The 72,089-nt window shown below is 38.7% G+C and overlaps 1 protein-coding gene across 2 annotated transcripts; it reads right to left on the bottom strand.

Moving 5' to 3' along the window:
* Positions 1-31,626: 31,626 nt before the first annotated feature.
* gal3st2 (galactose-3-O-sulfotransferase 2) lies at positions 31,627-64,456 on the bottom strand. 2 transcript variants are annotated; one of them, XM_084127446.1, is made up of 5 exons: positions 64,314-64,456; positions 63,964-64,204; positions 58,413-58,523; positions 37,111-37,762; positions 31,627-35,611 (listed from the first exon to the last, which is right to left on the bottom strand). In XM_084127446.1, the coding sequence occupies exons 2-5, from the start codon at positions 64,035-64,037 to the stop codon at positions 34,478-34,480; spliced, it is 1,971 nt and encodes a 656-aa protein (XP_083983572.1). In that variant the 5' UTR covers positions 64,038-64,204; positions 64,314-64,456; the 3' UTR covers positions 31,627-34,477. The 2 variants fall into 2 exon arrangements, with proteins under 2 accessions (XP_083983572.1, XP_083983573.1); XM_084127447.1 differs by lacking the exons at positions 58,413-58,523; positions 64,314-64,456 and having other exon boundaries at positions 63,964-64,139.
* Positions 64,457-72,089: the final 7,633 nt, after the last annotated feature.

Here is a 72,089-nt window from a genome sequence, read left to right as displayed (position 1 = left end):
GTTTTGCAGTGACAGACAAACACTAGCATGGAAGCTTGATTGATTAGGAGAGTTTGTCTGAATGATCACATTATTTCACTGCCAGAGTGTGGCAGGAGAGATATTGTCACAATTCGACTGTCAAGCGGAGAAAAAGTCAGAACAGCATCTCTATAAAGCAGCTGTTATTGTCTGTCACACCATGGATAATTATCGTTTGCTATTGTGAGAACGCAAATACATTCATTTTTTCCCTGTCTCTATCCCTCGCACACACATACACACACAGTGGATTTGAGACACTGTCGCAATGCTCTTTTGAGTGACTCTGAGATATGGTGTTGGGTCAATCCAGCGACACAACTGCCAATCAAACACGAAATCCGTATCAGCAATCCACAGACACACTGTTCAAACACATCCTCTCTTTCTCTGTCTTCTAGTAGGCTATGTCATGCAAGCCAAGAGGAAGAATATCTGTCCTCTCTCCTCTGCTCCCGAAGAAATCAGTTCTTTTTTTTTTTTTGAGATTACTCTCCAAACAGATCTGTGCTTTCTGTAAAGCATATTGCTACTCCTATTCTTAAGTACTTTGGTCTAATTTTCCAGTTTAAAAAAAAAACTAAAAATCATTGACTACAAGATACATAAGATACCTAAAAAGCAACACTGCATAAGATATTAAGACTTGTTTTCAGAGAGTATCTCTTTAATCAAGTGTATTTAACAAAATGTACAAAAGTTAAAAACAAGTGACAATAAATCTGCCAGTGAAGTAAGACCAAATACACTTTTTCATGATATAATCTATGAAAACAATTAATATATTATGTAGGGTTGCATATTTATCTTGTTTTAAGTAGTCAGTACACAGTTTTATTTCATGAAGCAATTAGACAAAATCAGTACCAATATTTCCCATAAATTAGGAAACTGATCTAGAGACCAATATCATAGACCATTCAGAATGCATTAGAAACCACATAGCAACACATTATGACCACTGCAAATACTTAGAAACTGAATAGCAAGAAACCACTCAAAACACCTTAGCAATGACTCAGCAACACATCAAAACCACTCATAATTAGTAACTGTATTGCATCTTTAAAACCATTTAGAAATCCTTATCCAGTAGATTACTTACAAATTGTAGTCCGTTACTGATTCCAAATGTCTGTGTGTGTGATTCCACAAACCTGGAAGACCTTGTGAACGTATATAAGCAGTAGACTTTTAGGGGAATTTAAAACATAATAAAAAGAAAAAGTAACTAGTGATTACGGGTATTTTACAGCACTGTCCTTTGCAGTCCCATAGCAACATGTTAAAACCACCAAGAACACCTTAACAACCACATAGCAACACCCTGACAACCACTCAGCATAGTGGTGCGAGTTCTGCATAGACAAACACAATCGTAATTTTAAGAATCTAGCTTATGAGTTCATCTAATCACATTCACACACAAGTAGGTCTTACCAAGCCCATCTTTTCACACATCCAGACCACTTTTAATTCACTCCCTCTCCTCTCTCATTCTCTGTAGTTAGTGTTAATGGATATCTGTCAGGACGAAAGCCGAGAGAGACTAATGGAAGCGCTTACGGTTATGAAGATGAATGTATATCTGGTTGTATCACTGATGACCGTCTACCTCATCTCCGCCATTAGTACAGCGGCTCTCTCCATTTAAGGACCCTTACCAAAGTTCTCGGTGCACTAATGACATCTGCTCCTCACTGCAGGACGCCTTTTGAGGAACGTGCACAGAGATTTTTGAGAAACTTGTACCCGAACTGTCTTTCTGTTGGTTAGTATATCTGTCCATATTCTGTTTTGTCCTCTTTGTAGATTTGCTCTTTCATAATTTAAGAAACTTATTTTCTAAGTTATGTGAAAATCAGGAGACAGATGTTATGTGTCATTCAAGTATCAACTTGTTCTCAGAGATGTGTCCTAATGTGGATATCATTGCTTAGATCATTTTATACTCATTTTATACTCATTACATTTGAATTACATTCATGACAATCAAATTACATTTGATGACAGGGCTGCAAGACACACACACACACACACACACACACACACACACACACACAGTATATATATCATTTTACAGCTGTAAATTAAAATGTTTTTTTATTAAATTCTCAGTTCCTTACATTTCCCAGTACAAATGTATTATTGCAATATATTTATTATTTTAGTATTTATATATAATAATTATCACAACAAAAAAATATTAAAAAAACCTTTAAAGTCATATTGAATGGAACAAACACAGTGGTTATGTGGTCTATGAAAATTCAATTGAAAAGATTTTTTTTGCTGTTTGTTTGTTTAACTGTAACATTTTATGATAACAGAAAGAGGTTTGAGTTGGGTTTTGCAAAGCATATTCCGAAGTGTGAATACCCAAATGTTTAAAGTCGGCATGAAACAGAAGTTGCAATCATCTTTACTTCCCTATTTTGACATATCAGAGTGAAACGGCTTCTCAGACAAGAACAAATGCAGGGCGGGACTTGATTTTGTCCATGATAATTGATTGAATGATTGTGGTTTGCTATTGGTGAATCTCATGTGAGTGACAGGTTGCCCCGCCCTCACGCCAGTAAACACATCATCAGAGAAGAGAAGGGATGAGCTGCAAGAGCGAGGGGAATTTATTCTGATTAACTAATTATGAAAGTACATGAACTTAAAAAAATAATGATGTGCACAGATAAATCATTTATCATAAAGTTAATGTTATTTTCTATGCAGACGCACTCCCCAACAAAACATCTCATTTTGTTCTTCATATATATCTTCATTGCTGTCTAGAAGGAAAAATTGACATCTCATTTGTGATTTTACATCCCTATGGGGTTTCTTATAAAACTGATCCACTAAAAAGCACTAACAATGCTAATTGAGCTCAATTCTGGCTCACTTACTGTAAAAGGCCCCAGTATGAAATCACACAGCACAGATCCATCAATTAAAACACTGAAGGGTAAAAACAGCAAGGCTAAAATTCTTTGACAGCTCTGTCTTGAAACATATGTCACTCAGCAACCCAAACACTTTACCTCTCAGCATGATATACCTAGCTAACAGCACTGGCTAGCGTTTAAAAGCTACAGACACCAGGCTACACGAGGGCTAATGCTCTTTCGAGCAGCTGCTAGCAGTGTGAGCGACAATAAAGCTACTAGCATGACAACCTTTGGCTATAGATGTGGGCGCAGTTGTGTTGTGTTTGCTGTAATAATGAATGGTTGGACTGTGGGTAGTTCAGATCAGAGTGTTTTAGCCTCAGCGTAGCCATCAAAGGGCTGGCTGAATATTAAAGGCAGCAAGTATTAAGAAACCCAGCAGTGAGACCGCGTGGCCGCTGGCCAGACCGAGCATGTGTGCCTGTGAACGTGCTAGCGTGGACGCTAAACTGGCCAGTTTCCAACACAAGGCTGGAAATCCATGTTCAAACACCTGGGTGTGAAATGCAACAGTGCTAAAGGCAGACAGATTGAAAGAGAGTGGGAAACAGGGATCAGCTTGTTCTCCACTTCATGCCTAATGGAAACATTTTATTTCTCTCTCACGGCCTTCTTCTATCTATGCCATCAGCCGCCCCTCTCTTAGGTGGATTGTGACATGATATTTAGGATGATTTCATTTTCATCATCATTTTCATCATCATCAGAGAAGACAAAAATGAGGTTTGTTGTGCAAACTGTTTACGTTATTGCGCGCACACCCCGATTCAGCTCAAATCACTTTTGCATGCACTGACACACTTTCATTTTTCATGTTCATGCCACTGCCAATGAATTAACAAAGCTAAATTCTTTATTAAACCTGCTGGACCGTTATCAATGCAAATGTGACAATGCGATCAGGCACTGCCTCTCCCGCTCTCTCAGTCTGTCTCTCTGCCAGAGGGAATATAAGGTCATTACTGCTCTAATTTAAATCTAAAATAGTGGCAGATTGCAGAATGTGCGTGTGAGGAGAATCATAAGAACAATATAAGATTTGCAGAGTCGGTCAACAACGAGAAACAACCTCTGGCCTCCATACTGCAGATCATTAGCCTTTGCCTTGCTTTTTGTAACTAAAACTTCAGTATAAAAAATAAAATAAAATAAAAGGTTTTCTTTAATCAAAATAAAAGCTGAAATGAAATAAAATATTTAATTAAAAACTTGGCAACTTCCCTTGCTAACTAACTAAAAATAAAATAGAAATATTTGTAAATATATATATATATATATATATATATATATATATATATATATATATATATATATATATATATATATATATATATATATATATATATATATATAATGACAAAAGTGTATAAAAATTTACTAAAACTAAAATGAAAACCGAAAATATATACTAATATATATTTATAGTATTCAGACAAAATAGTTTGAATTTTAATATGTACTAATAATTTATGTACTAATTGTTTCCCAAAAAACAGACAATATCACAATAATAGACGCTGTAGAATTCAGTGCTACCTTCTGGAACAACCCTTGTGTGGAGAGCGAACCAGTGATGCCTTAAAATGCTGCCTCCGTAGACAGTTCACTGCGATTGGAACAGAGCAACACAGAGTTCCAGTTCGACTCTGTTTAGCAGTCTAGAAGTTTCTCTCTCTCACACACACACACACACACTGCAAGTGAAGGATGCTGTAGCCCGACATGCTTTGATGGAAGTTCAACTCAGAGCTGCAGAGGAACAGTAGCAGTGTTTGGAAAAGAGAAACAGACCGCTGAGATCTCCACTCTCCCGACAGACTGAGACTAAAAAAAATAGACAGAAACACTGTTTCTGTATTACTGGATCTCTTTCTCTGCCGCAGTCAACAGGAACCTTTCAAAAGCTAACAGGGTATAAACTAGGGTTGTCACGATACCAAACAGTCAGTAGTCTGTTGTATATATAGTCAAAACCACAGTAAAAATATTATGCTCATTGAACACACGGCTTTATTTAAAAAGTGATATTAGTGATATAAACTAATATTAATAACATTAAGTTACATTAACAGTAACACTTTACAACTTTTAATGTAAATTCATTTTAAATGCTGTATTGTTCACTGATCATGATCATTAAAAAAAAATGTTTGTTACCATATTGTTTGTTACCATTTCATATTAGCTATTGCATTTACTGATGCTAGTGTATATAACCTTATTGTAATATGTTGCCAAAATTAACTCCAATGGCAATTCAATTAAACCAAGAGCTTGTAGCATTCAAGTATTTCTCAGTGAAGTAAATATTGTGCATTTCTACAAATTATTCTTGTAAACAGTCTACAATAAAGAACAAAGAAATAAATTAAGAGCAGTAAGTGGCTTTGTCTTTTAATTCCAAATATTGTTGATTAATATGGCTAACATAATAGACATTGGCAGGTCTATTAGACTTAATTTGCATTGCAAATCCAATAGCACAGATCCCATATTTTGACACAAATCCAATTATTCTTTTTGTCTTGCCTGTTTACACTCACTTAAGAACAAGTGGCTGTGTACATTAACACCTCGCCAAGATGGGCATTTTGGCCAAGAAGCACATTCATATGCTCAGCCACATTAGCCTGGTTTATACTCAGAGGAAAAGTGCCATCACTGTTAGCCTCGCATGCAGTGTGCATCGCCTCTACAAGGTCCCGCATTGTGCAGCAGTGCACCACAAAATTTACTTCAATACCACTGAATGGATTTCAATCAAGGATAGAAAAGCAGATGCGTTGTTTTTTTCAAAGCAGATGATAAATATGCCAAACAATATTAAAAGCACCATGTTTTAACCTCCAAATGAATTGCATGAAGTTGTAGCTTTTTAGTCAATAAATGCATTTGTATTTGTACAATCAATAAAAATGCCCAAACAATACACTAATGATTGTACTGAATATAAATTCAGGTTCTTGTACAGCTATTTTGCAGTGTATAAGATTACACATTTCTCTAACAAGTATGGCAATTATTTTAAATGTGAAACTTAACATGTTGACTATTATAAAAACAATAAATGATTAACTACAAACTTAAGTACTTGTGTGCAGAACCTGCATAAATTCTGTTTGTTACGCTCACAGGGCTGGTTCACACAGAGCGCGCATTTTTGCAGTTAAAGGATTCATTTTTTAAAAGTTGAACTTGAGTGCCATATTTTTAGAACGCCGCACAATGCAAGTGTTCGAACGAGCGCAACAGTCAAACACGTCTGTCTAGCTTGTGTTTACATTGAAAAACAATGTAAAAGTAGCACAGTGGAATGGAAAAACTCAATGGGTTCAATGGGGTTCTATATAGAACCCTAGGGTTTTTGATTCAATTTTAAAGTACGCTTTATGACGAAAAGATTCTATATAAAGAGAAATCAAGCATTAGTTATGGCAAGTCACGACAGTCAAGCTCACATTAGCTGACTCTCAGCTGATCCACATAGGAATACAACGCCTATCACAGCATCCATATATATAAGGTTTATTCAGTATTATAAGCAGCTTTATCGCATTACTCAGGTGCTAATTACCCTCCAGCTCCTCCCCTCGTTCACCCTGACCTTGGCCTTCTGATATCCATAAAAAAACAATAAAATAATCCTATGATGGTAACCCCTAAAAGGTTCTACACTCTTAAAAATAAAGGTTCATTAATGGCATATCTGGTTCCATGAAGAACCTTTAACATCCATTGCATAAAAGGTTCTTTATAGTGAAGAAATTTTCTTCCCACTAAATAAACAAACAAAAAACTTATGTATGAAGTGGCCGACAGAATACTTTAAGGTTCTATATAGAACTTTTTCTTCTATGAGTAGGATTTTTTGTCATTTTGTCCATCTTATAAGAAACATTGCATAATACATTAAGCCTTTTTTCATAGTTTTGTCTTGAATTTTTCCACTTAAACATGTTTATACCTAAAATAAATAAAACTAAATCTGCCAGTGTAACACGCTCATATTCAACATGCAATTTATAAAAACAAGTCTTGATTTCTTTTGCAATGTTGCATCTTGAGTAAATGTATTAGTTTTTCAGTAAAAACATCTGAAGATCCTTTAAAATAAGTCAAAACCGACTAATTAGTTTGGCAAACTACTACTTCCCACTGCTTTCTTGGTTGTTCACCCGATATTTTCTCTGCTTTACCTCCTGTAGTTTTGGAGCATATTGAGTTTTCAAATCCCTCCAAAATCAAACCAAATCGCTTTCACACAAGCACAAACACACACAGTTGAATTTTAAGCAGCAGAGGTTACGCATGCAGCCAGCATGCGGTTTGACAGATTAGAAAAACGTAAGAAGAGAATAGAAACGAGGGTGGAAGAACAGACTGAAAGACAAAGACAGAGGTGTTGACTGAGGTAATCTGCTGTGTGAGTTGAGAGGGGAGATGCTGAGCAATCCAGCAGTCCATCAGCAGCACAAGAGAACGATTTATCTGCAGGGCAAGTGTGAGTGTGTGTGTGTGTGTGTGCAATGTGTGCCGAAATTAGTCAGATGTTCAGTCACGTCCGTTCCAACACAGCACACTGCCTCGGCACCCTGTCCATTACTAAATGCAGGTACACGTGCACTTCATACGTGTGCAAGAGTGCAATTTGTACGTATTTTGCAAGGTGACTAATTCGTTCGAATTCATACGATTTTTGCTAAATCGTAAAAAAAATTATGAGTTGTCTAATTTGTATGAATTTGTACGAATGGCCTACCGCTGACCACGCCCTAAACCTACCTGTCACTGGGGTTTGGACAAATTGTACGAATTCGTACGAATTGGTCGTTAGATAGTGTTGGAAACACAATTGAGCTCACCTTCGATTGTCATTTGTAGTGTCAGACAGTGTTCAGTACCAACTCGATCTCACAGCAATCCATAAACATTTTACGAGGTGGCTAATTCGTACGAATTCGTATGATTTTTGCTAAATCGTACATATTTTACAAGTTGCCCAATTCGTATGATGACCTACCCCTGACCCCGCCCCATCACTGGGGAGACAAATAATTTGAATTTGAATAAGAATTTGTACGAATTAGCCACCTTTTACTCACTCGTACGAATTCGGATGAATTGGTTGTGAGATAGCGTTGTCAGTACTGACTCTGTTTTATCCACTTTAAGCTGAACAGATGTTGTTGCATTAGTAGTGCGTTTTTGGCCATTTCCAAGATATGCTGTTTTTTCCACCCTGAATCTAAACCTACTTTTTTGGCCTTCCTAGGGCAGACAAACTTTAGAAACAGTGGTTAACGTCCAGTTCAAGTCATGCATGCAAAGGTGGTTTTAGTTGATCTGCTTGTTCTTCAATATTTTGATACTCAGGCTTGAACTGATAAGACCTCACTGTTAGTGTTTACACAAGAGTTTACACATTGGGGCATGACATTCTAAAACACGCTCAAAGCAACTGATCAATCACAACACACTAGTCCAGCTGACCAATCAGAGCACATTGTGCTTTTCAGAAGGAGGGGTTTCATAGAGACTAAACAGAGAAGAGAGGTGCTGGAGAGGTGCTGCAACAATGCAAAATATGTGAATAAATAATGTGTTTTTTGAAACACTTTGGGTGTAATGTGGCCTCTTTAAGTCTTGTTTTCTGAAAAACCTTTTAAAATTAAGTGAGCTTATGTTTAAAACAAGATAAAAAAGATTTTTGATTTAAGAATGTTAAAAAAAAAACAAGACAAGAATACTGAGTACAGAGGGGGGTTTTTTTGTGTGTGTTTTTTGCTGCAGTATCCAGAAAGCGTGTCTGGAAATCCTTGATGGCTGTAGGATGGAGCTGTATTTAAGAACTTTCAGAAACAAAAGAAATCTATTTAAGTAACACACGGTCCCATAACCGAGAGAAATGTGAGTGCAAATAATGAGCGATTAGTGAGACAGAGCTTTTAATTCAAATTGCAAATAAATTGATATTCTCTTTAAGCACAGATGAGATCCCGTAGAGCACTAAATTACTGCAGAAGACTTTCAGAGCAGTTGGCTAATACGAAATGAATCGTCTATTGTCTGGTGCAAATATTTTAAAAGCAAAACAAACTGTTCTTAATATCTTGTTTTGGGCAACTGTCTCATTTTAGCACAAACTTTTAACATAGAATCCAGATAAGGGCTGGATATTTTGCAAGCCAAGGTCAAACATTTACAGTGCACACACACACAACTGTCATTTTCATTCTTAATGAATGCAGCACATCTAGTGAGGGAGAGTGCATTCTGTCCAACACACTTTAGTCTCAGCTTCAGACGGCAGTGCATTCACAGACTGCCTGATGCATACAGTATTGCACACAAAATGGCCACTTTCTCAGCCTAGCAAACTCTAATCTGGTTGGCTGGCAAAACACAGGATTTGACCAGACATGTTTACAAGCTACAGGGCTGCTACTTTAAGTCCTTTTGAGTAAGAACTAAATCACCAAATTTGCCAAAGTTAGCAAGTTTAAAGGCATTTTTATAGCCATTTTTTGAGTGATAATCAATCAAATTAAGTAAATATACTTAATCCCACAACATATTAATGAACAGAGTGAGTAAATCTACAGTAACATAGAATATTTCAGTTTATAAGATAGTTTTACTTCCAAATCTGAATAACTGAAATATCCTACAGAAGTAACATTTCAATGAACAATATACACATTTTCAACTGTCATACAAGGTAGAAATAGTTTTAAGCTTTTCAAACAGTCCAAAATAAGGAGAGCTGAATGCATTTTGTTTTTATTTGAAACAACATAATATTAATATTATAATAATTCATTTTATTTATACTGCGCTTTTCACAAACACAAAGCTCTACAACAGAGTAATAATAATAAAAACTGTAATGCAATTAAAAACAAGATTGCAAAGAATACAAACAAGCATAAGAATAAAAAAATCCACTGAAAGCCCCAGATGCAAACACAGACCACAACACTATTTTTTTGCGCACAAACGATTAATTCTGAGTAATTCCAGTCATTGCAAAGCGAGTTATCAAACTTGATAACAAAAATCAACAAATGCAACAGTGCAAATAATACTAGCAAACTGTAAAAAAATGCAATTAACCTTATTAATTGTTTATACCCCAATGCATGGAAACGCCTGCATTGCAACTTTAAGAAGATTTTAGGCCTACTTAATTTTACACTGTTGAAAAACACTCAAGTTTGTGGATAAGTTGTACAAGGTTTCTAGTTTAGAAACAATAACTGAGAATTCAGTATAAATTTAACAATCCTAAGTAATATATACTTAATAGTTTCAGACTTTCATTTCTACATGCTTGAACTGAGTACAACTGTACAATAATATGAATAATATTTCCACGTTTATGCTTTAACTAACTTACTAAAAGTATATAAAAAATCTTTTTATGCTGGATTTAGAATTGTCAAATTTTACTGAGGTCAACAACTGAAAATTTGGTGCAATGACAAGTTCATTTATCCATGAGTTATCCATTAGGGCAATTGTATATTCCATTTGCCAGTGAAATAATCCATACATAATACTTTCAGATAAACAGAAAGACTGCACACATTTTCCAATAACATCGTCACAGAGTTTTCTGTAGGTCACGGAGACGGCTGTGCCATTACTTCAGTGAGTTTCCAGGTCGGTCTACTATTATGCTCAGGGATTAGAAGCGACTGAAGAAATGAAAACCAAAAATTAATGATTTGTTGTGCAGAATGTATTAGAAAAGTGGGGAAAAATCCAATTCAGCTCTTATAGAGTGAAAATGTTATTTCCAAATGCTGGTAATCAGTTAATTGTGTTACTAATTTGTTCCAAAAAATGTCAAACAATTCTTCACAGTAAAGTTTCAAAAGCCAATAACTTCGCAGCAGACTTTACAATCTTTTATATCACTCTAGAGTGTGTGTGTGTGTGTGTGTGTGTGTGTGTGTGTGTGTGTGAGAGAGAGAGAGAGAGAGAGAGAGAGAGAGAGAGAGAGAGAGAGAGAGAGAGAGTATAAGTAGCCTATATCAAACAAGTAGCCCTCTAGACTGAGAAAGTATTAATTTGTTTAGAACTGACCCCATACTTTTGAATGGTATAGTTTGTTTCATTACACTACATTTATTCATTTAACATACACTTTATTGACTTAGAAATTAAGAAAATGACAGGCAATTTATGTTATATGAATTTATGTTTCAATATGTGGCATCGTCAGGTTTTTATACCTCAAATTAAAACCCAGTGATGTCCGCAGATCTAATGGTAACAAAATAAAAACGAAACTAAGATTATGCCCTGTATCATGAAGAAAAAATATGTTTATTTTGTGTTACATGATACCTATTGGTGTTGCCTATACCGTACCTCTATGAACAGTGCTAATTCAGGTTAAGAATACACTGTGACAGAGGCAAAAAATGAATTAAATAAATAAATAATAATAATAACAATAATGATTATGATGATGCATGCAAAACAGAGAGAAAAGACTAAATTCTATTAGAATAATTACACAATACCACTGTTACCAGTCAAATTAAATAATTAAATGAAAATCCATCTTTGCAGTGCATAGGTGACACAGAAGTGGCATCAGACCTGGCATTAATATATTTTCACTGCTTTTACAATTGCATAAATAAAGCTATGAGATCGTTAAAATTAGAAATCAGGAAAAAAATATATATATACTTTTAATATATGTCCAAATAGAAACTGTTATTTACAATTGTAATAATATATCACAATACTGTTGTTTATAGCCTAGGCTAGGCTACTATATTTTAATCAAATAAATGCAGGCTGGGTGAGCACAAGAGACTTATTTCAAAAACATTTAAAAATCCAGCTGACACACACACACACAAGTTTCAAGTTTTGAAAAATACAACAACAAACAGAAATATTGTAAAATATTATAACAATTGAATTTATAATTATATAGGATTATGTAACGGTTCACAAAATTTACGGTTCGGTTCAATCGCTGTCTGTTGCATTGAGACTCTGGTATGGCTTTATTTTGAAATTCTCGTCAGCAAAATTGAGGGAAAACAAACAATACTGACAATATTGTTTATAAAATGTAACTCACAATGTTAATGTATTGTTAATTTAACTGTTCCGTTCGGTTCGCCTTACATACTTAATAATCAGGACGTAAACATTACGTCCGCCAATAGCAGCGCTTAGTAATCGTGACGTACGCCAATAGCAGCTGCAAAGCAGAAGCACTGTGGGAAATACCGACTGTTTTAACGAATAAACGTAGAATTTTTGTTTTTATCGTGTTTAACACATCTATATATTTGATCGCGCGAGTATATCCGGCGTAAAAAAATCGCAGCTTGAATTTCCAGTTACCGTCGAAGAGAAAGACAGGTCGAGTCTACCATATAAATAGCCGTCGCGCGCTCTCAATAATTGTCGTTGAGAGCGAACAGGCTGGCGCCACCCCATTGATTGCTAAAAGAATTGGCTGATCTGGGCAGGTATGCTCCCATCGTAGCTTGATTACTTTTTTATTTTTTTAAAATTTATTTATTTATTTATTTATTTTATTTAAATAGTCCAAGAAATGTATACTGTACACCAGTGGTCTCCAACATGGTGGGTGCCCGCGGGCACCTGGTAGCCCACATGGAGTCTCTGAGTTGCCCGCCAAGTTCTAGAAACAGCCTGAATTGTAATCTTTCATTTTCTTTTTTTTTCTTTTTTTTCATGATAATAACATAAAATGAGAAAATAACTATGGGTAACATTTCATATAACATTAAAACACAATAAAACCGTTCAATAATTTAAAATATTTACAATCTGCACGTCGAGATGAGCTTCAGTTCACAAGCTTCGGTTCTTCAGTTCACAAGCAATGCAATCGCGCCGGCGCCTCCATGATCTGCTATATTTGCCTTTTAATTTATTAAATCCAGGCAACTGGTTGATGAAACATTGATTAAAATTAAGATAGCCTACAATTTATACAAAACGAAATTCACTTTAAAGAAAGGCTTTCTACAAAAAATAAAAAGATCTTTCTATTCATCAAAGAATCCTAAAAAATGTACGTCCACAAATCAGAAACATTCACGATGGATTTAATGTAGTAGGCTAAACACTAACTGTCACCATGGAAGTTTGGCAGGAATAAAATGCTTTCAAGTACATCACATATATTTTCTAGCACTTCAAAACTCAAATATGATCATATATTTAAATGTTATTTTCAATGTGATGACCAAAACATTATTTTGTTCATCCTTCAAAGATTATAGCCCCATTTATAAAACTAAAAGTTTCTAGATGTAGGGGGGAAAAAACACTTATTTAAAAATAAAAAAGACATTAATTTCCACTCTCAAATATTTATTTTTTAATCGTTTTGCTTTTAAATTATTTCGACATGAATAAAATTGCTGCCCTCAAATGTTAACCTGGAGTCTTGCAAACTTAAAATAAAACCAAAATAAAATAAAATAAACCTTTGTTTATAACTAGGCTATAGCCTAGGCCTACTACAATAATAGCCTATACATTTCATTTTTTATAAGGAGCGGTTTTTGTTTTATATGCTGCTAAGAAGACACCCCAGAAGATGGGTCAAGTATAGCTCCATCATTGTTCAAAGTAAAAAAAAAGATCATACTTTATGATGTTAGTTTTAATTAAAAAATTTGTTTTTAAAAATTAAAAAAAATAAAAAAATAAAAATCAAGGAAATTTCTCTGGCATTTCTTTCTTTTTGCTGTATCGAAAACATACCGAACCGTGTCTGTCACCACTGTATCATATTGAACCGAACCGTGAATTTTGTGAACCGTTACATGCCTAATATATAATTCTAAATTAAATTGTTATAATATTTTACAATATTATTGTTTGTTGTTGTATTTTTCAAAACTTGAAACTTGCGTGTGTGTGTGTGTGTGTGTGTGTTATGTGGCCTGGTAAACCCTACATTATGGGGACAAAATGTCCCCACAAGGATGGCAATATCTGAAATCCTTGTTCGTGTGGGGACATTTTTTGGTCCCCATGAGGAAAACGGCTTATAAATCAAAAAAGTGATGTTTTTTTGAAAATGTGAAATTGCAGAAAGTTTTCTGTGATGGGTAGGTTTAGGGATAGGGTTAGTGTAAGGGAATAGAATATACAGTTTGTACAGTATAAAAATCATTATGTCTATGGAAAGTCCCCATAAAACATGAAAACACTACATGTGTGTGTGTGTGTGTGTGTGTGTTTTGGTTTATATTACATTGTGGGAACCAAATGCCCCCAACAAGGATGGTAAAACCTGAGATCACCTCCATTGTGGGGACCAGCCAGCGGTCCCCATGAGGGAAATGGGTTAATAAACATACTAAATTATATTTTTTTGAAAATGTAAAAATGCAGAAAGTTTTCTGTGATGGGTAGGTTTAGGGGTAGGGTTAGTGTAAGGAGATAGAATATACAGTTTGTACAGTATAAAGACCATTAAGTCTATGGAGAGTCCCCACAAAGATGTGTGCGCCTGTTTGTGTGTGTGTGTGTGTGTGTGTGTGTGTGTGTGTGTGTGTGTGTGTGTGTGACTCTTCTCTCTCATCTGTACTCAGGTATCTGACCTCATCAGTCAGCGCTGAGATGACAAAACCTGCCCCATAAACCTGTCTGCTGTATGTGTGATAGAAAGACAGGGAAAGGTTGATTGTGTCTTTCTGTACATGTCCTTCAACTCAAACTGATATCCACACACACACACATCCCAGTAAGTGTAGGCCTACTACCTCTCATGTTTCAGAATCTGTTGCCATCCAAAGTTGTGATTTAACTTATGTGCAAAATACCGCATAAAGCATTTGCGAATAAAACACAGTTTCCATCCCATGTGTTCAAGAGAACAAAATCATCACAATTGGTGTAATTTTTTGTACATCAAATAAACAAAATACAATAAACACCATCATATTATGAGATGCCTGATGTTTGGGAACACAATTGTGTGAGACAGGTTTGGTAGGTCGTTATACCCAACAATTTAAATGACAGACTTTGGCTCAAGCATTTCAGAACTGCAAAACCAACTTTTAAGATATCCCCAAATTCGCATTGAAATAGGTGAATGGAAACATATCTACAAATAAGCATTGTGTGCGTTTATGCATTTGTCTATAAACTATGGTGGCCCTGGTGATGGAAGAAACACACACATACAGCTTTCAGTCGAGTCAAGAGTTATTGATGGTGTCAATTTTCCAGTTTAACAACTCAAATAAATTCCCATGTTGCAGTGCACTAGTAAAGCAGGTGTACATGGATGAGTAGAGCTCATGAAAACACTCACAAATACACGACTACATAAGACATTATTTACTTATTAAATATTTACCCAAACAGAGGTTTTGTCAGATTTCACTTACTTCCCAGGACAATGTTGTATCTCAGGGCGTTTACATTTGTAGTTTGATTCTCGATTCTTGATTCATTTCTATGAAATGAAAATGATTTAGTCGGGGTTCGCTTAGTGTTCACACATGTCATTTTTACACATGTAAATTTTGCAACGGAACATCAAGAACAATGCTGTGTGCTGGGCTAAATGTGCTTGCTGTGCGTATACACACACACACATATATATATACACTCACCTAAAGGATTATTAGGAACACCTGTTCAATTTCTCATTAATGCAATTATCTAATCAACCAATCACATGGCAGTTGCTTCAATGCATTTAGGGGTGTGGTCCTGGTCAAGACAATCTCCTGAACTCCAAACTGAATGTCAGAATGGGAAAGAAAGGTGATTTAAGCAATTTTGAGCGTGGCATGGTTGTTGGAGCCAGACGGGCCGGTCTGAGTATTTCACAATCTGCTCAGTTACTGGGATTTTCACACACAACCATTTCTAGGGTTTACAAAGAATGGTGTGAAAAGGGAAAAACATCCAGTATGCGGCAGTCCTGTGGGCGAAAATGCCTTGTTGATGCTAGAGGTCAGAGGAGAATGGGCCGACTGATTCAAGCTGATAGAAGAGCAACTTTGACTGAAATAACCACTCGTTACAACTCGTTATGCAGCAAAGCATTTGTGAAGCCACAACACGCACAACCTTGAGGCGGATGGGCTACAACAGCAGAAGACCCCACCGGGTACCACTCATCTCCACTACAAATAGGAAAAAGAGGCTACAATTTGCACAAGCTCACCAAAATTGGACAGTTGAAGACTGGAAAAATGTTGCCTGGTCTGATGAGTCTCAAATTCTGTTGAGACATTCAGATGGTAGAGTCAGAATTTGGCATAAACAGAATGAGAACATGGATCCATCATGCCTTGTTACCACTGTGCAGGCTGGTGGTGGTGGTGTAATGGTGTGGGGGATGTTTTCTTGGCACACTTTAGGCCCCTTAGTGCCAATTGGGCATCGTTAAAATGCCACGGCCTACCTGAGCATTGTTTCTGACCATTTCCATCCCTTTATGACCACGATGTACCCATCCTCTGATGGCTACTTCCCGCAGGATAATGCACCATGTCACAAAGCTCGAATCATTTCAAACTGGTTTCTTGAACATGACAATGAGTTCACTGTACTAAAATGGCCCCCACAGTCACCAGATCTCAACCCAATAGAGCATCTTTGGGATGTGGTGGAACGGGAGCTTCGTGCCCTGGATGTGCATCCCACAAATCTCCATCAACTGCAAGATGCTATCCTATCAATATGGGCCAACATTTCTAAAGAATGCTTTCAGCACCTTGTTGAATCAATGCCACGTAGAATTAAGGCAGTTCTGAAGGCGAAAGGGGGTCAAACACAGTATTAGTATGGTGTTCCTAATAATCCTTTAGGTGAGTGTATATAGTAAATATGACTGCGGCGTGTAGCGCAGTCACTCCTACTAGACACTTCGGCAGGTTAAATTTTATATAATATACATTTTTCAATTGTAGGTTTTTGAAAAGGCATCTGAAATAATAAATTAAGTGCAAATTTAGTGTTGTCAAAAATATAGATTCTTCAATACATATCAATACTGAAATATCTGAAACTCTTCCACATGATACACAGCTAAACCCTAAAGTATAACCAAACACACACTGCTGCATCATTAGTACTGTCCCAGCAGATGCTTTATCAAGAATCACACCTGTAATCAATAACCTCTCATTTCCAGCTTTCTCTCTTTGCTCCATTCACTCACTGTCTGCATTGTGTATGCCTGTGCCTGCTGGCCGACCGCCACATTTGGGAACGTATTGGAAGACTGAACTGATGTTCTGTTTGTCCTCGGAATGATCCGGGCAGCGATCCAACTTGTGCGCGTTCACATACATTAAAGGAAATGTGACACACTTTCACATAGGCAAGGCCCATATAGCGCCAACACTTTTTATATCAGTAACTGAGCTGTGCTGCTTTACTAAAGGATTTGTGTGCACATGCATGTTTGTTTTTGTATGCATGCATGAACACGTAGTAGACTATGTGCCGTGTGTCAGAGATGCAGTCTGTAGCCTATGTGTGCGTTTCTGGTGGCCAAATCCTCCAGATGGGTCCAGATGGCAGTTTGAATCTGTGAAGGTGTGGAACAGACTCTCTGTGAGCATTTTGTAATGCCTGAATGCAACACCACCCCCGTGTGTGTGTGTGTGTGTGTGTGTGCGTGTGCATGAGGGAAAACTCTGACAGTGTTGCACATTGTTTGTGTGCAAAACATCTCAAGGTATGTGCTGTTCTACAACCATGTTTGAGTGTTTGTAAAGCAGTTGCATTTGTTGGGCTGAACATACCAATAAATAAAAAATGAACCGTTTCCAGTCCACCAGACTCCACCTGCCTCACATTGCACACATCCTGGTGCAGTACACTTCATAGGCAGTATATATAGTGTACAAAGACTTTTATATTTTTTAAATGTACACATACTAACATTCAAAACAGCAGTAGGTCTATGCATATTGCCCTTTCTCATATCAAAAAAGCATCATATTTTGCATATCATACAGTTAATTATACATAAAGATTTCTTTTGAAATAAATTAATACTTTAATTCAATATGTTTTCAACATTGATAATAATCAGAAATGTTTCTTGAGCATTAAATCAGCATATTACAATGATTTCTGAAGGAAATGAAGACCGGAGTAATGATGCTGAAAATTCAGCTTTGATCACAGGAATAAATTACATTTTAACATATATTCACATAGAAAACATTTCTTTTAAATTGTAAAAAAATATTTCACAACATTTTTGATCAAATAATTGCTGCCTTCGGGAGCAGAAAAGACTTCTTTCTAAAAAAAGATCTTAATGACCCCAAAACTTCTGAACAGTATTGTTTTTATCAAAAATAATAATGATAATAACAAAAATAAAAAAAAAAACAATAGAGTAAAACCATAGTATACTGAGAGTCTAGACTTAATTGTGTTTTTGTCTCATTTTCTTAGTTTGAAAATATCAGCAGGTTATCAGTGTGTGGGTGTGTGGACGCATGTCTAAGCATGTTTGCGTGGGCTGTGATATTGTATTTATGAGACGATGAGATATATGTTGCTTTGTGAGTGTGTGAAGTTGATTATTCTCGTTCGCTTTGAGCCTGTGATGCACTACCATCTTGGCTTTGATAAATTAATAATCCTTTTGAAGTGCTAATCCCAAACACTCAGCATGATTCATGCGATCCATACAACAAGTGTCTCTCTCAAAGACTTACACACTCACTCAGCATGTAACTCTATGAATATGGAGATACACAGATGGAAACAGAAAGATTTATGTGCGTGCACATGCATGAAGAGTAGGCATTAGCCTATCTGTGCTGAAAGATTCCTCAGCAACAAAGATATAATCAGTCAGCAAAAACACCTGCATAGGCATTTATTCATTTTAATTGTTAAAATAAGGAGATATTTAAATAAAAGGTACAGATATAGGTTTAAGGCATTATAAATGCATGGATAACATATATAAAATGAGTGTACAGGAATGAACTGTGGCTTCATCCACAGCTCCACCTAGTGTTGAGAACATGACCTAGTTCCAGATTTTCATATTTTTATAAAAATGCTGCAAATTCAGCTTTGCATCACAGGAATAGATTACAGTCAAATATACTGATTTAGAAAACAGTTATTTTAAATTGCAATAATGTTTCACAATACTGCTGTTTTTAGTATTTTTTTAATTAAATAAATGCAGCCTTGGCGAGTATTTTTTGGCATTTTTGTTCTTTCAGAAACATTTAAAACCCCCAAACCTTTGAACGGTTTGACATATGACTGAAACATTTGCAAGCACACACAAACATTCCCCTTCAAGAGGAATGTGAACATCAGTATTCAGAAGGAATAGCAAGAACAGATGCAGTGCTGGTTGCTTTTATTTTCCTGAAACTCTAGAGAAAGACAAACTGCCTGCCTGACTAACACCTTCCTGCTCTATCAGCAGTCACACATGACAGTTCACCGAAGAGACTCTCTCTGTCTATGTGTGTGTGTGTGTGTGTGTGTGTGTGTGTGTGTGTGTGTGTGTGTGTGTACACTTCCTGCAGAGATACTGGCCTCCAAAGCATTTCTTCCCTGCAAGTCCCAGTCATATGACACCATCATAATGTGTGAAAACTGTGCACACAGTCATCATGTCATCAGAACACATCGGCTCCGGACTTTAATTGAAAAGGACCATTCCGTTATTGATCAACCGTAATCAATTAAGCAATTATCACGACCTCACAGTGCTTTAATTCAAGCAATTATTGTGAAGATAACACAAGTCAGGATCAATTCCTATGGGGACATTTAGCACAGGCTTACATAGTCACCAACACAAAACAGAAACACAAATCACATACTGTACACCTGCAGACAAGACTGTCACTAAACTATGGAAGCTAAAAAAAAAAATTAAAGTAATTGCGTCATTTAACCTCACAATTCTGAAAAACAAAAAGTCAGATTTGTGAGACAAAAAGTCAATATTATCTTTTTAATTTTTTATTCTGTGGTGTTTCCATACTAAACTCACACAGCTCTTGAAAACGTTCTTGGTTCCAAAGTCAGATAAGTCTAGAATTCCTGGAGAAAGCTTTCCGTTAGCTTTACCGTTCATTCCAGTGGAAGTTGTACAGTTGGTGCAGCCCATACAGCAATAAATAAATAAATAAATAAATAAATAAATAAATAAATAAATAAATAAATAAATAAATAAATAAATAAATAAATACAAGAAATACAAGAAATGGCTAAAAACATATGGCTAATAAAATAATAAATAAAAATAAATTTTTGATAAGTTTTTGAAGAGTCTATTTTTCTATAGTTTTTTTTTTTTTAGATAGTTTCAATTTACCGTACCATTCAAACTTTTGGGGTTAGTAAGATATATATATATATATATATATATATATATATATATATATATATATATATATATATATATATATATATACAGTGAGGAAAATAAGTATTTGAACACCCTGCAGTCAGGTTTCTGGGCTGTCGCTGAGAAACACAGAGTTTGAGCTCCCTCCAAAGATTCTCTATTGGGTTTAGGTCTGGAGACTGGCTAGGCCACGCCAGAACCTTGATATGCTTCTTACAGAGCCATTCCTTGGTTATCCTGGCTGTGTGCTTCGGGTCATTGTCATGTTGGAAGACCCAGCCTCGACCCATCTTCAATGCTCTAACTGAGGGAAGGAGGTTGTTCCCCAAAATCTCGCAATACATGGCCCCGGTCATCCTCTCCTTAATACAGTGCAGTCGCCCTAGCCTGGGAAAACCCAGACTACTTCCGGCGAATTTCAATTCTCTCTTCAGGATAGTCTGGAGAAGAGCCCATTCAAACTCATTACTGTGCCGCCGAAATCGCGGCACCAATCAGAAACGTTGGGGGAGGGATTTACATGATGACGACAGCGCAGCACGCTGAAGGAGTTCTCACGCAGTGAAAAATACATTGCGGAGCAGAGAGGAGACTGACAACACGCTGGCAGACAGGACAGAGCAGGCTACTTTTCGGTTACGTTTGATATTAAACATATTAAACAAAGTCTCAGCTTTCAAATTTGGTAATTTTTTAAAAAGAAATTTAAACAATAAATACCGTTTTGTTGCTCTTTAATGTGCCGTGACAGATTGCTGTAGAGCATCAGTTAAAGCTGTTCTTGTTAACCGATCATCTCTTCCTTCTAGTTAATTTATAGCCTCAAATAAACATGAACAAACATAAGAAGGAATGTTGTTTTAACCACGGAAAGGCGTCAGTACACTCCGTTTTTCAAGTTCAAATCCTCCTATGTTAATCTACTCTCCTAACTGCTTTGTCGGACAAAATGGCGGATGGCGAAGTATGATTGGTCAGATCACCTGTCAATCAAGCTGAGCTACGTCGGTTGGTGACGCCCCTTTGGAAATGATTCGTCTACATAGCTTCCCCAGACCCTTCACTCAGTTTCAACTGAGAAGGGTCTGGTTTTTTAACCAGGCTACAGTCGCCCTGTCCCATGTGCAGAAAAACACCCCCAAAGCATGATGCTACCACCCCCATGCTTCACAGTAGGGATGGTGTTCTTGGGATGGTACTCATCATTCTTCTTCCTCCAAACACGTTTAGTGGAATTATGACCAAAAAGTTCTATTTTGGTCTCATCTGACCACATGACTTTCTCCCATGACTCCTCTGGATCATCCAAATGGTCATTGGCAAACTTAAGACGGGCCTTGACATGTGCTGGTTTAAGCAGGGGAACCTTCCATGCCATGCATGATTTCAAACCATGACGTCTTAGTGTATTACCAACAGTAACCTTGGAAACGGTGGTCCCAGCTCTTTTCTGGTCATTGACCAGCTCCTCCCGTGTAGTTCTGGGCTGATTTCTCACCTTTCTTAGGATCATTGAGACCCCACGAGGTGAGATCTTGCATGGAGCCCCAGTCCGAGGGAGATTGACAGTCATGTTTAGCTTCTTCCATTTTCTAATGATTGCTCCAACAGTGGACCTTTTTTCACCAAGCTGCTTGGCAATTTCCCCGTAGCCCTTTCCAGCCTTGTGGAGGTGTACAATTTTGTCTCTAGTGTCTTTGGACAGCTCTTTGGTCTTGGCCATGTTAGTAGTTGGATTCTTACTGATTGTATGGGGTGGACAGGTGTCTTTATGCAGCTAACGACCTCAAACAGGTGCATCTAATTTACGATAATAAATGGAGTGGAGGTGGACATTTTAAAGGCAGACTAACAGGTCTTTGAGGGTCAGAATTCTAGCTGATAGACAGGTGTTCAAATACTTATTTGCAGCTGTATCATACAAATAAATAGTTAAAAAATCATATATTGTGATTTCTGGATTTTTTTTTTTAGATTATGTCTCTCACAGTGGACATGCACCTACGATGACAATTTCAGACCCCTCCATGATTTCCAAGTAGGGGAACTTGCAAAATAGCAGGGTGTTCAAATACTTATTTTCCTCACTGTATATATATATATATATATATATATATATATATATATATATATATATATATATATATATATCTTACAAATTGATACCTCTATGCAGCAAGGATGCATAAATTGCTTAAAAGTGACAGTAAATACATTTATGTTACAAAAGATTTTTACTTCAAATAAATGCTGTTCTTCTGAACTTTCTATTCATCAAAGAAGGGGGGGGGGGGGGGGGGGGTTACCTTAAATTATATTTAAAAATGTATTATTATTTTGATCAAATAAATGCAGTCTTGATAAGCATAAGAGACTTCTTTTTAAAACATTTAAAAAAAATCTTACTGACCTCAAACTTTTCAACAGTAGAGAATATTGTCAGAATTATATTTTAAACATATTTTAAGGCTGGAAATGTACCATCTTGCCCTTTAAAGTACATTTTGGCATTTGGCATCATATAAATATTTCCCTTAAGCCATGCAGTTTACATTACATATTTAGCATATTTTTGAAAAATATCTTGGACAGAATGAAATATTTAAAACATCTACTGTAATACAATGTAACATTTGCAATTTATAGCAGTACCATAAAATTTATTCCACCAGAATAAACAGCTACTTGTGAATGGCTGTCCATGGAGAAAGATGTTTTTGTATCCAGATGGTGCAGTTACGACATCTACTAGCAGGTGCAAACTGGGCCATGCTAACCAGTCAAACTCTGACCCCCCCAGTTCCCCCCTGTGAACAGCCCTGCCAGCCGATCCTCAAAAGCTGGTGAGGCTCTTAAAATAATCATATGGCAGAGCCAGAGTGCTCACCAAGGGCCACAGTCTTGAGAACTCTTAAAACTACATTAACCTGGCCTTCACCTGCCTCAGGGTCTCATTACTTACAGTAGAGTCTTGGTAGGTCTCGGTTCTTTTGTCTAAGACAAGACCGCAGTCTTTTTACAGCACACATTAAAAGGGTCATGAGTGTTTTTCTTCTGCTGGTCTGAATCTGACAGCAATTTGCAGAGACATAGCCAACTGAAATTATCACTCTGAGATCAATAGATTCAACATATCACATTTATATTTGCAAATATAGAGGAAAGAGCAGATCAGATTTGTATCCATACTGTGGAAGAGTCATTTATGTGGTAAAATATAAATCAATATAATGTGCAAGATGCTGCAAATGAAGTTGTTTACAGTGTATTAAAATAAAATAAAATAAAATAAAATAAAATAAAATCTCTTAATACCTGTATCAGTCAGCAGAGGGTCTCTCATCAGACTCTCTAAAGACGCATTGCTTCAGTCACAGCGCATCTTGTCTACATTTTCCAGTAATTAAAGACCAGTTAAATACTCCTTTTGTTCTGTGGTACATAATTCACTTTGGTTTAAATGTACTCTTCTTTGTGTTATGGACTCTTATGTTGTTCTTGGATTATATGGCTTTTATGATTTGCTTGCCTTAAGGAAATCTGGACTGTTTTTGACAACCACAGTGGCTTATTACTCAAATCCCAAAATGGATTTGAGTCAAATAATGTTCTTTGATTTAACCCTGTTTTTTTTTTTTTTTTTTACCTTTTAGACACCATGGACCACAAATATGATCATCCTCATAAAAGGGACCCTCATCCTGAAATGTAAAATACATCTATCCTTTATAAACACCAAATTTATACACTGAACATTTTATTTATTTTAATGTTTTTTTTTAAATGTATAATTTAATCTAATTTAACCTATTTAATAGATTAATAACAACTAATATTTAGTTTTATTTTAATCACATTTTTTTTATAATTTATTAAGTAGGTTTTTAAACGGCCATTTTTAAATATTGTGTTCACTTACACCTTCGTCTTGTATTGTGTTAGTTTAGCAAAATCATCAGTCTATTGCAGATGTAGATATTCATATATGCGTCTAACCACTATCAATGCATACTACTCATACTACTCATACCCTATCAGTCAGTCAGGATTGTTGTTACGTCAGAACTGAACTGACGAATTGGGATCTCGTCTGAGAGCCCAATCACCTTCGAGTGGTAACAGAACAAGCCAATGCATTTGTTCATTTGCATCGCACAATAAATTGAATACTCACATTAAGCTTTCGCTTCGCAGCCGAGCGGACGTTGATTCACTCTGCTCTTCATTCATCGTTCCAGTGTATAAGAACAAGAGGGTTCCTGTACCTGTTCTTGTGTAGGTGTGACGGCGGCTGTTCCCCTGGGAGGCGTTCGTTGATGAGTCATGTACCCACTGCAGGAAGATGACCATTGCGATGTTGAGATCGAGACAGTGGGCCCTATTTTAATGATCTAAGCACATGGTCTAAAGCGCACGGCGCAAGTGCACTTAGGTCGTGTCCGAATCCACTTTTGCTAGTTTAACGACGAGAAAAATGGTCGGCGCAGCCAACGCATGGTCTAAAAGGGTTATCCCTATTCTCTTAATGAGTAATGGGTGTGTTTTGGGCTTTACGTGCAACAAACCAATCCGAGTCTCATCTCCCATTCCCTTTAAAAGTCAGTTGCGCTTGTGCCATGGTGGATTACTTATTTACATGACGGAATCTGCAAGCGGAAACGAGTCTCCAGAGAGGAAACGGATCTGCTCATGCGCGAGGTTAAAGCACGCAAGCAGACCATCTACGGGACAAGCCGGATTCCACCATATCTTTATATACACAATAATAATCTTTTACATTGTATTCCTTTTATTTTTCATATTTAAAAATATTTGTGTGCTGCTGCGCGTCCCTGTGTGTGTAATAAGCAAAGTGTACGCGCGTTGTGGATGCAAATATAACTAAAGCACTCTTTAAATAACAAAAAAAATATTGCGCCATTGACTTTAGACCAGATTTAGACCAGTCTATTTCAGTTGCCTCAAAATAGCAACAAGCCAACAATGCGCCCGAACACACCTCGTTTTCAGACCAGCACGCCCATGGGCGCACAAATGGGCGCAAATGCATTTGCTATTTAAACAACGTGGCGCAGGACGTTAAAATGATAACTGCTTCGGGCTGAAACTAGCAAAAAACACTTGCGTCGTGCTTGGCGCTGCATTGGGCCAGGTGTATGATAGGGCTCTAAGAGTCCCCTCTGCTGATCCTTGATCTGATTCCTCTGCACAGCAGAGGGCCACTTCGGTTAATACACAGGCTCATCTGAGTATTACAGTGGGAGCCATGCCATGGCCTCCTGCAAGTATACCAGTCCAAGGTACTAAAAGAGCTTCACGAGGGTAGTTCTGACCCTGGATTGATGCAGGAGCTGACGGAGGTGATCAGACACATCCTGCCCTAACGGGATGCTGCTGCCAACACCTGTCCGTCTAGGGTTCCACAGAGCTGCCTCACCATTGCACGTCTGTTGTCCCACTGGTCCCTGTTGCACGGTGTCTGGAAGCCTGGCTAGTGCTTACCAGCCCGTCTCGCTGGGTCTTTTGGATTATCAGACTCGGATATGCGATTCAGTTCGCCCGGCGTCCCCCCAGGTTCAGCAGAGTCCGGTTTACCTCAGTGGTAGACAGGGATGCTCCTGTCCTGCATACGGAGATCGCAGTCCTATTGGCGAAGGGCACGATAGAGCCGGTCTCTATCAGGGTTTTACAGCCCATACTTCATTGTGCCCAAGAAAGGAGGTGGGTTACGACCTATCTTGGACCTGCGTGTCCTGAACTGGGCCCTTCACAAGCTCCCTTTTAAGATGCTGATGCAGAAACGCATCCTCACGTGTCTTCGCAGCCAGACTGGTTTGCAGCGATCGAACAAAAAAGAACGCATACTTCCATGTCTCAATCCTGCCTCGACACAGACCGGGCATATGGCATCCGCAACCGCAGTTATGCCACTTAGATTGTTTCATATGTGACCGATTCATCAGTGTCTTCACGACTGAGTACCAAGATGGGCATGGCACCACGGCACACATCCAGTGGAAATCACTCCGTTCTGTCGCCGTACTTACAGCCCATGGTTGGACCTTGTTTTACTCTGGGCAGGAGTTCCCTTAGTACAAGTGTCCAGGCATGTTATTGTCTCAACAGATACCTCCAGCACGGGCTGGGGTGCTGTATGCGATGGGAAAGCAGTTTCGGGCTCCTGGACAGGGCCTCACCTGCAATTGCATATCAATTGCCTTGAGTTGCTAGCAGTACATCTTGCCCTGCCCCGTCGCTGCGGGACAAACATGTGCTGGTCCAGACGGACAACACATCGACCGTTCTGTACATCAACCGCCAAGGTGGTCTACGTTCCCGTCGTATGTCCCAACTCGCCCGACATCTCCTCCTGTGGAGTCAGAAGCGACTCAGGTGTCTTTGTGCCATGTACATACCGTTAAAGCTCAATCATGCAGCCCCGCACAGTCCAGCAGATTTGGGAATGCTTCGGGGTCGCTCAGGTTGACCTGTTTGCAGGGAAGACCCCCGTAGATGCCCTATCAATGTTGTGCTTTCTTTCCTGCAAGACGGGTTGGTGCGAAGGCTGTCTCCCTCCACTCTGAAAGTGTATGTTGCCGCTATTGCCACACACCACGATGCAGTAGACATTAAGTCTCTGGGAAAACCCAACTTGATCATGAGGTTCCTGAGAGGCGCCAGGATGTTGAATCCTCCTCATCCAAGCCTCACCCTTTCTTGGGACCTCTCCTTGGTCTTGACAGCCCTACAGAGAGCACCCTTTGAGCCCTTGACGTTCTATGGTATGTAATATACATAGTGTGTGTACAGTATGCAAAATGTCTGCTAATTAAATTTCTAAAAATGCACAGCACAATGTGCTGTATAATATACTGTGCAATGTGTTCAACCTTTCATTTACAATATGTTGAACTCTGAAAGAAAAATAAAATCACATTTTTCTTGATATTATTTGATCGAAGACATTTCTACACACAATTTGAAGAAAAATTACGCACTACATGTAAACATCAGTAAATATCAAATAAAGAATTAATGTGCCGTTCATAACTGCTTTGATGATGTGAACTACATGAATCAATACAGCATCACCAATTGTGAGGAGGATATATTTCCTTTTTTAATATATTTTTAAAATATATATTTTTTAAATAATTATGCTGTATAGAATTAGACAGAATCTGTGTGAGCTTAAATAAAATCTAAAGTAATAGTTCTCCTAAAAAATTTAATCCTGGCTGTCTGGCTCATATTTGATTTGAAAGCTACAGCTTAGGTGAATAAAAAGCTGTAAATGATAATAAGCTTCAGAGGTCAAATTGACTAATGGACTTTATGGTGTTTTTTGTCTACTTACTATAATAATGTACTGTTTGATGTATTGTTTATGTATTTGTATATTCATTTTTTTTTTTTATAGATTAAAATGAAAAATATTAGTTATTAATAACTTTTTTATTTATCGTATTATTTATTTATTTTTTCAGTTTTTCTCTTGACTTTCCACAGACCCCCGCCACCCCTTTATAGCCCCCTTTTACCAGTTTCAAAACCCCTATAGTGATTTTATGCGATGGCAGAATTTTAAGTTTTGGGTGAACTATGGCACTGGGTTATAACTGTGCACAGATTCCATCACTAACGCTTAACTATTATAGTTATGCTTTCGGGAAAATGTGACTGTGAATATAAATTTGTGGATTGTTTCGGGGCTGGATTGTCAGTAAGAATAATGTGAACGCAATATGCTTTTCTCGTCTCATGATTCACACTGAAACTCTGACACTAATGACTGTATTACTGCGGATCGTGTGGGTGTTTCATAACAGCTGCTGCTTTCAGTCCATGTCTGTTGCTGTTGGAGGGTGAAACTTTTAATTATGACAAATAAAAGAAAGAAAAAAATCTCACTACGTTTTCAAATACGTCTCTTAAACCCCTTCCTACTTTATATTCTTTTCTTTTTTACTTGATCCTCAATATTTAATTTCTTTCTCCAGGCACACCAGATTCCATCACAAAAAATCTCCAGTGCAAATAAAGTAAAAAATTACATCAGGCAACATTCCTACAAATGCAACACCTCAAAGGATCAAGATATTTTCAACACCTGTCTGTCAACTTAGAAAGCAATTTACGTTCCACAACATCCTGCGGCATTATGATCATTACATCGGCTTCACGCTTTTTATATATAGCCTATGCATAATCAGTTATTTCCTTCTGTAGCAATTGTGGAAAGATCAAAAGCAGACACATGAAAGAATTTCACATTTATGAAAGTGACAAAGTTTAAACATGAGGCTTGTAAAAAATGCTGTCTGAAATAGACATATTACATTATAAATACTGTATAAAAACAAACAAAACAACTTTTAAAAATTATTTTTACCACAGTTTACAACATATACCTTTGCTTCTATCATTAACATTACAATAAAATAATTTAGGTAATTTGGTGTTGTCCATCACTGTCATCGTAAAAATTGAGGTGGCAAAATGACAAATTTTTTTGAAAGCTTACATTTTTGGAGGATTGCCAATTGCCTCATTAATTTTAAATGATTTGGCAGAAACCATGATTTTTTTTTTTTATATATATATATATATGGCTTATTTACACATGGTCACATCACGTTTAAACACAATTTTCCTAATCAAACTTAAATATTAAGAAACAGAATCAATAAATTATTGTTAAAGCAGGTAAAAACGACAGTAAATTCTCTTTAGAATTCTCTTTCTCTTTTTGAATGTCTGGTTTTCATCATACTAAGTTTTGTGGTAACTAGCCTAGCCTACTTTTTGCACAGCTAATTTCACTTTGTGCTGAGCAGCCATGTAACATCTGGTAGGCTACTCACCAACACAAGTCCGATTGATTCATCTCCCCTGGACCTGCAGATGCAAACCTGAAAAGACAACCACAGCTGCTGTGTTGTTTAGAGAGAAGCAGTAGTCTATCTTCAGCTCCAGTTCATCGCGGTAAAGTAGCCTACCATCAAATGTCTCCACAAGAGGGCGACAATCGCCACGAAAAACAAACACAAAATAAAAGTAGTTTCATCATTTTGATGCAGTCATTGAACAGATGGAATACAGTTTTTTTTTTTTTAATCATGTATACAGTAAAATAATAATAACAATAAGTCCGTGAAGGCCTATATTATAATTATTTATTAGCAACTATTATTATTGTTCTTGTTGTAAATTTGCAAGTTGTGTCTAAAGTGCATGGATTAATTGATGATTAACCCATTTAATCCCACCGGTCACAATAGTGACCGTAAAAAAGTGTTTCATTTCTAAGGCTATAAAAATGTTACTGAATGATCTATCAATGCATTTCCAGCAGATATTGAAATAATAAAGGGTCTCAATGAAATATGTGCAGTGTCGCATGTTTACTGTAAATTGTCACATGACCAGAGCCGTTTACTTCTTGTTTGCGCCAAGAGAAGAGGATGGCAGCAAGAAAGCTCCCAAAGAAAAGGGTGGTAAAGTATGTTAACATAAAGATAGGACATAGATTTTTGGTACACATCATGTTTAAGGTGTCTAGTATTGATATATGCATTTGCAATTACTCAACTTTGTTTAATGTGGTCATAGAACTCACAAACATGTCAACGGCAACAATAGTGACCGGTGGGATAACCCATTGTATCTACATACTAATACACATAGGCTAACTGTTCTACCTTACTTTCTACCTAATTTTACACACACACACACACACACACACACACACACACACACACACACACACACACACACACACAGTCACGTCTCTTCTGATGTCTGATATCCACACACACACACACACACACACACACACACAGAGACAGAAACTCACACACACACACACACACACACACACACACACGCACACACACACACACAGAGACAGAAACTCTCACACACACACACACACACACACACGGTCACGTCTCCTCTGATGTCTGATCTCCACACACACACACACACACACACACACACACACACACACAAACAAACACACACACACACACACACACACACACACACACACACACACACACACACACACACACACACACACACGGTCAAGGTCACGTCTTCTCTGATGTCTGATCTCCACACACACACAGACACACACACAGAAACACACACAGATACAAACACACATACACAAACACACACACACACACACTCAGACATGGTCATGTCTCCTCTGATGTCTGATCTCCACACACACACCCACCCACACACACACAGACAAAAAAAAAAAAAAAAAAAAAAAAACACACACACACACACACAAAAACACAAAAAAACACTGCCCAGGTCAAATAGACCTATATTAAATCAATACAATGGTTGATACAACACAGTATCCCACCGGTCACAATTGTGACCGACCATAAAACACACTTTTTCACACACTTTTCCATGAAAATTTAAAAAAATTATGATTGATTGTTTCAAAGGGATACTAATGACACATGATTTGGATATTTTTGTGTCTGGGAAAAATTTGGGATTAAATGGGTTAATATTAAAATATTTCTTTACCTTTTTTATCATGTATACCGGTATAATGATAATATTTTTAGATAACATTATTATTTGTAAATTTGTATTTGTTTTTCATTTAATGGGATTTGTAAGCTGTGTGGACTGTCTAAAGAGCATGGACTTATTCACAATCACATGGACTAATTAATGATTAATATTAACTATTGTTCATTATTAATATATTTAATATTAAAATATTTCATAGTAACTTACGCATGCACATAATAATACAGATAAGACACTCATAAGCAAGAATTGTGAAGCATGAGAAGTGAACTTAAATTTGGTGATTTTGTTGCTTCTGAAAACAGCTGCCAGCACGATCACTGGTTTTCCTGTAGCAGATATTTTTAGGTTGCTTTTACTTGTTTAATGTTCTGTTGAGACATTTGGCCACATGCTGGCGGGTGAAACTCAGGAAACTCAGATCTATTCTAAAATCCAAGCTTGTTATTAAAAAGTATTTCATGTCTATCCAAATACATAGATGAAAAACATCTTAGTGAAAGTTTATCTTCAAACACAACAGCTCTTTTGCTCTTTGGCTCTTTGGCTTTTAGTCAAGTGACAAATCTGTTACACAAGGCTGCGGGTTTGATTCTTACTTGCGCCACAAAACTCATTCCTATATAAAATATGTGACCTCAGGGCAAAAAGCAGAGTTTATACTTGTTTTATATTTGATGAAAACATAAAGATAATACAAAGACAACCATCATCAGAGAATCATTTTTTATTAATAAATAAGAAACAGTTGCAAATATAGCTTTCAGAGATTTGAAATAAGTTGCTGTACATTTAAAGTATATTGCTTCCAAACATTAAAGCAGGCTTTGAGATTAAAGCTCTGAGACTTTGGTTCAAATGATCTTTCATGACGGCTGTAAGTCATTCTGGTATAATGATCCAGGTCTGTGTCCTTCAGGGTCTCAGTAAGGCTGGTGAAACTTAGGCATTAGCCCTTAGCGTCAGTCTGCTTTCTTCATTCAAATTGGCCTCAATGATGTCTTATGTTTCCAGGCTGGTCTTGTAGATGGTTATTCTATTAAATCCATCATAATACAGAGCATTTACATTAATTAGGGTTCCACTTGTGAGGAACAGATGCTCCGTTAAATACAGCATTTGGACACTTACAACACACTTAATTAGAGTCATTGTGTTAAATAATAAAATGCCAAACCAAGCAGTCTATTTTAAAGAAAGTTAGACAACGTTCACTTTTCAAGCAAACCATGTATGAAACGACATTTATTAAAGTGATAATTCACCCAAAAAATAAAGTTTTGTCATAATTTTTTCCTACTATGCATTCAATGGCGACCGTCAACCATCTGATTACCAACATTCTTCATAATATCTTCTTTTGTGTTCAACAGAACAAAGAAATTCATACAGGTTTGGAACAACATGAGGGTGATCATTTTTGGGTGAACTGTTCCTTTAAGGCCTCTTAAAACCAAGAACGATAACTATAAAGATAACTATATTAGTGGCACACAATATCGTCCTGTATATTCTAAACGCGTGCTGCAGTTTTGTCGTCTGCCGCTTTAAATGCTTGAGCTCCAAGCATTTCGTTGATTCCAACGACATTGTTTCACTGTGCCGTTATCAATGTGTTTTGGACTTTTTAGACCAATATCTTTGTCATCATCTTTATAGTTATTGTTCTAGATGTAAACGGGCCTTTGGGTTTTTAATGACATAACAATAGATTAAGACAAAATATAAACAAGTATTTGGACTTTTAGACTTGGATCATGTTCATAGTTATTGTGATGAACTGCATGTGGTCACATAATATACTCTTAAAGATGAAGGTTATTTATTGGAATATGGTTCCACAAAGAACATTTTACATCCATGGAACCTTTCCATTACCCAAAAGGATCTTTGTAGTGGAAAAAAGTTCTCCAGACTAAGAAAAAACAAATTGTGTTATTTTGAGCACTGAAAGGTTCTTTGGGGAACCAAAATGGTTCTTCTATGGCATCACAGCGAAAAACCCCGTTTGGAATCTTTATTTATGTAAACTGACTTTCACATTAACACCAATTAATTCTGAGAAAAGCTCTAATATAATTTGTTTGCAGATTTGATAGTTTTATCTAATACAATGAAGTTCATACATTTAGCTTATTTTGGGGGTTTGAAAGTGAGAGACAGGGAAAATAGGATCAGGACATGACTCAGGTCAGACTCAAAGCCGACAGCATGTGTACAATATGCCACAGCACTGACAAACTCATGCATTTTTAATTTTGTGTCCTTAGTATCAAAATACTTTTAGAGGCCGCTGTATTTCTGAGACAGTTCAGAAGGTCACTGGAAATAGCACACACAAAAAAAAGAGATTCGTTTTATGTATTTTGCATTAGGCTCTGATTCATGCGTCTTAAACTGTCAGAGACATATTTCCATATTTAACAACAAATCAATTTGAAAAGCCACATGGTACAAAAAGAAATAGCTGGATTTAGAAAGCTTATGTAATATATTCCAAGTTATTTACAACACTGCTGTAACAGTTCAATTTCCAATTAGTGCTGTAACAAAAACCTAATTCAACTGGATTTATACTTTTGCAAAAGGCCAAACACATACTTTATCCATCTTATATAATCTTCTGACTCATATTGGAAACCTGAACATTTGGTTTTAGAGAAATAGCAAAGTCATATTGAGCCAGTGTGGTACAGAAAGTTTAGCATTTTCCAAAACACATAAAACAGCTGAAAAGGCTCTATAAACCAGTCTAAAATGGAAAGTAATTTTCAGCACAAAAATTTGATTTTCATCAGAACAGAAAGTGCAATCAATGGAAACAAGACTTACTTTGTCTTCTAAGACAGTGAATCACACTTTATTATTGTCTCACAGCATATAATCATATCCTGTGATATTTTAAGAACCAGAATGATCAAGTATCAGGTATGGTTTTGCTGGAGGGAAAGCATAAATACGTCGATGGATGTCATTCAATGCTGAAACAATATTTTAATCAATACATAGATATTTAATATTGTCATGTGGACAATAAGTCATTAACGATACTGACGCAGACCTTGCTTCATTTCAATACGGACACTGAAAGTAATGATAACCTGAAATGTAGTAAGTGATTCAGATGTTGATTCAAGTCAATGAACAATTTTTCAAACTTGTCTTTTTTGATCAATTCATCAAAAGAACTGGAACTTTCGTTCAAGCGCTAGACTAAGCTGATCTGTTTGTAAAGTGTGGCCACATTACTGTTACCATGACCGTTCTTAGGGTGAAGCAACCAGTACGATTGCACCGGCACTGACCGTTACCGTCATTTAAATCCAGTCATTTCAACTGGAATCTATGTGATCAGGAGTGGAATCAGTGAGGCCGAAAACACAGAATTCTTCCACGTTGACGGACAGAAAGCTGCTCGGTTTAAAAGTGACTTCTGTGTGAGCTGTGCTTCAGACATTGCTACACTAATAACTTTTTTTGCCTGCAAAATCTCTTTAACATCATTTCTGACTGCTCCTTTGAGTTAACCAATTCTGTTCTAGTTACTTTCTCATCAAGTAATTCATCTCAACGAAGCAGATTCTTGTGGTTCCTTATGTATGTTTGAGTTCTTGACGTGTTTCTGTGTGGTATTTTTATCCGAATTTCCCTTTATTTCCTTATTGTTATGATGTTTGGTTACACTGTGTACTTCCAAACTGTCTTGTCTCTCACTATGAGCAACAGAATTAGCCAAAACGTGTAAGCTATGTTCATCTGCAATGGCTGTATTTGTATTGATATGTGAGGTATTGTTTGTCACTGCTATGTGCACATTTGTCTCAATATTGCGTTTAACAGCTCTGTGCGTTGCAACGTTTCTGGAGGCCGCAATCTTTTTTGCGGCAGCGACACGAGCGGCCGCCAGCTGAGGGAACTGTTTGGTGTACAAGGCTGATGTGTACTGCAGTTCAGGTGTAATCAACCTCTGACAAAGCTGAAAAGTGTCATTATTTAACCCCAGTCGGAGGTTATAACCTTGAATAACTGCTGCACCATATTGAAACGGCTTTAATGATGAGTCCTTGACCTGCGCAGGATCAACTGCCCCTCCTTCATGTAAACACATTTGCTCAAGCTTCTTCCTCTTTGCCCTCAGAAGCTCTACTTCCTGTTGGAGCTTCGTCCGTCCGAGTGTGGAGTCTATGCGTTTCCAGAAAGTGGCATTAAAGTGCTGGTACAATCGCCAGTCTAGTGAATTCCACTGTTTTATCCGCTCTGCGGTCTCTGCACTTAAGGGTCGGCGAGAGCGTTCACTGCGACTGTTGAGGCGGAAAGACGAAATATCATCCAGTGACCAGCAGAGGGCGTGTTTTAGAAGCACCAGTGATTCATCGAAATACTCCGAGATGAGGATCAGCGGAAAGTCGCGTTCAACGGCAGCGATGACCTCGGCGCTACGCCTGTCCAGATCGGTGTCCTCCTCGGGCGCTGTATTATCCAGACCGAAGTCAAAGGTCAAAATGTTACGTGCATAGTGGTTATTAGGCACAGAAGAGTTGTAGCTCCGCCCACCCTGGATCAGGAACTCCTCAAGGCTTTTGACAACACGGAATGCCGGGATCGCTTTGTAGTAAACAAACAGGGATTCCATCATCGCCACCGGATTCCGAAGAATGGAGAAGTAGAATGTGTCCTTAGGCATCAACTTCCTCACCTGAAAGTCAGAAAGATATAAAGACAATATGAGCTTGAATAAAAGAGATGAATAAAATCTTTTTTTAGATTTCCAACACTGTTTATGACTAACTTACAAATAATAATGTACAATTAGAATTTTGACCTCTTTCTCTTTGTCAAAGACAGATAAACATATCCCGCTTAACTGAAGTTCCATCACAAAATGCAATCTCCATGCAATCAGTGCAAATGTCCTCTAAATCATTCGGATCTGCACCTGCCTACATAAATCTAGCACTGGGTGATTTGTCTTCCTCTTGAAAATTAAAATAGTCAGTTGTTTCAAATGATTTATGTGCTTGCCAAGTTGTCTACGCACATTCAGGATTGCATTCACAACACAGAGTCTTGACAAAATTGCAAACTTCTTCACCTTAAATGTGCTTAATGGTAAATGCTTAACCCTCTGGTGCTGTAAAGATTTTACTTTTTCTTTAAAGAATTTTTTACTTCATCTGAGTGGTACAAAACTTGGTAAAGGTTTTAGCACTTGCTGTGTGAACACAAAAAATAAATCATGGACATGACTTGAAAAGGTTAAATGGTCCGGAAAAAATAGTCACTCTTGTATTGTTCACAGTCAAAAATGACCGCATTGGAAAAGAATGGGAGATTCATTTAATTTATTGGAAACGTTTCGTACTGCGCCCAAACAAATTCTTACTGAAAGCTATATTTTTGGAGACATCAACCTCAATTTTGGAACACAGCTTGTTTAGATTTATGGCTTAGATTTTCTCAGTTTTAGAGTAAACGTGTTTTGTATAATATGTATATCATATAAAAATTGAAAATGGTATTTTTTTTACATTTTTCATAATAAATGTAAAATTGAATAAGCAATAATCTGACAAGTGTCGTCTTTAAAAAGAGACCAAACTTAAGTCTGTGCTCCAAAGCATTCAAGATATATGACAGTTTAAGTTGGAAATTTCATTTTCAGGTCCATGTTTAAAAAGTGAATAAATGGATTGTAACTACTGCATAAATATAATTTTTGACAGACAAGTGAACAGTACCAGAGGGTTAACCAATTAAATATAAGGCCAAATCAATAACATTATAAATACAGAATAATAAATAAAAAGTGACATAAAGGCATTACTTTTTATTTAGAGTCTGCTCCATCTGCTCTCTTGCATCAGTCAGTTAAAATCTCACATAATGCTATTTATTTAATCAAAAACAGTGCCCATATGCGTTGCATGTTTTTTGCCTTGTGTTGCACAAACCAGACTCATAATAAAAAGTAATTATTACATTCTCCTTATTTATTATTCCATGTTTATCATTATTATGATTTGTTTATTTTTTTTACAATCCACAGCATTTTAGGGCTTCTATTCAAACCCTTCACTTTTAACATCATGAATCGTTCTTTTATTTATCTAATCCTGCAACAACTTTAGGGTGCATGCTTTGGTACATCTCTCTCTTAGGTAATGAGGTAATGTGGTAATGTGCTCTCAGACTGACCTCGTGTGAGCTGAATCTCATATGATTGCACAGGATGTGGAACTCTTTCACGCTGCGAGTCCTGACACCCTCCACAAAGTGTGCTGCAAAGAATGTTGGGTAAAATAACTGGCTGTGCATGTTCATCGGCAAGGCAAACGTCAAGTTATGGCTGTCCCCGTAACGATAAAGAATGTTCAATATGGTGCTGCTGGCAGTCTTGTGCGTCTTGAGGAAGACAATGTGTTTTTTGGGTTGACACGTGACAGCTTCTGATTCTAATGTATATTTATCAGTATCGTTATCAGAGCGTGGTGGTTTTTGAATTTCAAGGTCATTTTTGTCGATAACTGGCTGATGCTGAAATTGTTTAGCAACTTCTTGGTCAAGCAAGAGTTTGTTCGGCTCTATTGGTGGAACTGCTTTGGTAATGCTGGTAAGCTTTTTTCTTGCAACCTCCAAGACTTGGTCCCTTTCCTCTTCTAAATGAGGGTTTACACTCTCGCCTCTTCTCTTTATGAAAGAATGCGGGTCGACTGGTTCTTCAACAATGGCTGCTGAGACGGACCAAAGGTTTCCTAGATTTTCCCAGTCTATGCGTTTCACGGGTCTATGGATCTCTGCAGGCATCCTGACCAGCTGTTCACTCACAAGTTTCAAAACCTTGGAACTCCTAAACAAGAGCGAAAGAGACAGTACATTTCAGATATTGACCTTAATGGAACCTACACAATTCAGCAATATTTCATGTCCTACATATTGCCTTTAATGGAAATATCATCCAATGCAAGCTGTTAAATCTGAACTAAAAAGTCTCCCTCTGTGTTTATAATTTGCTATACATAAGGCTACATCTACATCAAACCAGATGCATTTAAAAATGCATCTTTTTCTATATATTTTGGCCTTCCATCCACATTGAGACATTGTTTTTGTCCTATGTAATGGAGCTTTTTGAAGATGCTCTCTCAAGTTGTTAAAAACAGTATGAAAATTCTATTTTTGCATTAGTGTGGACAGTGAAAATTTGAAAATGAAAACATATTAGAAAACATAGACGCATGTTTAATCATGTGACGCAGATTGTAGCCATAGATATCTATGGTTATACCAGCATTTTGTGCCTGCTATCCATTTTCATTGTTATTTAGTACAATCTTCATATTACATTCCTGCAAAAATGACAGAAAATTGCTGTCCTGCAGCAAAACATGAGGGTAATTGCATATTACGATTATTACAACATAATTGCGACTATGTTGGCGTCTCAAGACAGCGGAGAGCTTGAGTGAACGATGCCTAATAAAGCCTTCACGGTGAATGCCAATTGTTCAGGAGTTGTTGCTTCGGAATATAATGAAATTGAGGTTGAGTTGAAACAACTAGAAAATCTAATTCACGAGTTGTTAAAGAGGCAGTCCAATCTGCTAGAGAGAAAGAAACTGCCCGAGTAGATGTTTGAGTCTATCAATGCCATTTTAAAATTCTTCCTCTTCTAATAATGACTCTACTAGGCCCAGACACATTTTGATTATTAGAGACTCAATGGTGAGGTGTTTTAATGGCTTTTTAATTATTTATGTTCTTCAATATTAGACTCATTCGCTAGAGAGAAAGAAACTGCCCGAGGCTTGTCGGAGAAATGCCGGTGGATTCAGTAGATCCTAAAGATGGTGTGTTCAATCAACGGATACATTTGAATGCAGCGTCACCACAGCAAGCCAATGTTCGAACAAGGAAAAATAGAAGGAAGCCTCCATCACCGCCACAACCAGTTTCTTCCACCAGTAATTGTCCTAGAGTAGATGTTTGAGTTTATCAACGCTGCTTTTAAATTCTTCCTCTTCAAATAATGACTCTACTAGGCCAAGAGATATTGTGATTATTGCAGACTCAATATGAATGTGAATGTTTCTATGGCTTCTTATTAATGTTCTTCAATATTAGACTCCAGTCAAATTAAGGAAAAGGTCAGTAGGAAATCAAATACCTTGGATGAATGATGATATTCATAATTTAAGGAGAGAGTGCAGTAAGTCAGAACGTGCATGGAAATCAACAGAACTTCTTGCTCATTTTGAGCATTTAAAGAGTATTTTAGTACATTTTAACTACTAACTGCCATAAAGCAATAATTTGCTTAACCCGCTGCCAAATGCTGCTTATTGTCCGATAGATTAACTCGTTTTTGTAATTTTTTTGTGGATAAGGTCACCAACATAAGGGTGTCAAGTACTCCTTTGGGTCAATGTGTTGAACAATCAGCTTGTAGGGAGGTGGTGTTATATTATTATTTTTTTCATCTATATCAGAACAGGATCTTTATGAATCTGTACTATAGTTAGATATGACTGCAGCTTTTGATACAGTTCACTATTCAATATTTATTGATACATTAAATAGATAGGCTGGAGTTTCAGGGAGGGCATTTTGTAACTATGATGTTCCACGGGGCTCCCTGTTGGGACCAATTTTGTTTTCAATTTATGTTACCTCTTGGATCCATAATCCGGAAACATCACATACATTTTCACTGCTATGCAGATGATTTACAGTTATACTTGTCACTGTGATATAATGATCTGGATCTGACAAGCTTAGATGTTCTCCAATCATGCTTAGCAGATATATGAAAAAACTGGATGGTTTGTAATTTTCCGCAATTGAATACTGATAAAACTGAAGTTGAGATAATCGGTCAGGGCTCCAATAAAAGTCAGGTTGAGTCAGCTCTTAAATAAGGTGTTCCCCAATTTCCCGCAGATAGCAAACAATGTGGGTGTTTACTTTGATACCATTTGAATTTTTAATATTATATCAAGAAGTTGATTCAGTCAAGCTTTTATCAGTTAAGAAATATTCCCAAGAAGAGACCTATTGATTTTAAGATATTATTATTATTGACAAAGCACTACATGGTTTGGTGCCCAAGTATTTAGCGAAACTTTTAAGACCTTATAAGACAGTTAGTTCCCTTCCAGTCGCTCACGTTTGACATAGTCGACTGATCGGGATCACACTCAGGGAGCCTGTCATCTTCAAGTATTGATAAAACGAGCCAATGCACACATTGACGTGCGAGCTCTGCATCCACGCTCCACCCCGCAGCGCGGGTATATATATATGGAAGTGGATGTACGCACTACTTGTCTTTTGTTTCGGAGCTGATCGGTCTTCATGACGGTGTCTCTGAAGAGTGTAGATTCATTCAAAGAGCCTTCTGAGCTCTCAACTGCTGTTTTAACAGCATTCCTTTTTGTGTTTGTTTGTCTGATGGCTGGTTGAGGGCGAAGAAAGTGAGTGCTTCACTGGTACAGGCTGCACCATCCCTGTCAGTGTTGCCGCGATCATTCCCCTGTGTGCTCCGGCACTGGTGAGTGTTTTTCAATTCCTGAAAGAGCAACACGGGTGCGAATACTGTGCTAACACTTGATGGCTGCTCTGTCAAGTCTTCGTCGTCGGTTAGAAACCTGGGTGTGCTCTTTGATACCAATCTTTCATTTGAAAGTTACGTGTCTAGTATCTGTAAAACCGCATTTTTCCACCTTAAAAATATATCTAAATTACGTCATGTGCTCTCTTTGACAAATGCAGAACAATTAGTCCATGCGTTCATGACATCAAGGCTAGATTATTGTAATGCTATTATGGGTGGTTGCCCTGCACGCTTAATAAACAAATTACAGCTGGTCCAAAACGCAGCAGCTAGAGTTCTTACCAGAACCAGAAAGTATGACCATATTAGCCCAGTTCTGTCAACACTGCACTGGCTCCCTATTAAACATCATATAAATTTAAAAATATTGCTGATTACTTACAAAGAACTAAATGGTTTAGCTCCGCAGTACTTGAGCGAGCTCTTAACTCATTATAGTCCTTCACGTCTATTGCGATCTCAAAATTCCGGCCAGTTAATAATACCTAGAATATCAAAATCAACTGCTGGCGGTAGATCCTTTTCCTATTTAGCACCACAACTTTGGAACAGTCTTCCTAACATTGTCCGGGAAGCAGACACATCTCTTTGACTTAGCATACACATAACACATTATAGACTTTTATAATTCAATGTTAGGCTGCATAGATTAGGTCAGCCGGAACCGGGAACACTTCCCATAAATCCTGATGTACTCGTTACATCATAAGAAGAATGGTGTCTACGCTAATATTAGTCTGTTTATCCCGAGGTTTACCGCAGTCCGCCGGATCCAGGCTGTATCCAGATCTGATGAAGGACCTGCGCTTGGACGCGACGACAGCGCAGTCCAGAAATGTCAACTAGGCTCTTCCCTGTGAAGGCCTCCCTCCCCTCCCTTTACCTATCTACAGAGAAAGCGTTTTCGGGATAATTCCGGTTCGCGTGGCTATGTGGAAGCGATACAATTCTGTATTATTAATTTTAAGGCCAGACAAGTAGTATGTTGAGGGTTGATTTGTAGGGAAGGACTACACGCCTGCGCACATATATTCAAACACATGTCACAGGTCGGGGTGGGGCGCCAGCGGGCCGCCCACCCCTCACTTGCGTACCACCTCTGAGGAGCTGACCGAGGACACGAAGGAGGCAGACACAGTATTAAAAATAAATGTTCTTTATTAAATAAATAAAAACAGTTTAACGTCTCTTAGCATTCATTTTTTCCGGGGAGCAGGTTCTTCACTGGACTCAGACAGAGAATGGAAGGGACATGTGCTTCACAGCTTTAGCAGGTTCTTCACTAGCCTCAGGCACAGAGTGGAGGATACGCATAACTCACAGCTTTAGCAGGCTCTTCACTAGCCTCAGTCAGATAATGGAGGATACGTATAACTCACAGCTTTAGCAGGCTCTTCACTAGCCTCAGACAGAGAATGGAAGGGACATGTGCTTCACAGCTTTAGCAGGTTCTTCACTAGCCTCAGACAGAGAATGGAAGGGACATGTGCTTCACAGCTTTAGCAGGTTCTTCACTAGCCTCAGGCACAGAGTGGAGGATACGCATAACTCACAGCTTTAGCAGGCTCTTCACTAGCCTCAGTCAGATAATGGAGGATACGTATAACTCACAGCTTTAGCAGGCTCTTCACTAGCCTCAGACAGAGAATGGAAGGGACATGTGCTTCACAGCTTTAGCAGGTTCTTCACTAGCCTCAGGCAGAGAGTGGAGGATACGCATAACTCACAGCTTTAGCAGGCTCTTCACTAGCCTCAGTCAGATAATGGAGGATACGTATAACTCACAGCTTTAGCAGGCTCTTCACTAGCCTCAGTCAGATAATGGAGGATACGCATAACTCCCAGCTTTAGCAGGCTCTTCACTAGCCTCAGTCAGATAATGGAGGATACGTATAACTCACAGCTTTAGCAGGTTCTTCACTGGACTCAGACAGATAATGGAGAATACGCACAACTCACAGCATTAGCAGGTTCTTCACTGGACTCAGACAGACAGCAGAGGATACGTACAACTCACAGCTTTAGCAGGCTCTTCAAGCTTTAGCAGGTTCTTCACTAGACTCAGACAGATAATGGAGAATACGTACAACTCACAGCATTAGCAGGTTCTTCACTGGACTCAGACAGAGAGGGGAGGACACGCACAACTCACAGCATTAGCAGGTTCTTCACTGGACTCAGACAGAGAGCAGAGAATACGTACAACTCACAGCTTTAGCAGGCTCTTCAAGCTTTAGCAGGTTCTTCACTGGACTCAGGCGGGGAGAGGAATAAACAGCTGTGACTGCAAGTGAACAGCAGAAACACAATTCCCACACTCGTAGATTCACCACACACTGTAAGGTTTCACTCATGCTCATTTCCACAATAAAACTGCAATTCAACAGACTCACGGTGCAACCAAGGCTTACACCCGCAATCCAGCCGAAGTCTTTCCTCTCTCATTCTCACTCTCTCTCTCTCTCTCTCTCTCTCTCTCTCTCTCTCTCTCTCTCTCTCTCTTTCCCGCGGCCTCCATCCGCATCCGCGGCCTCTCGCCGATTTCCCCCGCAGCCTGCTGCGTGCGCCCGCGTTTCCAGCGATCCTTCCGCCTTCCCACCTGCCCTTTCTCTCGAGCGTCAGCTTCTTTTATCTGCCACTCAGTCCAATCGCCTGTTGACATTTTTCCCCGCACAGCTGCCAGCGATTACCCTCATTCGCTTTCGTTCGCGGCGGTTTTCCGGCTTCCGTGTATCCCTGGAACACACACATACCTATAGACTGAACTCATAAAACGCATGTGCACGCCATCTGCGTTCTCACTGGTTCGCGTCTTTGAAGTTTGCGCAGAAAGAACTTAAGAGTTTTCTGTTAAAACGGTGTTGTGTTAGCGGCCCCTAAGTTAATAAATAATGATCGTTGCGACGGAAGTGAATCAATCAAACTAACTTTAGCTGGACAATAACTTTATTCTAGAGCTGATATAAAGCCAAAACACTTTACTTTAATTTCCTATTATCAATGTAAAGCTGCTTTGGAACAATCTACATTGTTAAAAGCGCTATTTAAATGAAGATGGCTTGACTTGACTAAGGCCTGTGAGTTCTCGTCCGTTCTTACGGGCAGAGCTTACAAAGCCTGTGGGCAAGCCACTTCCTCTTTGCATGCCATGGCGTTGCTACAGGTCTACCAGGCCAAGGAACTCATGGACATGCATAAGGGTAGCCCAGACCGTGCACTCATAGGTGAGCTCCGCACCACAACCGACCACACTGCAACCGTCCTGGCCCTCCAGGGTATGGCCGTTGCGGCTTGTGCGATCAGTCTGGCGATCTCCACCTTAGTGGTCCAAGAGCACCATCTCTGGCTCAACCTGGCCAATATGGGGGATGCGGACAAGGTTTGGTTACTGGACTCCCCTATTTTCAGGTAAGTGTTGTATTACACACTCAGACCCCGCTTCGGGCCACCTTTGGGCCTTCCGAGCCGGGTTCCTGTCCTCTACCTCGCTGCCTCACCCCGGGTACGTCTGTAGGTACCGTTGGTACCCCTGGGCCGGTTCGTAGTAGCCTAGAAAGTGCTCCCAACCAATCCAGCTGGCTCCTCCGTACCAGAAGACTAGGCTATATGATTCAGCACTAGTGACGTTTTAGTAGGGATCCCAATCAGTCGTAACGTCGACTATGTCGAACGTGAGCGGCTGAAAGGGAACGTCTCGGTTACGTATGTAACCCTCGTTCCCTGAAGGAGGGAACGGAGACTTAGTCCCGTCGCAACTATTGCTGGACCACTGCTGACTCCGGTCTTCGCTCGGCTCCTCAGCGAAAAACAAGTGGTGTGTGCATCCACTTCCGTATTTATACCCACGCTGCGGGGCGGAGCTTGGATGCAAAGCTCGCACACCAATGTGTGCATTGGCTCGTGTTATCAATACTCAAAGATGACAGACAGGCTCCCTAAGCATGATCCCGATCAGTCGACAGGTCGACTACATCTGCGTTCCCTCCTTCAGGGAACGAGGGTTACATACGTAACTGAGATGATATCTCAGATCTTCTAGTAATGGTTTGTTGACTGTTTCAAGATCCAGATACAGAACAAAATGTGTCAGAGCCTTTGCAGTGAAGGCTCCAATATTATGGAATAGCCTGCCAGTGGATATTAGATTTGCGGAATCGGTGTCTGTTAAAATAAATAAATAATAAAAAATAATAATAATAATTCTCATTAAAAAATGTATTTGTATAGACTTTTATTACTTTGTGAAGTCTTTTTGTGTGTTTTTGGATCTTTTGTTTTATTAAGTATTATGTGTTACTTTTATTATTAAGTTGGCTTGAGAGAGCCAACTTTCTGATATTGTACTTAAACTTATTATTATTAAGTTGGCTTGAGAGAGCCAACATATTGAAATCCAATTTAAACTTATTATTAAGTTGGCTTGAGAGAGCCAACATATTGAAATCCTATTTAAACTTATTATTATTATTAGTGGTGCTTGCTGAAAGCAAGGCATCACTATTGTTATTGCTCATACTTATTATTATTATTCTTCTTTTTATTATTCCACACAAAGTTTGGCGCGTAACTCGTCCCGCACCGTTTGTCACAGATCCATGAATGAGGTGTCAAATCGACCGGCTCATTAAGGAGAGGTGTGCTATGACTTTTATAAGCGATCGGGGGTGCGGTGTTCGCCCCAGGGGCGAAAAAGCGTCCGAAAAATCCCATAGACTTAACATTGCCACAAACTTTGACGAGTCATAACTCTGAGCGACGATTTCGCACAAACGTGTGATTTGCCACATTTGAAGAGGCTAACAGCCTCTGTAAGAACATACCTCTCAATGGGGTAAAAGTTGCACCCCTGGGGGGCAGGAGATGCCCAAAGTTGCCCCTTTGACTTACTATGGGGAAGGAACGTCCCGTGAAACACACATGCTTTTCCTACTATGGTAAATTGCATAGGGACTTTGTATTGAACGTAGCTCTGGATCACAGTGTCATAGAGACAAGGGGGAGGGCTCATTTTACTCAGACGACCAATCAGTCTCTCAGGATCATTGTGAAGCTATCAAGCCACGCCCTAGCAACCATTTAGAGCCCCTTAGCAACAAGTTCCATAGACTTCCATTGAAAGAGTTCAAAGAGATATCTCCAGACTGAATTGTCATAGAAACATGGGGGTGGTCTCATTTGACTCGGGGCAGCAAACAGCCAATCATGAATCACCTAAACACTTCCAAGCCCCTCCCTAGCAACCATTGTCGAGCACCTTAGCAACCAAAATCCAAAGAGGGATATCTTCCATTCTGAATGTCACAGAGGCATGGGAGTTGGTTTATATCATTTATACTGACAAGAAGCCTTTGGAGTTTCATGATTGGCAGCTGACAAGCCACTCCCTAGCAACCAAACAGAGTACCCTAGCAACCAAAATCCAAAGAGGGTTATCTTCCATTCTGAATGTCGCAGAGGCATGGGAGTTGGTTTATATCATTCATACTGACAAGCAGCCTTTGGAGTTTCATGATTGGCAGCTGACAAGCCACTCCCTAGCAACCAAACAGAGTACCCTAGCAACCAAAATCCAAAGAGGGATATCTTCCATTCTGAATGTCACAGAGGCATGGGAGTTGGTTTATATCATTCATAGTGACAAGAAGCCTTTGGAATTTCATCATTGGCAGCTGCTAAGTAACTCCATAGCAACCAAAAAGAGTACCCTAGCAACCGTTTAGCAAAACGTATATCTCTGCATCAAAACATAGTATAGAGATGGGACTTGGCTCTTTTGACTAAATCATGGTAAACTATGGTAAATCATCCTAGAATCATAGTAAATCATACTAAAACATGGTAAATCATGGTATACTATAGTAAATCATAGTAAACTATGGTAAATCGTGGTAAATCATGGTAAACTATGGTAAATCATGCTAGAATCATAGTAAATCATACTTGAACATGGTAAATCATGGTATACTATAGTAAATCATGGTAAACTATGGTAAATCATGGTAAACTATGGTAAATCATGGTAAACTATGATAAATCATGGTAAACTATGATAAATCATGCTAAAATCAGTAAATCATACTTGAACATGGTATATCATGGTATACTATAGTAAATCATGGTAAACTATGGTAAATCGTGGTAAATCATGGTAAACTATGGTAAATCATGGTAAACTATGGTAAATCATGCTAGAATCAGTAAATCATACTTCAACATGGTAAATCATGGTATACTATAGTAAATCATGGTAAACTATGGTAAATCATGGTAAACTATGGTAAATCATGGTAAACTATGATAAATCATGCTAGAATCAGTAAATCATACTTGAACATGGTATATCATGGTATACTATAGTAAATCATGGTAAACTATGGTAAATCGTGGTAAATCATGGTAAACTATGGTAAATCATGGTAAACTATGGTAAATCATGCTAGAATCATAGTAAATCATACTTGAACATGGTAAATCATGGTATACTATAGTAAATCATGGTAAATCATGGTAAACTATGGTAAATCATGGTAAACTATGATAAATCATGCTAAAATCAGTAAATCATACTTGAACATGGTATATCATGGTATACTATAGTAAATCATGGTAAACTATGGTAAATCGTGGTAAATCATGGTAAACTATGGTAAATCATGGTAAACTATGGTAAATCATGCTAGAATCAGTAAATCATACTTCAACATGGTAAATCATGGTATACTATAGTAAATCATGGTAAACTATGGTAAATCATGGTAAACTATGATAAATCATGCCAGAATCAGTAAATCATACTTGAACATGGTATATCATGGTATACTATAGTAAATCATGGTAAACTATGGTAAATCGTGGTAAATCATGGTAAACTATGGTAAATCATGGTAAACTATGGTAAATCATGCTAGAATCAGTAAATCATACTTCAACATGGTAAATCATGGTATACTATAGTAAATCGTGGTAAATCGTGGTAAACTATGGTAAATCATGGTAAACTATGGTAAATCATGCTAGAATCAGTAAATCATACTTGAACATGGTAAATCATGGTATACTATAGTAAATCATGGTAAACTATAGTAAATTGTGGTAAATCATGTTAAACTATGGTAAATCATGGTAAACTATGGTAAATCATGCTAGAATCAGTAAATCATACTTGAACATGGTAAATCATGGTATACTATAGTAAATCGTGGTAAATCATGGTAGAATCATAGTAAATCATACTTGAACATGGTAAATCATGGTATACTATAGTAAATCTGGTAAACTATGGTAAATTGTGGTAAATCATGGTAAACTATGGTAAATCATGGTAAACCATGCTAGCAACATGGTAAAACAAGCTAGCATCATGCTAGCTACATGCTAATCATGCTAACATGATGCTAGCATGATGCTAATAATGCTAGCATGATGCTAGCAACATGCTAATAATGCTAGCATGATACTAGCTACATGCTAATCATGCTAGCTTCTTGCTACAAACATGCTAGCAAACGTGCTATTCATGTTAGCATCTTGTTAAAAAATGCTAGCATCATGCTAACAACATGCTAATCATGCTAGCTACATTCACGTTAGCTTTTGCTAAAAACATGCTAGCATGATGCTAGCAACATGCTAATCATATTAGCACCATGCTAGCAACATGCTAGCATTATGTTAGTCACATGCTTATAATGCTAGCATGATGATAATTTTGTTCTAATCTTGCTAAAAACTAGCTAAACGCACTTTAGCAACCGAGTGGTGAGTTTTGTCACTGCAAGCACCACTTCACATTTTCTTCAGGAAATGTACATTCTAGTTATTATTATTATTCTTCTGACCGTAAAAATTTACAACTCAAACTCCTCCTAGAGCTTTAACTCCACATACTCCAAATTCGGCTCAGACGCTCAAACTGATCTGACTCGGTGTGCTATATCTTTTCAGACTGATCGGACTTACGGTTTTCCTAAAAATGACGATCAAAACTCGAAAAAACTCATTCAAAAACTCCCATTGACTTACATTGGGGAGTTCTAAAAAATTCAAACTGACAAAATTTAAATCTAAACACCTTGAAGACTAAACCAAACTGCCGTTCTATATACTATATGAGCCATTGAGACTCATTTAAACTAATGCACTCTAAACTCATACACTTATAAACTAATTAACTTATAAACTCATGAATTCATAGACTTATGAACTCTTAAACTCATAAATTAATAAACTCTGAACTCTTAAACTCATTTAAACTTATAAACTCTAAACTCATTAAAACTTATAAACTCTAAACTCATTTAAAACTTATAAACTCTAAACTCAAAAACTCTTATACTTATAAACTCATCAATTTATACACTTATAAACTCTAAACTCATAAACTCTGAGTGTGTGTGTGTGTGTGTGTGTGTGTGTGTGTGAACACACACACACACACACACACACACACACACACACTCTAAACTCATTTAAACTTATAAACTCAAAAACTCGTAAACTACTTTAAACTTCAAACCACTTTAAACTTCTTAAGTTTAAAGCTCACAGCTCCCAAGCAACTCCATAGCAACCAAACTTGAGTACCCTAGCAACCGTTTTGCAAGACCTATATCTCTGTATCAGAACATCGTATAGAGATGAGGTTTGGCTCTTTTGACTCATGCTAGCAAACAGCACTTCCAACATGCTACACATGCTAGCAGTGAATAGCTACATGCTAATAGCGATTAGTTAAGTGCTATATCATGCCAAGATCATGCTATGAACTCTATAAATACTCCATAGTAACCATCTGTGACAACTACCAACCACCTAGCAACACCATAGCAACCGCCCAGAACACCCTAGCAACTGCCTAGCAACCACCCAGAATACCTTAGCAACCGCCTAGCAACTCCATAGCAACCACCCAGAACACCCTAGCAACCGCCTAGCAACCACTCAGAATACCCTATCAACGGCCTAGCAACACCATAGCAACCACCCAGAATACCCTAGCAACCGCCTAGCATCACCATAGCAACCACCCAGAACACCCTAGCAACCGCCTAGCAACAGCATAGCAACCACCCAGAATACCCTAGCAACCGCCTAGCAATACCATAGCAACCACCCAGAACACCCTAGCAACCAACCAGAATACCCTAGCAACCACCTAGCAACACCATAGCAACCACCCAGAACACCCTAGCAACCGCCTAGCAACACCCTAGCAACCACCCAGAACACCCTAGCAACCGCCTAGCAACACCATAGCAACCACCCAAAACACCCTAGCAACCGCCTAGCAACCACCCAGAATACCCTAGCAACCGCCTAGCAACAGCATAGCAACCACCCAGAATACCCTAGCAACCGCCTAGCAACAGCATAGCAACCACCCAGAACACCCTAGCAACCGCCTAGCAACACCATAGCAACCACCCAAACACCCTAGCAACCGCCTAGCAACCACTCAGAATACCCTAGTAACCGCCTAGCAACAGCATAGCAACCACCCAGAACACCCTAGCAACCACCTAGCAACCACCCAAAACACCCTAGCAACCGCCTAGCAACACCATAGCAACCACCCAAAATACCCTAGCAACCACTTAGCAACACCCTAGCAACCGCCTAGCAACCAACCAGAATACCCTAGCAACCACCTAGCAACAGCATAGCAACCACACAGAACACCCTAGAAACCGCCTAGTAACACCCTAGCAACCACCCAAAATACCTTAGCAACCACCTAACAACACCCTAGCAACCACCCAGAACACCCTAGCAACCGCCTAGCAACCAACCAGAATACCCTAGCAACCACCTAGCAACACCATAGCAACCACCCAGAACACCCTAGCAACTGCCTAGCAACACCCTAGCAACCACCCAAAATACCTTAGCAACCACCTAGCAAAACCATAGCAACCACCCAGAACACCCTAGCAACCGCCTAGCAACCACCCAGAACACCTTAGCAACCCACTAGAAAACCCCCAACAACTTTTTAACTTTAAACTACTTTAAAGTTTAAACTAATTTAAACTTTAAACTACTTTAAACTTCAAACTAATTTAAACTTTAAACTACATTAAACTTTAAACTAATTTAAACTTTAAGCTAATTTAAACTTCAAACTAATTTAAACTTTAAACTACTTTAAACTTCAAACTAATTTAAACTTTAAACTACTTTAAACTTTAAACTAATTTAAACTTTAAACTACTTTAAACTTTAAACTAATTTAAACTTCTTCAAACTTTCTGGTCCAAACTTTCTCAAGCCAACTTAAAGTTTGTCTCGACGAACTTTTGCATCTAGTTCTTATTATTATTCTTCTGTTAAAAACTGTTGACTCAAACTCGTCCTAGAGCTTTAACTCTACATACTCCAAACTCGGCTCAGACACTCAAACTGATCTGAAGTTAGTTGCTATATCTTTTCAGACTGATCGGACTTACGGTTTTCCTAAAAATGACGATCAAAACTCGGAAAAACTCCCAACTCCCAATTCAAATCCAGATTCAAACTCACCAACCGACGAAAATTCAAATCTAAATACCTTGAAGACTAAACCAAACTGCCGTTCTATATACTATATTAGCCAATGAGACTCATTTAAACTAATAAACTCTAAACTATAAACACTTATAAACTAATTAACTTATAAACTCATGAATTCATAAACTTATGAACTCTTAAACTCATAAATTAATAAACTCTGAACTCTTAATCTCATTTAAACTTATAAACTCTAAACTGATTTAAACTTATAAACTCAAAACTCAAGAACTCATACACTTATAAACTCATCAATGTATACACTTATAAACTCTAAACTCAGACACACACACTGAGTTTATGAGTGAGTGTGTGAGCGAGTTAGTGTGTGTGTGTGTGTGTTTGTGTGTGTGTGTGTGTGTGTGTGTGTGTCTATCTAACTTATTTATCTATCTGTCAAACTTCAAACTACTGTAAACTTCAAACCACTATAAACTTCTTAAGTTTAAATCTTCCAGCTCCCAAGCAACTCCATAGCAACCAAACTTGAGTACCCTAGCAACCGTTTTGCAAGACCTATATCTCTGTATCAGAACATCGTATAGAGATGAGTTTTGGCTCTTTTGACTCATGCTAGCAAACAGCACTTCCAACATGCTACACATGCTAGCAATGAATAGCTACATGCTAATAGCAATTAGTTAAGTGTTAAATCATGCCAAGATCATGCTAAGAACTCTATAAAAACTCCATAGTAACCATCTGTGACAACTACCAACCACCTAGTAACACCATATCAACCGCCCTGAATACCATAGCAACCACCCAGAACACCCTAGCAACCGCCTAGCAACCACCCAGAACACCCTAGCAACCACCCAAAATATCCTAGCAACCACCCAAAATATCCTAGCAACCACCCAAAACACCCTAGCAACCGCCTAGCAACCACCCAAAAGACCCTAGCAACCACCTAGCAACCACCCAAAATATCCTAGCAACCACCCAAAACACCCTAGCAACCGCTTAGCAACCACCCAAAAGACCCTAGCAACCACCCAAAATATCCTAGCAACCACCCAAAACACCCTAGCAACCGCCTAGCAACCACCCAAAAGACCCTAGCAACCACCCAGAACACCCTAGCAACCACCCAAAAGACCCTAGCAACCACCCAGAACACCCTAGCAACCAACCAAAACACCCTAGCAACCACCCAAAACACCCTAGCAACCGCCTAGCAACCACCCAAAATACCCTAGCAACCACCCAAAAGACCCTAGCAACCACCCAAAACACCCTAGCAACCGCCTAGCAACCACCCAAAAGACCCTAGCAACCACCCAAAATATCCTAGCAACCACCCAAAACACCCTAGCAACCGCCTAGCAACCACCCAAAAGACCCTAGCAACCACCCAAAACATCCTAGCAACCACCCAAAACACCCTAGCAACCGCCTAGCAACCACCCAAAACACCCTAGCAACCACCTAAAATATCCTAGCAACCGCCTAGCAACCACCCAAAAGACCCTAGCAACCACCCAAAATATCCTAGCAACTGCCAAGCAACCACCCAAAAGACCCTAGCAACCATCAGAAATATCCTAGCAACCGCCTAGCAACCACCCAGAATACCCTAGCAACCACCCAAAACAGCCTAGCAACCACCCAGAAAACCCTAGCAACCGCCTAGCAACCACCCAGAATACCCTAGCAACCACCTAGAACACCCTAGCAACCACCCAAAAGACCTTAGCAACCACCCAGGACACCCTAGCAAAAACCTAGCAACCACCCAGAACACCCTAGCAACCGCCCAAAATACCCTAGCAACACCATAGCAACCACCTATAACATCCTAGCAACCGCCTAGCAAAAAAACGTTCTGCTCCAAACTTTCTCAAGCCAACTTAAAGTTTGTCTCGACGAACTTTCGCATCTAGTTATTAAGTTGGCTTGAGAGAGCCAACTTTCTGATATTGTACTTAAACTTATTATTATTATTATTATTATTCTTCTTACTAAAAATTTATCCCCTATCTCCTCCTAGAGCTTTAACTCTACATACTCCAAACTCGGCTCAGACCTTCAGACTATTCTGACTTGAGTTGCTATATCTTTTCAGACTGATCGGACTTACGGTTTTCCTAATATTGCCGATCAAAACTCGGAAAAACTCCCATTGACTTACATTGGGGAGTTCTAAAAAATTCAAATCTAGATTCAAACTGGCCAACCGACGAAAATTCAAATCAAAATACCTTGAAGACTAATTCAAACTGCCATTCTATATAATATATAAGCCATTGAGACTCAATTAAACTAATCAACTCATCTATCTATCTACTTCAAACTATTTTAAACTTTAAACTACTTTAAACTTCAAACTAAATTAAACTTCAAACTAATATAAACTTTAAACTTCTTTAAACTTCAAACTTAAGCTTTAACTCATTTAAACTTATAAACTGTAAACTCATTTAAACTTATAAACTCAAAACTCATTTAAACTTACAAACCAAATTCAAAAACGTGTACACTTATAAACTCATCCATTTATACACTTATAAACTCTAAACTCATAAACTCTGAGTGTGTGTGTGTGTGTGTGTGTGTGTGAACCCACATACACACACACACTCTCTAAACTCATTTAAACTTAAACTCTAAACTCATTTAAACTTATAAACTCAAAACTCAAAAACTCGTAAACTAATTTAAACTTCAAACCACTTTAAACTTCGTACGTATAAAGCTCCCAGCTCCCAAGCAACTCCATAGCAACCAAACTTGAGTACCCTAGCAACCATTTTGCAAGACCTATATCTCTGTATCAGAACATTGTATAGAGATGAGGTTTGGCTCTTTTGACTCATGCTAGCAAACAGCACTTCCAACATGCTACACATGCTAGCAGTGAATAGCTACATGCTAATAGCGATTAGTTAAGTGCTAAATCATACCAAGATCATGCTAAGAACTATACAAACTCCATAGTAACCATCTGTGACAACTACCAACCACCAAGTAACACCATAGCAACCACCCAGAACACCCTAGCAACACCCTAGCAACCACCCAGAATACCCTAGCAACACCATAGCAACTACCAAAACACCCTAGCAACCACCTAGCAACATCATAGCAACCACCCAGAACACCCTAGCAACCACCTAGCAACACCATAGCAACCACCAAAACACCCTAGCAACCACCTAGCAACATCCTAGCAACCACCTGGAATACCCTAGCAACACCATAGCAACCACCCATAATACCCTAGCAACCGCCTAGCAACACCATAGCAACCACCAAAACACCCTAGTAACCGCCTAGCAACCACCCAGAATACCCTAGCAACCGCCTAGCAACACCCTAGCAACCACCCAGAACACCCTAGCAACCGCCTAGCAACACCATAGCAACCGCTAAAACACCCTAGCAACCGCCTAGCAACCACCCAGAACACACTAGTAACCGCCTAGCAACCACCCAAAATACCTTAGCAACCGCCTAGCAACACCCTAGCAACCACCCAAAATACCCTAGCAACCGCTTAGCAACACCCTAGCAACCACCCAGAACACCCTAGCAACCACCTAGCAACCACCCAGAACACCCTAGCAACCAAACAGAATACCCTAGCAACAACCTAGCAACACCATAGCAACCACCCAGAACACCCTAGCAACCACCAAAAACACCCTAGCAACCGCCTAGCAACCACCCAGAACACCCTAGCAACTGCCTAGCAACCACCCAGAACACCTTAGCAACCCACTAGAAAACCCCCAACAACTTTTTAACTTTAAAATACTTTAAACTTTAAACTAATTTAAACATTAAACTAATTTAAACTTTAAACTAATTTAAACTTCAAACTAATTTAAACTTTAGACTAATTTAAACTTTAAACTAATTTAAGCTTCAAACTAATTTTAACTTTAAACTATTTTAAACTTCTAACTAATTTAAACTTTAAACTAATTTAAACTTGAAACTACTTTAAACTCCAAACTACTTTTAACTTCTTCAAACTTTCTGGTCCAGCTTTCTCAAGCCAACTTAAAGTTTGTCTCGACGAACTTTTTAATCTAGTTATTATTATTCTTCTTACTAAAAATTTATCCCCTATCTCCTCCTAGAGCTTTAACTCTACATACTCCAAACTCGGCTCAGACCTTCAGACTATTCTGACTTGAGTTGCTATATCTTTTCAGACTGATCGGACTTACGGTTTTCCTAATATTGCCGATCAAAACTCGGAAAAACTCCCATTGACTTACATTGGGGAGTTCTAAAAAATTCAAATCTAGATTCAAACTGGCCAACCGACGAAAATTCAAATCAAAATACCTTGAAGACTAATTCAAACTGCCATTCTATATAATATATAAGCCATTGAGACTCAATTAAACTAATCAACTCATCTATCTATCTACTTCAAACTATTTTAAACTTTAAACTACTTTAAACTTCAAACTAAATTAAACTTCAAACTAATATAAACTTTAAACTTCTTTAAACTTCAAACTTAAGCTTTAACTCATTTAAACTTATAAACTGTAAACTCATTTAAACTTATAAACTCAAAACTCATTTAAACTTACAAACCAAATTCAAAAACGTGTACACTTATAAACTCATCCATTTATACACTTATAAACTCTAAACTCATAAACTCTGAGTGTGTGTGTGTGTGTGTGTGTGAACCCACATACACACACACACTCTCTAAACTCATTTAAACTTAAACTCTAAACTCATTTAAACTTATAAACTCAAAACTCAAAAACTCGTAAACTAATTTAAACTTCAAACCACTTTAAACTTCGTACGTATAAAGCTCCCAGCTCCCAAGCAACTCCATAGCAACCAAACTTGAGTACCCTAGCAACCATTTTGCAAGACCTATATCTCTGTATCAGAACATTGTATAGAGATGAGGTTTGGCTCTTTTGACTCATGCTAGCAAACAGCACTTCCAACATGCTACACATGCTAGCAGTGAATAGCTACATGCTAATAGCGATTAGTTAAGTGCTAAATCATACCAAGATCATGCTAAGAACTATACAAACTCCATAGTAACCATCTGTGACAACTACCAACCACCAAGTAACACCATAGCAACCACCCAGAACACCCTAGCAACACCCTAGCAACCACCCAGAATACCCTAGCAACACCATAGCAACTACCAAAACACCCTAGCAACCACCTAGCAACATCATAGCAACCACCCAGAACACCCTAGCAACCACCTAGCAACACCATAGCAACCACCAAAACACCCTAGCAACCACCTAGCAACATCCTAGCAACCACCTGGAATACCCTAGCAACACCATAGCAACCACCCATAATACCCTAGCAACCGCCTAGCAACACCATAGCAACCACCAAAACACCCTAGTAACCGCCTAGCAACCACCCAGAATACCCTAGCAACCGCCTAGCAACACCCTAGCAACCACCCAGAACACCCTAGCAACCGCCTAGCAACACCATAGCAACCGCTAAAACACCCTAGCAACCGCCTAGCAACCACCCAGAACACCCTAGTAACCGCCTAGCAACCACCCAAAATACCTTAGCAACCGCCTAGCAACACCCTAGCAACCACCCAAAATACCCTAGCAACCGCTTAGCAACACCCTAGCAACCACCCAGAACACCCTAGCAACCACCTAGCAACCACCCAGAACACCCTAGCAACCAAACAGAATACCCTAGCAACAACCTAGCAACACCATAGCAACCACCCAGAACACCCTAGCAACCACCAAAAACACCCTAGCAACCGCCTAGCAACCACCCAGAACACCCTAGCAACTGCCTAGCAACCACCCAGAACACCTTAGCAACCCACTAGAAAACCCCCAACAACTTTTTAACTTTAAAATACTTTAAACTTTAAACTAATTTAAACATTAAACTAATTTAAACTTTAAACTAATTTAAACTTCAAACTAATTTAAACTTTAGACTAATTTAAACTTTAAACTAATTTAAGCTTCAAACTAATTTAAACTTTAGACTAATTTAAACTTTAAACTAATTTAAGCTTCAAACTAATTTTAACTTTAAACTATTTTAAACTTCTAACTAATTTAAACTTTAAACTAATTTAAACTTGAAACTACTTTAAACTCCAAACTACTTTTAACTTCTTCAAACTTTCTGGTCCAGCTTTCTCAAGCCAACTTAAAGTTTGTCTCGACGAACTTTTTAATCTAGTTGTAGTGTGTCATCATTGGGTGATCACATGATTGCTTTGATGGCATTCACCTGTGGAAGGAGTACACAAAGGGATTTTAAAAAAGAGGCGTGGGGCAAGCGGGCTCGTCTCTGAGGTGGTGACCTGTGGAGAATTCCTGGGGGGGGAATTATTATAGTGTCACCAATTACCTCGGAATACTGCTCGGCTGACGCCCACATGCCACTGAGACTCTGAGAATGAGAATTCTCTGACGCAAACGACAAATTGACTTGAGCAACTTGAACTTCTGCTTTAAACGCCGCCCCTGGATTGTGGATTGGCGTCCTTGGCTAAGGATACGGGTTGCTGCCTGCACCATTCACCCCATACGGATGGGTCTTCTTTGCCCGTCTTTGAGAGGGAAGTGTTTTTAATCTATTCATGCATGTATGGACTGTTTTGATTGTGTAACGGACAGCGGGTCAGGGAGGGAGGTCCGGGAACTGAGAACGGAGAAACACGGCTTACTTGTGTCCACCGTGTGCTGTGCAGGCTGGGGTGCTACGTTGAGTATAAAACACTGTGTGACGTATTAAGCGTGAAACTCACTGTGTGTAGATGAAGTGATGTGTCTTACGGGTCTTCCCGTGTTTCTTTTCCCCTTTTCCGTATCTATACCTGTACCCGTGATTATGAGTTTTATCTTCTCTATCTGAAATAAAGTGTAAACTCCCTGTGATCAAACCGGATGGCTGTAGAGAGTTTTTGACCACCGTAGGGCTGTTCAATGAGGTTTATTACATTATGTAGGCCTGTTTGTATATTTTGTAAAACTCTTCATGTCCATTTACTTGACTGTATTTTTTGTAAATAATTTTACCTTTTATAAAGCACTTTGTGCTATGTAGCTTTACAATTGCTATTTAAATTAAGTTTATTAGTATTTATTAGTATTATTAGACCATACATGGAATAGCGATTTTGAGTGTGACATTGATAAACCATTAAGTGGTGGGATATTTTTGTAATAAAATGATATCTCAGTGAGCTTTTATTATATTTTACGCATGTGCAGTAAGGTGATTAAAGCGTTTTTCAATGTTTCAGTGTGGACGAGGAGAATGTTTTGAAACAAAAAAGCAGTTTTCAAATGTCTCTGGATTCATGTAGACGCATGAATTTTAAAACTTGCTTAACCTGGCCTGTCGGACCACTCCCAGCATCTGCAGCGCCACGCAGAGGACAGTCAGGACCATCAGAGTAAACCACATAAACCGCAGGCGACTGCAGCACGCTACTCTCACACACCTGTAAACAGTTCAGAAAGAACCACAGGTTAATAAACAACAACAAAATACAACAAAGAGAAACAAATTGAAAGTGAGTTTGATACATACATATACAGCTTAGATGAACAGACGATAAGTTCTGTAAATGTGAGAATTGGGTAGTAGAATATCTAACCATTGTGGTCAGTGATGCAAACATTGTAAAGGCATCACAATAATATAACAATTGTGCCTTTGAATATGCCCTTTATCTCAAGAGATAGTGACAAAGGAGTTTCAGTGTACCATACTACTATGGGTAAAGAGCATCTAAATGGTAAGTGAATAAAGAGTCACCGTTTGTTTACAGTAAAACAATTATACTATACACTTTGTCAGGTTTACAATTCTGTTCTATGGACTTTTAGTTTGCATTTCTGTTCCTGGTTCTTTTGTTCCAGTTCATCATTGGTTGCCATGGTTTTTGATTAGTTACACACCTGTTTCCTTTTAGTTCATTAACTGCTCTCTCTCTCTCTCTCTCTCTCTCTCTCTCTCTCTCTCTCTCTCTCTCTCTCTCTCTCTCTCTCTCTCTCTCTCTCTCTCTCTCTCTCTCTCTCTCTCTCTCTCTCTCTCTCTCTCTCTCTCTCTCTCTCTCTCTCTCTCTCTCTCTCTCTCTCTCTCTCTCTCTCTCTCTCTCTCTCAGCAGCGTCAGAAGCCACTAATTCTGTCTGGGCCCTATCTTGCACCCAGCGCAATTGCCTTTGTACACCGACGCATGTATCATTCCTATTTGGCACCCGACGCCTCCACAGACGCACGTCGGTAAAATAGGGAATGACCTTGCGCTCCCGTGGCCGGTTCAGCGAAAAGAGGCGGCGTGTTCCGGCGCAAACGTTCCCTGGTGCTATTTTGCAGTTCCAGAAAACAATTCCACCACAGACCAGGAAAAAACTAGTCTAAAGTCAGTGGCGCATTCAGATGCAGTGTGCACAACACGCATACACTTTGCTTCTCTCATCCACACACAGACGCAGCAGTTGCCATTTTTGCAAACCATACATAATTGCAAGGAAAAATATTCCACATGAGGGAAATCATTGTGGTGTCCATGAAGATGTGAAAAAATAGGTATAAAACTAGCTTACACATTTACCCAAATTATTATACGCCTGTTTAACCGAAGCTAATTTGGGTGGGTTTCTCCATCCCCAATGTCTCTGTCTTTTATGGCCCTGACGAGAACGTCGGTCTCCTCGGCTGTGAACCGCTCCTGGCGTGCGCCTGGCAAATCCGCCGTTATAATAGCAATCCGCCATGGAACAAGCGCGCCTGCTCTTAAAGGGAATATGAGATGTCGCTCTGATTGGTTTATTTCACGTTACGCCCAAACCACACCTGTGAGTAATGTAGCTACTTCAGACCAACGCATTTTAGATTTGCGTCGGGTGCAAGAGTCATTTATCCCGCCGGTATAATAGCAACAGCGCCCAAGATCCGCCCACAAAGTTACTTGCGTTTCGCGTTTGATACTTGTGTTTCAGATCGTTAAAATAGGGCCCTCTGTCAGTAAAGTTAATCGAAGAACAAAGGTAACAGAGAAAATTACTCACTGCTATTGACTAAATAACTTTTGTAGCTCTAATAAGGATTAATGTATATTTAATTTATAATTTACGCAATGCAGATTGTTTGATAACTTTTCAATTTCTGTATATTTCCTACCTCTTAGACAGGGAGGGCACAGGTAAATAAGACATTTATTATGGGTTTATGTGAGGATTGTTTGAAGTTCACTAAAATTATTATTATTTTTTTAAGCCTAATAAATGTAAAAAATAAATCTAATAAAATAAAAGGAAAAAAGACAGCTTTCAATACACTGTAATGTTGAATGGCTATAATTAAAGTTTAAAACTGGGGGAAAAAATATCTATTTCATTGAGACATCAGTAGCTGTATTAATATCAGTAATACTGGCCTTCATTCATACAAAGATGCCATTAAGAGAGAGAGAGAGAGAGAGAGACTGACAAGAGCAATGTCGCTTGTTATTCCACTACATCGAGTACGCGCTGTGGGTCTCTGGCTAACAGTGACCATAACACTGGAGGAGGTCCAGGAAGATGCCCACTCCTCACCATCCATGCCGATCCAGCCCTATCTGCCACTAATCCTCCAGTGGACCTCACAAAACCATAGCTAGAACACACACTCGCCACGGATCTTGAGCCCACCACAGACACGGAGCAAGAGCCTATTCCCGCAACAGACCCCCTGCCAGAGGCCACGTCCATTCTAGAGCTCAATCCTGGCACCAAGTCTGACCAGGTGTGAGAGTTGTCCCCATTTCCGTTCCAGTGAGAATTTTAGTGGAGCTGGAAGGTGCGGAATCGTGTCCAACCCATTCTTCAACTTGAAGGTCTGTTCTTCCCCGCTTGGATTTTTTTTTTATTCCCTTTATTTTCCAAATGGCTCTGCTCTGGGTTGCTCCCTGCCTTGTCTCCTCCATGGCTCTCCTTCTTCTGCCGAATCCACCATGGACTCTTCCTCCAATTTCCCCCATGGATTTTTACTCCCATTCCTCCTTGGACTCTCCTCCCATTTCCCCATGGACTCTTTATCTGGTATTGTCTCTGTTTACTGAAGCTGTGAAGTGTTTAGCCTGAATTTACTCCATGTGTTTCCTGCTTTGGATTATCTTTGCTTTGTTTATAAATAAAAGTATAGCTGCAAGTAGATCCTCCTTTCCTTATCCTCTTTGCTGTCTCCACTGTGGCACTTCTTCCCCCACAGATATCACTGCAATATTAAAAACGTATTGTTCTTTTGAACTGTCTATTCTTCGATGAAACCTGAAAAAAGTAGGCTATCAGTTTCCACAAAAATATTAAGCAGCACAACTGTTTTCAACATTGATAATAAGAAATGGTTTTGAGAATCAAATCAGCATATTAGAATGATTTATGAAGGATCATGTGACACTGAAGACTGGAGTAATGATGCATCAGGAATAAATTACATTTTAACATATATTCAAATACAAGTCAGCTATTTTGATCTGTAAAATTTACATAAACCATAAAATGTTTGTCATGCTATATAAGGGACTTCTCTTTTTCTCTCCCTTCTTGCCCCCTTCTGTGTTTTTATTTGGCCACAGCATAAATCGCTTGGTTTGAGTCATGTTACAGATCAGCATAAATGAATTACAGACAGTCATTTGCCAGGTTAAAATTAGACTGCTGCTGTCATTGACTGCATTTTCATCAACACACACACACACACACACACACAAAGAGAGGGAGAAAGAATATTTTGCTTCGAACCAAGGAAACGAAACCACATGCTGAAACAGCAGTCCTGAAGTTCTAAACTCCAGCTAAACTTTTTAAGATCCGAGTCAATTCACAAAAGGCAGCACAAATTACATTCAGGCAACAGACTGCTTTTCTGTGGTAACATACAAACTTTGACAGCTTAATTTATATATTCTAAAATATGACAAACTACCTCTTTGCCCAATTAAAAAATGTTGTCTTCAACACAAAGCACAAGAGATCCAGATTAAGGTCCATGCATTAGCTTACAGTAAATACAATTTTGTTGTCCGAATTGAGATACTGTTTGAAAGTGGATTTAATATATAAAACAATAAAGGTTGCAAAAGTAAACATAATATTTTCTTACAAAAATATGTGAAAAAGATTTATAAGAACCATCTTGACTTGCATTAAATGGAGTTTGCAATTAAAGTCTGCAAGGAACATGCACATTTCATTCATCAAAAGATGAATGAATGAATGAATAAGTAAGGTAAACATCTTTAAACAATTTGCATGGCATGCTTGAACTCCTCTAATGAGAACAGCCTGTTTATCTCTCTAAAAGATTATATGACCTCATGAACAAGTGCATAGTTAAAACTTTTTATAAGCAATGGCTGGAATATAAAGACTATATAGTATGTTTAAGTTTTAAACAATTATATATACACACAAGCTTTTGACATGTTTTCAAACATGTTTTGACCTAAAGAACACGTCATTGTTTTTTAGTTTTTTCTTCCTCCATAACAATGATTCGGTGACGGCTGTGGTCACACAGACAGAAACAGAAAAACATGCAAACATGAGGAAAAAATTTAAACTCTTTAACAAAACCGCTCGCGTTACTCAGGCTATACAGTAACATCTGGAATAGAGAGTTTAACCTCTTCTCGTGTCACACATGCACACTAGTTTAACATAATTATATTAGAGGTTATTATATTATGTAATTATATTATGTTTGAGGTGAATAAAAAAAAACATCATCCCTAAGAGAAGTTATCAAATTATGCATCCATTGACCACAAACAGTTTTAATAACTTCTTAACATGATTGAAGCCTGTTGCTTCAACAGATCACATGCATTATTTTAAAGCATTGCTTTAGCCTAAAATGAAGTAACCTATTAAATATCATAAATAAATAAACAGGTAACACTTTAGATCACAGTTTCCATGTTACTTTTTTTATTGTTTACCAAGTAATTTGGCAATTCACTTACAGTAATATGAGATTGAACCTCCAGGCAGCTTTTGTATTGTGTACACTGGGAATGTCAATAGCCTACCTGTTTCAAGTGCCTCAAAATCTTTATTTTATGATGAGCATATTGGGTTTTATTTAGGTTCAGAGAACTATAGGCCTCCACTTTGAAAGGTTTCTTATAAATGTTCTCCAGAGGGAATCTGAGAAACTCCAAACACATATCAAGTATCTTTTTTTCAATTTTGAAGTGTAGGCTATTATCTTGCTATCGTTAACCTAACCAACAGTAACATGATCCCTTTAAATGTAAAGTCGGACCTAATGAAGTTGAACTGTTTTCTCTCAAGCAGACATAGGCTAAATTAATAGACTGTAAATCTATAACAGAACTGAAGTCTGGTTTTGATATGAAGGAACTGCAATAGCCTACCACACTTTTTTTTTTTTTGAAACTGTAGGCTATTCACAAACATACATTTATAGCTGATTAAATACATTAGATCTAATGATCTAATGTTGATCTATCAACTTGAAAACGTAGGCTAGCGTATTATTCAACATGTTAAATGAGTTTTTAGTACCCATGGCATGAAATAATATTAAAATTCTCTGACATTCCTATTTGAATGAGACCGAATGAAACTCGACTCGGTTCGTTGAACCCAATAAACTAAGCGGTGAGGGATTTCAGGAGGAACGCGCGCATCACACTTCTCGCGCCGGAATAATTCATCAAACTCGTGCATGCGAGATGGAGAGAAGCGACCGTTAATCCAGCGCAGCTCGCGCATCCGGCGGGAACATACAGTCGCGCTTTCACACACGACACCGTCGTTTAAATGTCACTCAAACTCACTATTTTCAAAGACAGTGACCACGAGTCTTTCTAAGGAAAAACTTACAATGAAGCATCTATATTGTGAAATCTTAAAGAGTTCACTTACGTGGTCCATGGTGAGGCGGTCCTCCACTGAAATGCTCTCCGCTCTCGGCCCGCGATACTCTGAGGAGGGAGCATGTCGCTCGCCTGTACCGGAGTCGACGAACCCGATAACCACCCCCAGTGGACCTCGGACCCCCGGAGTCGTCAAACGCTCCGCCGAACTCGTGAGCTATCCGTAAACACTGCTATCCGTCCCTCGGGTCCACCGGTGGGAGTCTCCTCCCGCTAACGACGGGTTGGGTCTGAGGGAGAGAGAGAGAGAAAAAAAGGGAGCGAGTGACAGAGAAAGAGAGCTTCAAGTGGCGAAATGTACAGCTATGACAGAAAAGGTAGGTTTTAACATGTCCTTACAATGAAGAATGCAGAAACCACGTCCTGAAGTTTGAGGAACAATCCCAAAAGCTTTCACAGTCTTGTTCTTATATTTGAGACACACGCAATGATGTCAATACTAATGAAAACGGACATAATCCATGCCTGTCTTACTGTGATCCTATAATACTGAGTTCATTACAGACTGAGCACACCTGTCTCTCCTCCCTCCCTCTCTCTCTCTCTCTCTCTCTCTCTCTCTCTCTCTCTCTGTCTCTTTCCTTCTTTCTGATTGCCCCGATGTCATTGGAGGAGAGTAAGAAGTATAATCCGTTCTATGTGCCCTTGTTGTTCTTTCCTGATGAGGGAACTTGATGCCGAGACTCTGAGCACTTTGTGACTGCTTGGAGCACAAAGATATCTTTGTGTCAAGATACTGTAATACCAGGGGAGCAGCAGCAGGTAAAAAAAGCATACAAGAAAGAGAAGGATGATTGCAAAGTGAGCAAAGCGTGGAGGTTCACAGTGTATACTGAATATCTTTGTCCTTTATTTAGAGTGACGTGAAATGATTTTAAAGTCAGATTTCTTTCTTTGTCTCCACCAGATGCTTGGCAGAAAATTATTTTAAAATTATATATATATATATATATATATATATATATATATATATATATATATATATATATATATATAGGATCTAAACGCAGCAACTTCATTATTATTATATTAATAAAAAATAATACAGACTCTTAGGAACATGAACAGAGCAACTACCTTAACGCAATGTAGAACTGACAAAGAACTGCAGAAACACAAGGCTTTAATACACAGCTAATGAGGGAGCTAATTAACAAGACACACCTGAACAGAACTAACAATCAATTAGAAACCATAGTGACAAACAGGGAGAGACAAACCAATTAACAGACTGAAAAAAACAACCTAAAAACAGACACGAGCAGAACAGGGGCCTGTTTCAATAAGGAGGTTCAACCAACTCTGAGTTGATTTACCCTGAGATGGGAAATTCTGAGTTTTTGGTTTCAGAACAGCTGAATTGAGTTAGTTATCAACTCTGAGTAGGTTGACTGAGGGTGCTTTCACACTGGGCTCGTTTGCTGCGGTCCAAACCCGGGCGCGATTGTTCCTGGTGGGTTGGTCTGGTTTCACACTCAACTTGGGCTGCGTTCCAGTCCAGTTTTAGACACGCACTTGCAAACTTCCCTAAGCACTTCCCCTCGGGGGTTGTAATAAATATTTAAGTAAATTTTACAGTAATATTTCCCCACTATGCTCTTTTTGCCAAGAGGAGGAAGAATCTATTTTAAACTTATTCTACTTCTGTTCTTATACTAAACAATTTTGGCTTCAAATTTCAGCTTCCATATTTCTTGCATTTCATCAGCTATGTAATATTTCTGTCAGTAAGGTTATTTTTCACTCTGATGTCTCTGAAAATAAAAAGCTAGATGATATATTAAATATATTTTTTCTGTATGATGGGAAAATACCATATTCACAAAGCAAGATACCTTAAATTCAAACGTAGTTGCAAAATTTTTGCTTATGATTTACAGTTATTATTGTCTTCACTTCAAAAAATCCCCTCCAATAAAAAAGCTTCGAAAATATCCTGTATTATAGAACAAGTTTTATATAAATTGTAAAAAAATTTGATTTACTGTTATTAATTACTTTCATTTTCTTTGTATCCCCACATGTTCATGTTCTTTGTTTTGTATTATCTCCATTGTACTGATTTATATTGTAATGCAATAAAAAAAAAAAAAAAAAAAAACTTCCCCTCGGGGGAATCCCTGCCACCATTTTGAAGTGAGTTCCACTTCATGAAGTGGACAGGGAAGTTTATATGGACAGACCCTCGTTCCTTCGATTTTGACCGAGGGAGCGAGTCTACTTCATATGTACACTTCAGGTACCTATATGTCCCACAATGCAGTGCGATTGTGACCTCACCACAAATCTCTTCTAATCACCACCACAACAGACAACTGTATGATATATTAATTATATATTTTTGAATTTAAAACAACCCAAACACGCCTATATACATTTGGATGCTGCATTAAACAAATTCTTACACTGTAAAAAAATTCTAACCCTCCCAAATCAAAAATTTCAAGTGACCGATAACATCAAAATTTTTCAATTGGCCCAAGTGAAATTCTTGTTGCAATAGTCTGTTAACATTGGCTCAATGAGAAATAATACGTCAGACTAATTGAAAAATTTAGATGTTATCGGTCACTTGAAATTTTTGACTTGGGGATGTAAAAAAATTTTACAGTGTAAAGGGATTTTTTATTTTTTTTTATAATAAATAAACTCCATAGCTGATTCCAAGTGATCAAGGGCTTAAGACGTTCTAATTCAGCCCATTGCAGTTTCCGCCAGTAGTGGGCACTTGTGCAACGTAAGCAATGACATACATCCGAGTGAACAAGACGGAGGGAAGTTAGCGAGTGAAGGGCATGACAATTTTGGACTGGAACGCAGCATTGATTCTATCGAACTCTGGTGGGTTCGCGTGCATCTTACGTCATCGCAAACGTGCACGGCACATGATAGAAAACAGAACGCGGGTCAATAGCCTATATTGTGTTTTTATTAATTGGGTGCTATTATGTGCAGCTGAGTAAACAACACAGGTTTACTGTGTGTGTCGCATAAGGTGGCTTTCTGTTGCTTAATTTCCATTAATTTGTTGCCCTGATTGCACGCACTATGCGCTGCAGTCTCACTCTCGCTCGTATCAAGGTAAATCGTCAACACTATCATCCCTTCATTTAGCCTGGCAAGCCAGACCTACATCAAGATGTTAGGTCTGGCAACTCACCATAGACACGGCTCAATCCAAGGGGCGGGATAAATGGCTGTCTTTCAAATTCCCTCTGCACGCAATAGGACAGCGCTACAACCAACCAGAGCGTTTTCCCAACAGCGGAGAGCTAACGTTAGTTGATAGATTCAACTTTTTCCATATCTGGCCGGCAAAACTACGAACACATCTTCCTTTTTTTAAGAATGACTTAAGTGCCGTTCTTTGCTCTTTTCTCAAAGAAAAACTTAACTCCAAGTCCTCCAGAGTCGCGGCCAAAGCCGATTCAACAGACTGCTCTCCAGCAGCAGCCGCCGTTCTTTGTTTTCAAGTAGCAGGAACCGTCGCAACTCTGTCGTCATTATGTTAAGCCCGCCCCGCCTACTCTATACACGACGTGATTGGCCTGACCCAATTTAGGTTTTTGCAGCTCGAAAGTCAATGGAGAGTTGCTAGACTACCCTGGAAGCAAAATACATTTTGCTGCCGCTAGGGTGCGTCTAGATTTCTAGGCTACCCTTCATTCGTTTTATTTAAATAAATACATAATAATCAGCTAAAACGCATGCACAAGTTACTTTACTTCCTGAACAAGTGCGCAACCGAGTCCGTGTTGCTTTCACATTCACACGAACCGCGGCACGGTTCGAGTGCAACCGAACTCAGACCACATCCTCCAGGTAGTACTGGGTTTGGTACCCCAGTGCGCACCCGGCTCCACATGACAGCGTTCACATTAGCGATTTTTCATGCGAACCGTGCCCCGTCCCGTACTATACAGTGTGAAAGCACCCTGAGTTAAGCGTGTGCACCATGACTATGAAAAGCCATGATCAATGGAGCTTACATGATCAATTACGATTCACCATAGCAACAGCACCCGACAAAAAGACGTCCGCATACTTCCGAGTCAATACACAAGTATAATTGGTAACACTTTATTTTGATGGTCCCTTTTGAACATTCTGTTGACTATAAGTAACTTTGCAACTACATGTCAACTAACTCTTATTAGAGTATTAGTAGACTGTCTGCTTAATATCTGATAACTCTTTATTGTGATGCTCCTCCAACAGACATTCTACTGTCTATAAGTAAACTTGCAACTACATGTCAACTTATTCTAACCCTAACCCTACCAGTCTATTGTATATTACAGTATTGTTTAATTTTCGGAAGGTGCGATGATGGGATTATGTGTGTCATCACTGCATCCACACTGGAAATCCTAAAGGAAATTCTAATTATTAGGTTTCTTTCAGAGGTCACAGCAAGATGTTATCAAGTGAATATCATTTATCAGATTAGCCTCATTTAGGGTTCTTTCACACTTGGTTCGATTGCCTGTTCCGAACCCGAGTTCGATTGCTCCCCCCTCCCCCTGCCTCCGATGGACTGTGTTCACATTATATTATTTGTATCCGAACCGCAGTACGCTTGCGTCATCAAGCTGCAGCTGGCGCTTACTCGTGTTGCTTGGTAACCGCCATGAAAAGGCGTCAACATGGATAGAATTGCTCGTTTCACATTTGTTCTTCTTTTTTTTGAACCTTTGGTTTCGTTTTCAAAGAAAATATACAGAAACACACTTGCGTCTGTCTGCCGCAAAAGTATTAAAACAGTTCCAAAGACAGCGGGATGTCTGCCCGCCCGCCGAAGACAATTTTTGTGGAGGCAAGCAGAAATCATCTCTCTGCTTGCAGTGCGTCAATCCCGCTTTTCGTCAAGGTAATAGACCCTTTTACAGTTGTTAAACACTCACGCACGCAGGCACGCACCACATTATATGTCATCAATAGCGGTTCACTTCCGCGATTTGGTACGATTGCGTTCATATCAGCAGCGAACCGTACCCGAGTTCATATGAACCGTACCCCAGACCACCTTTTTAAGCGGACTCGAGTACGGTTCGCGGGTGCGCACCCGAGTTCGGAAAACAGCGTTCACATCATCCAAACGAACCGAACTCTGACGTCATTCGAACCCGGGTGCGCACCAAAAGTGCTAGTGTGAAAGCGCCCTTAAACTGATTTCTCCACCACTGACCTGCAATCCTGTGAATCTCTTCCTGGCTCATACGGGTTTGTGTCCAGGAAACAACACAAAAACTCTCAGAAAGTGTGTGAGAGCGAGGCACACTTTCCACAATGGCCTTACTAATGTGCTCTGCATCTCCGATGTTATATAGAAAAATGTGCAATGAATGAATGGACTGCACTGCAAAAAAGTGCTTTTCTTACTTAGCCTTTTTGTCTTGTTGTTTCCAGTCAAAATATCAAAAAATTCTTAAATCAAGATGCCATTTAATTCTTCAAACAGGGAGAGACAAACCAATTAACAGACTGAAAACCAACCTAAAAACAGACACGAGCAGAACAGATCAAAAACAAACTCAACACACAACAACAAACAAACAAACAAACACAAACCATAACAAATCAAATTTGATGTGTCATACAGGAACTTACGGGAACAAGCTTTACTGATTTCACAGTACATTATACAGTGAGGAAAATAAGTATTTGAACAGCCTGCTATTTTGCAAGTTCTCCCACTTAGAAATCATGGAGGGGTCTGAAATTGTCATCGTAGGTGCATGTCCACTGTGAGAGACATAATCTAAAAAAGAAAATCCAGAAATCACAATGTATGATTTTTAACTATTTATTTGTATGATACAGCTGCAAATAAGTATTTGAACACCTGAGAAAATCAATGTTAATATTTGGTACAGTAGCCTTTGTTTGCAATTACAGAGGTCAAACGTTTCCTGTAGTTTTTCACCAGGTTTGCACACACTGCAGGAGGGATTTTGGCCCACTCCTCCACACAGATCTTCTCTAGATCAGTCAGGTTTCTGGGCTGTCGCTGAGAAACACGGAGTTTGAGCTCCCTCCAAAGATTCTCTATTGGGTTTAGGTCTGGAGACTGGCTAGGCCACGGCAGAACCTTGATATGCTTCTTACAGAGCCACTCCTTGGTTATCCTGGCTGTGTGCTTCGGGTCATTGTCATGTTGGAAGACCCAGCCTCGACCCATCTTCAATGCTCTAACTGAGGGAAGGAGGTTGTTCCCCAAAATCTCGCAATACATGGCCCCGGTCATCCTCTCCTTAATACAGTGCAGTCGCCCTGTCCCATGTGCAGAAAAACACCCCCAAAGCATGATGCTACCACCCCCATGCTTCACAGTAGGGATGGTGTTCTTGGGATGGTACTCATCATTCTTCTTCCTCCAAACACGTTTAGTGGAATTATGACCAAAAAGTTCTATTTTGGTCTCATCTGACCACATGACTTTCTCCCATGACTCCTCTGGATCATCCAAATGGTCATTGGCAAACTTAAGACGGGCCTTGACATGTGCTGGTTTAAGCAGGGGAACCTTCCGTGCCATGCATGATTTCAAACCATGACGTCTTAGTGTATTACCAACAGTAACCTTGGAAACGGTGGTCCCAGCTCTTTTCAGGTCATTGACCAGCTCCTCCTGTGTAGTTCTGGGCTGATTTCTCACCTTTCTTAGGATCATTGAGACCCCACAAGGTGAGATCTTGCATGGAGCCCCAGTCCGAGGGAGATTGAGAGTCATGTTTAGCTTCTTCCATTTTCTAATGATTGCTCCAACAGTGGACCTTTTTTCACCAAGCTGCTTGGCAATTTCCCCGTAGCCCTTTCCAGCCTTGTGGAGGTGTACAATTTTGTCTCTAGTGTCTTTGGACAGCTCTTTGGTCTTGGCCATGTTAGTAGTTGGATTCTTACTGATTGTACGGGGTGGACAGGTGTCTTTATGCAGCTAACGACCTCAAACAGGTGCATCTAATTTAGGATAATAAATGGAGTGGAGGTGGACATTTTAAAGGCAGACTAACAGGTCTTTGAGGGTCAGAATTCTAGCTGATAGACAGGTGTTCAAATACTTATTTGCAGCTGTATCATACAAATAAATAGTTAAAAAATCATATATTGTGATTTCTGGATTTTCTTTTTTAGATTATGTCTCTCACAGTGGACATGCACCTACGATGACAATTTCAGACCACTCCATGATTTCCAAGTGGGAGAACTTGCAAAATAGTAGGGTGTTCAAATACTTATTTTCCTCACTGTAAGTCGATTTTACCCTTATAAAAACAGTTTAACAATACTGCAATATATTTTCTTGTTGAACATAAAAAAAAATATTCTCTATATTATTTAGAAATTCATACTTTTTACTTCCAAAAAACAGTTTACTGTTTACTGTGCAAGCAAGCTGAATAATACTTCTGTTCATAAATAACATTGAGCTGCATAGCTCAGCGCTCCCTGCTGTCATTTCATTCACATGCATTAGAAAAAAGAAGCTTTCTATTTAGTTTCATTTCAGCCCACAGGCAGATCAATAACGATGACATCATCAGTAAAAGCCTACAGGCTAACAGTTTTCCACCAATCGATCGGGCGGCTCAGAGATGCCTGCCAAATCGCCTGGGAAAGCTCTGCTGCCACAGCAACGGCTCCAACAGGATGCATGACAGCCAGAAAACCATACGACGCCCACACAGAATTCCTTAGCACTGTTCATCTGTGCAAAAAAAGCACTTGCACATACCGTTCACCATCACCATACAGCGGTTTCGGATATCTGTGAACTAAACTTGAGGACTTTTAGAACAAAAACATCCACCTTTGTTTTTCTTGAACATGTTTTTTTTATATATTTGTCTTGCCATATTAATTCTTGACTTGATACTCAATCGTATTTCAGTGTGTGTGAAGCAGTGTGCTGCTACCAGTATAAAAATTGCAGTGATTTGCAGTGCAGAAAATGCAATATTAAACCAGTGTGAGAACATAATCATGAATATTAAGTACAATCACAGCAGTTTAAGATGTGGAGTACGGCAGCAATTATGACACTACATGTTAGATTACCATTAGTAAAGTATTGGATACAAAATTCTGCCTTGAGCATCTCTCTATAAATAGCTG

This window comes from Abramis brama, assembly GCF_963993115.1.
Source record: "Abramis brama genome assembly, chromosome: 10".
NCBI lineage: Eukaryota > Metazoa > Chordata > Actinopteri > Cypriniformes > Leuciscidae > Abramis > Abramis brama.
Note: the sequence above shows the minus strand (reverse complement) of the source record. Positions and strands in the feature narration are given on the sequence as shown.

What these genes read in the sequence shown, in the direction of transcription:
- gal3st2 (XM_084127446.1), bottom strand. Translation starts at nt 64,037, where the DNA reads ATGCTCCCTCCTCAGAGTATCGCGGGCCGAGAGCGGAGAGCATTTCAG. An exon ending in ACCGCCTCACCATGGACCAC is followed by an intron (nt 58,524 to 63,963) that starts GTAAGTGAACTC and finishes AACTGTTTACAG; the next exon opens with GTGTGTGAGAGTAGCGTGCT. An exon ending in GGAGTGGTCCGACAGGCCAG is followed by an intron (nt 37,763 to 58,412) that starts GTTAAGCAAGTT and finishes GCTCTTGTTTAG; the next exon opens with GAGTTCCAAGGTTTTGAAAC.